This window comes from Zingiber officinale, chromosome 6A, assembly GCF_018446385.1.
Source record: "Zingiber officinale cultivar Zhangliang chromosome 6A, Zo_v1.1, whole genome shotgun sequence".
In the NCBI taxonomy this organism is placed as follows: domain Eukaryota; kingdom Viridiplantae; phylum Streptophyta; class Magnoliopsida; order Zingiberales; family Zingiberaceae; genus Zingiber; species Zingiber officinale.
The window spans coordinates 37,068,327-37,140,415 of NC_055997.1; the positions used below are offsets into that span (position 1 = coordinate 37,068,327).

Here is a 72,089-nt window from a genome sequence, read left to right on the forward strand (position 1 = left end):
GCGCGGTGCATCTGGGGGTATATCTGCATACATGCCTAGTAGATACTAGTTGCATGTGATTGTCGTTGTTGCACTTGTTTGAGATATGATTTGTGCATTTGGTTGCCATGTTGCATACATGTCATTTATTTTACATGTATATGCAGTCGTATTTATATTGCACAGGTGTCACGGGTATATCTGTTGCAGATCCGGTGAGTTTACTGATCATTGTACCATGTGTCGATTCCAGATTGGGTATGTATCTGTCATTATGTTAGTTGTGGTTTGTACAGTTTATGTGTCAGGTTATTATGTCAGATATGTTTAGGTGCATTGATTATGATAGTATGATTATGTTCTTTATTCCCTACTGAGACTGTATACTTGTGATCTCCATGTTTGTTTATTGACCATGCACTATCTTGTCTATTACCCGCTGAGTTACCTATACTCACCACCGCATGTATACATTTATGTTTTCAGGTAGATGGTTGGAGTGTCGCTCGGAGTATCTTGTCTGCCGGGTCCTACGTCACATCCGAAGACTATGTTCGTTTTCTATTGTATATTCTTTTATTATTTTTGGCATTGTATTTGTGTATAGCCATGTGGCTATCCTATGGTTTTGGTGTTGTATTTGTGTTTAAGCCGTGCCGGCATGCATTGTATCTATTTGTCTTGTGTGGGCTTTCCGTTTTCGTTTTTCCGCTGTGTTGGTTTTTGGTACAGCCGTGTGGGCTGTTTTATTATAATTGCGTGGTTGTGTATATAAATATTCCAGCCGCATGTGGCTGATGTATTTTGCTTGTAGTGATGCTTCATATTGTCACTGGTACAGGGGAGGCTCTGTCGGATTTTTGTCTGGCAGGGACTCCTTTGGGGCATGACAATTTAGTGGTATGGGAGGCTCTGTCGGATTTTTGTCTGGCAGGGACTCCTTTGGGGCGTGACAAATTTTTGGTATCAGAGCCAGGTTTACGATACTTGCTATGCGTTTTGGATTTTTCGAGATTTATCTGATATCAATTTCTGGTATCAAAGCAGGTACAATGCCTGTTATTCGTGTTTTGGATTTCATGATTCGATTTTCTTGATGTGACTTTTCGGGTTTTGGGACCAGGCAGCTGCAGGACATCTCCCGGGCTATAGGAGGTATGTTTGTATATTGTTAGCATACATTTCTGTTGGTGTATGTATTGTTGCCCGTGATAGTTAGTTATGACATGTGTTAGTACTCTTTGGTTAGTACATGCCTATTTGTTTGTACCATACATTTCATGTGTTGGGTCAATCACTGATCACGGTTGACCTACTGGAGATCAAGGATTTACAGTCTCAGGGGATTTTTTTCAAATCATACTACTAGTAGTCTTGGTGTTTGTTACTACTAGTTGGTTGAGAGTTAGAGTCCCATATTAGTCTTGGTTACTATTAGCTGGATAGTGGATAGTATTTGTATACTCATGTTGACTCTGTTGGTAGAGTATCAGTTTACTCCTGTTTAGGATTGATTTACTTAGTCGAGTTGTGTGGTTTCGATCTGACTCATCACCCTTGTTGACTTAGGTAGTTGGGTATCGATTAACCTTAGTTAGTTCTATCAGTGGATAATTGTTGTACTTTTCTTGGATTTGTTAGTAGATGACTATCTGTTTTGTTGGTCCGACCAGTAGGGGATTGATTTACTCTATTTTTAGATATTCGGATCTTTGGGTTTACATGTGCTTGGCTATATATTTTGGGAGACACATTTGAGTGTATGACTTGTACCATTGTAGAGAAGACTGAATTAGTCGTATACCATTTTCGGCTTGGTCAGTCTGTAGAGGATTGTCGTATCCGATTCCATGGGGACTTTGACCATGGACTGTCTGTACCTGGTAGGATGACTTAGAAGGTACATTCAGATAGAATACCGTACAGTGGGAAAAAGTGTAAAGCTACCTGCTTAACACTTATGAGATACATCCATTACTAGGGTGTATGAGTTGGAGAGTACATTTGGGTATATGATTTGTATTGGCGTAGGAGAGTTGAAGTTAACTGCTTAACCTTTACGTGACCTGGTACCACGTGAAGGAAGAGGTAGAGTGTTTTTGGAGATCAGGTCATCACTTAGTGATTTCCTTGAGGTGTTCGGAGAGAGAGTAGTTCTCTACTTCTTCGTTAGCATGATGGATTTTAAGGCGATGATAGTCGACTCGCCTAACGTTGTTTCATGGGAGATCCTGACTCATGGAACTATTGGATATGATTAGATATCCATGATATATTTAGGGATATATACCCTGCAATAGTGCGGATGAAGTGGTATTAGTTGAGTAATACCTAGAAATTTCGACCGTAACTAGGTATAGTTTCAGATGATGATCTTCGAGGGGTGAGCGTTGATTGACAGATGGTTTGATCAGCTATTTAGTTATAGCGTTCCTCTATATTTGTCTTCATTGCTCGATACTGGAGGTTGCTGAACCTCATGGTAGAGCAATCACAGTATGATGGGGTACAAGACAATGGTTAGACGACTCAACTAACATTGTCTCTATCAGGTGGCTTAAGACCTTGACCACATGATCATTTTATCAGGTCTTGTAGGCTATATCTTAGATTGGAGGGTTCGACCTTTTATTGATATTTGTCGAGGGGCATATATAGGATGATTATGAGGGTTGTAGAGATACTCTCTTGATAGGTAGACTCTTAGTTAGGAGATTGTGGGACCCGTTGACTTTGGATTGACATTCCTTTACCGTGGATATTTGATTATCAGAAAGGATGAGACGATGAGATTTGGTAGACTTTTTGGATACATTTAGTTTGTTGGTAGTGTGTGTTGATGGGTGGATGCTTTCCTTTGACTCTATCTTTGTTTGGGGGACTATCTGATATGATTGATTGATAACGTAGAATGTTGAACCTTGGTGGATGGATATTGGGTGATCATGTGCGGGGATATGTGGGATTTTGATGATCTATTAGTGGATATATGATTTGATGATCTATTATTTGATATTTGATGTTGATAGCGACATGAGGAGTAGCACTTGTGTGATATTTATGGATTTAGTGATTTATAGTTGGTGATCAGATCACAGATTTGTCGAGGATCTTACGGTTGGATCTGTCTGTTGTATGGATATTAAGAGTCTATGGTTTTATCGGTTAGGCTTACGGTATCCTAGACATCATGTTTTTATGGACTCGATGTACTTGGTATTATTAGGGCGTTTGGATTAGATTTCATTGTCTTCATTGACGATGTTGTAATCTACTTCCAATCCGAGGTGGATCACGTACACTATCTTCGCATAGTTCTAGAGATGTTTCGACGAGAACATCTATATGTGAGGTTAGTAGTGCGTATTGTGATTGTTTTCTGCGAGATTTATGGGACACGTTGTCTCTAACAGAGGGATATTAGTGGATCCATAGGGGATGGACGCTTTTATCAATAGGGAGTAGTCGTAGTCCATACAGGAGACTCGTAGCTTCCTTGGTCTGGTTATATATTACGGGAGATGGATTGAGGGTTTATTCAGCATTATGCCGTTGACTGGACTGTTCATGATGAGTATGGGATTTTTCTTAGATAGATGCTTGTGAGATCAGTTTAGATAGCTGCACCGTTCTTAGTAGTACTTTCTAGTGTAGACGGATTTGCACTCTACACATATGTATCGTACTTGGGGTTTGGTGTAGTTCTGATATAGCATGAGCAAAGTAGTCTCGTGCTAGTAGTTAGAATTCTCATGAAATGAGAATTTGATTTTTATTTTCATGAGAGATTATGTGTGTTTCCGAGTCACTTCTTATCCGAGAGGAGTTACTACAGGAAACACATTAATCTGGGTTTGCGATACATTCGGGTGACGTATGATGTATGGAGACTTGGAGCATTCGTATTGGTGGAACGATATGAAAAAAGACATTGCGGAATTTGTAGCTTGATGTCTAGTGTGTCAGTAAGTGGAGGTTGAACATCGGATATCAGTAGGATTGGTTTAGTAGACTCGTATTTTGGAGTGGAGTAGGTAGCATGTTTTGATGGATTTTGTTGAAGGATTATCTAGAACATGGAAAGGATATGATGACTTGGGTAATCATTGTTAGATGATGATTTTGATCCCTAGCTATCGACTTGTAGGACAGATTCTTTTGGATTGAGTAGCAGGATTATACTCTAGAGGGATTTCCAGACTAGATGATGTAATTCGGAGTATTGTTTTAGATGGAGATCAGCGATTTCACATCATGGTTTTGACTGTGGCTATAGCATACTTAGGGTTAGGAGCTTTACTTTAGTATAGATTTTCATCTCAGACTGATGGATAGTTTGAGCGATTTATATTGATGTTGGAGGATCTATTGATAATAGATTTTGGATTTTAGAGGTAGTTGATTTATTCCATAGTTGACTAGATTGCAGAGTGGGAGTAGCAGGAGTAGGGTAAGTTCATAGCTCACAGAGTTGTTGCTAGTCACTTGGAGGGGATTATCATGTTTAGAGATATGTTTAGGATACTAGGTTGGAGTAGTAGATGAGGATGCTGTTTGATTATTATGCTTGGAGTGAGTGGTATATATATATATGTGATTTGGATGTTGTCCTTGGATGGGGATCCTTGAGTTGACCAGTAAATTTGGGGACCAAATTTTTATTAGTGGGGGAGAATGTAAGATACCGTAAAATTAAATAATAAATATCATTGGACGAAAAATCTTATTGGTTTTTTCGAAATTTTTAGAAATTTTTCGGGATTTAAACGGAGTCCGTATGATTCGTTTTGAGGGGATAGATTTGGGGTACAGTGAAAGCCTGTTTGAAATACCCCTTAAATAGGAATTGATTGAGGAATAAACTTAAGGTTAATTAAATTAACCTAACTTTAAATCCCTAAATTCCCGATCTTTTCTCCCCAAAACCCCTTCGCCCGAAACCTTTCTTCCCTCTCCGGCGATTCCTCCTCGCCCGATTGCCGACCACCATGAGTTCATCGCCGGCCATTGGACTCGACGCAGACGACTCTCCTAGTACGCCACTGCCTTCCCTTCCTCCCGGTGCGAGGAGGCGACGTTTCACGCGCAATCAACCCGGATCGCCTCTGCCCTAGACGTGATCAACGCCGCCCCATCTGACCCCGACGCCTTCAATTGTGGGTTGCTCGATCGCCGATCGTCTTCCATTGAGTGGCGTCGCCTAGTCCATTTCTTGTTTGTGATGACGGTGGTCAGAGGATCTGCCGAGCCAGCTGCCAACGATCCTTGTCGCAACCACTCGTGCCCTAGCTTTGGGCAGCGCCACCATCGGCCTTCACCCGAGCCCTAGCTTCCCTCTTCTTGATCTGTTTCCACTGTGCGTGTGAGTTGGTTGCCACCAATCATCTCTGATTACTGGGACATATGATCCGAGCCATCCCATGGCTTGACGAGGAGTTTCTAGACTACAAGGTATGGTTGAAGTTGAGGTAACAGAGGTCAGTTATTCTATTCTTTGTATTAGGATGAGGAGATTTGTTGATTCTTGACTAGTCTGTGTAGCTTTAGCCATCCTTGTTCGCTGGATGACCAGGATTCCGGCCATTCCTGTTCCGACAGTGACCTCTCCGGCCGTGAGTCGATGGAGGAGTAGTCCAAATAGGGTAAGTTGGTTAGTTTCAGTTGATGGATTGAGGTTTAAATCTAATACTCATATGTTGAGATGTTGGTTATGTTTTAGGATAATTGTTTGGGAGTTCAGCAACCTCCCCTTGCCCTAGCTTCCAATTTTCAGCAGCTACAAACGAAGGTTGGTGAACCTTGTGGTGGTGGGGGCAGCTAGACAAAACGAAGCTTTGTGCCCTAGTGTGGAGGTAACAAACAGTAATCGTTTTTCTATTTCCGTATTAGTATTTGATTAAGGGAGATCTTATTTCTTGGATGTAATGGATGGATCATTTTCTGAATTAGAGTGGTGTCCGTCTTGGAGTGTGTATTATATTGTGGTTGATATCTTTATGTGTTGGATTGATTAAGGTTTGTATTGGGTGGAAATTTGTGGATATGATGATCGATTGATGTAGATTGTTATGTGATCATTCTTAGGATCATTGGATTGGTTGTTGGTTGGATTATCAGATGTGGTGGTTTGGTTAGTTGTAGATGATGATGTTAGGTTGTTGTGGATTTATGATGAGTTTGGATTAGTGAGTTTTGGATTGGTTAATAGATTGTAGATTATGTTTGGATCTAGAAGGAGTTGAATTAAGGAATTAGATAAGTTACTTCGATTAGGGTTTTCCCTAATTAGATTGGGGAGTTTATTTAGCTATTTGCTACCTATGTAATTAGCTAAATATATATTATGTGATCACAGGACTTGGATTCAGGATGAGTGCCCCGACACGGAATTATTTGGCACGATCGACAGATAAAGGCGGGTATTTCTTCCTTGGCCTCTATATAGATTTTCTTGTACTTAGTGCATGGATATTATTGGATGAATTAGGCTGCTTTATTTTATATCTTGATCGGTTGCTGTTTTTCCTGCATGATACTTATGCTTGACCCTTGTGATGATCTATTTTAATTCATATACACTCTTGATATCTACTCTGTTGTGATTACACGTGTAGAGTATGGCTTGTAGGGATTGTCGGGTTGTTGGTATTCCCATGCTGATTGGGTATATGATGTGGATTGTACATAGATGGGTATGTGTTATAGGAGTCATCTAGTTGACCGTGCATTTACATGTAGTGTGTACATACGTATTTGTCATGTACTTGTGGAGGAGTTGTGTTGATTGTATATTTGGGGTATATACACATGTCTGTCGTGTTTTTATTGGATGATACATGTTGATGGTACTTATCTTTTGTGTACATGTGTCTGGTGGGATTATTGGAGATTTTTGGTTGATTATACATGTATAGTGTGTACATATATTTGGTGGGATACGTGGAGGTATCATGACGATTATACTCTTGTTGGAGGTATTTATGAGGTTTGGGGTTGTTGCATGGATGATGATTATATATATATATCATGTTCATCATTCATTGCATCTGATGACCATTATCTCCCTTGTGGTGAGAGAGTCGTCAATTGGTTTGGTTTAGCGCTGCACACTCGGCCACTCATGGGTAGTGGTAGCTAGAACAGTTGCCGCTCGTCCTGTCGTGCCACCCGGTCACGAGGTTTAGTGAGATCCGGCGTTGTGAGCAGTCAGGGACCCTGATGCTATGTAGTTAGATAGCTACTAGCGGACTGTCCGCCTCGACCACTATATAGTGGGCTGGAGGGTAGTACAGTCATCACAGACCCAAGCCTCTCTCGGCCATACAGGGGTCGTGGTGTTCGGAGAGGTGGCGGGGGTGACCATGGAGCATGCATGCACTTTTGCATATGATGCGCGGTGCATCTGGGGGTATATCTGCATACATGCCTAGTAGATACTAGTTGCATGTGATTGTCGTTGTTGCACTTGTTTGAGATATGATTTGTGCATTTGGTTGCCATGTTGCATACATGTCATTTATTTTACATGTATATGCAGTCGTATTTATATTGCACAGGTGTCACGGGTATATCTGTTGCAGATCCGGTGAGTTTACTGATCATTGTACCATGTGTCGATTCCAGATTGGGTATGTATCTGTCATTATGTTAGTTGTCAGTTATGTTTATGTATGGTTATTATGTCGGATATGTTTAGGTGCATTGATTATGATAGTATGATTATGTTCTTTATTCCCTACCGAGACTGTATACTTGTGATCTCCATGTTTGTTTATTGACCATGCACTATCTTGTCTATTACCCACCGAGTTACCTATACTCACCACCGCATGTATACATTTATGTTTTCGGGTAGCTTGTAGATGGTTGGAGTGTCGCTTGGAGTATCCTGTCTGCCTGGTCCTATGTCACATCCGAAGACCGCTTCGTGTTTCTTTTATTATTTACTTGTATTTAGTATTCGTGTATTTGGTGTATTTCTTGTTGTGGTTGTTGTATTAAGACTAGCCGGCTATCAGTGTGTTGATTTGTGCTGTGTTGGTTTTTGGTACAGCCGTGTGGGCTGTTTTATTATAACTGCGTGGTTGTGTATATAAATATTCCAGCCGCATGTGGCTGATGTATTTTTCTTGTAGTGATACTTCATATTGTCACTGGTACAGGGGAGGCTCTGTCGGATTTTTGTCTGGCAGGGACTCCTTTTGTAACGACCACCCTTCTTACTACTACTACTACTCTCTAAGAGTGACCGTTACTTATCTACTACTCTACTTAACCGGTTTATTAAAAAATCTCTAGGAAAACCCTACCAAAAAATTTCGGCAGAATCTCCCCTGTACCGGTGACCATTTCCCATAATACAAGCATAATATACTCAGCCACAGGTGGCTGGAACATATAATCACTCAACCACGCAGTATAATAACTCAATAAGAAGAATGAAACTACTCTAGCAATAGTAAACAGATAACACTCCAACAATAAAACATAACAAAGTGCGGAATAGACTCAATTACAATCTCAACTTCATCATAGCATTAAAGAGAAAAGAAAAGGAAACTCTAATCAGGTAAGTTTTAACAACTCCATAGCAGACTCTTGATCTCTCCATAGTCCAGCCATCACACACCTTCATCACTACCACCTTGTCGCCTTCCTTTCATACCTTAGCTTTTCCTTTATCTGCAGTAGGAGGAAATGCAGTCTATAAGCATAAAGCTTAGTGAGCGTTATCTACTCACAAAAACTCGATATGCATGTATACAAATAAAAACATGCTAAAACTGAATGCTAACATGTAAAGCTACTCATGCTCATAAATAGTAAAGAAATCAACTAACAGAAAAGCTAACATGTATAGCTACTCATGCTCATAAATAGCAAATAAATAACATGTAAGAAACTAAACATGGAAAAGCTGCTAGCATAAAAGAAAGCTAAACTTGCTGATCTTTTAAAACAAAGTGAAACTTACTTCATTTACTCTAAATTTATTCTTTTATTTCACTTGTTTAAAATTTATACTTTAATACTTGAAAATAATAATCAACTTCTCTTGGGCCAAGGCATTGTACCATTCTTAATAAGAATCGAGGTAGCTAATCCCGAAACTACTAAGATACTTCTAGACCTTGTGCCTAGGGGCAACTTGGAGCCCATCCCTTGGACCTTGTGTCCGGTACATGCCCTTTAAAAGTAAAATACTTATTATCTTATTTACTACTTCTTTAAATGCCTTGGCATTTTAATAGACACCTTGTGTGCCAAAAATCCCTAAAGTCTTGACTTTGGGATCTACTTAAGGCCTCGGCCTTTTCTTTCTTTTCTTTATCTTTCTTATACTTTTCTTTATCTTTCTTATGCATCTATGAATGAAACTAACTATGTAACACATAATCATGCATAGAATACAAAAGAAATCTGCACATACAATACTTATCAAAAATCTGCACTAATGCTTAACAAAAATCTGCATACTAGCTTGATAAAAATCTGCATAATAGCTTAACAGAAATCTGCATACTAGCTTAACAAAATCTGCACTTGCTTAATAGAAATTCTGCAAAGCAACTTAACAAAAGAAACATATTCTGGCTAGTACAGATTTTCATCGTCTCTCAAACTTCCTCTCCATAATATGACTAATACACAGCTTATCTGGAATTCACTCAATAAAGATATTATAACTCGTATTCCACTTAAAATTCCAGAATCAGCCAAGCACAGATGTTATCCATATACTTGAATGGAAGTAGCATAACTAAACCTCAAACTCAGATTCAACATAAACAATTTATCTAAACCTCATGCTCAGATTTAATGTAAGCAAATTATCTAAACCTCATGCTCAGATTTAACATAAGCAGATTATCTAAACAGAAACTCCAAAGTGGGGTTGTTTGTGCCCATTTCATAGCTAGAGCTATTACTTATACTTTAACAAAGAGCTGTCCTTGCCCATTAAATAACACTAAAAAGGTCTAAACTTGTTAGAACTTGAAACTCTAGCACTTCCGAAATTCTTTATGGCTAAATCCGAAGGTAAAGTTTCCATCCTTAATTTACATCATCAACATTTGATCATCATCTTTTCAAAATCCAACAATCCCTTAAATCTATGCATTTTCTTCCCATAAATCAATCAATATGATATCTATCTCAATTCATGGTTTCAAGCTTATTATAGAAATCACTATATGCTTAAAAAACTTGTTATACTTACAACCTTTTTCTTTTTTAGTTCTAAATCTCTGTTATTTAAACAATGCAAGGAACACAAAGCAGCATATCCTTAAACTGCATCAAATCTGCATGCAAGCTCTAAAACTAGTATAGGATTAATGAGTTGTTCTTGTTCATCATATAGCACAAGAGGAATGGGTTGTTCTAACTAATTAAGGAAGCATAAGAAACTAAATCTAAAACTGAAATCTCATACTTTATAAAGCAATAGAATCCTCAAGAAGTCAACTTGTTGAATTGAAACTTAAAATGCATTACTGGTTGGAATGCCTTTGAAACAGCTGATGATAAACTAGAATTTTATGCTTTCTTAGGGTGTATACTGATCTAGATGCATAAAGCAATCCCAGGTATTAGTAAATTCTAGTTTCTTCATTAACCATCTTATAACTCACACATCAATTCCAATTATCCAGCAAACTGAAACCAACTCAGAAATCAAACACCCATCACCACTAAAACCTCAAATCCAAATCAAAACTGAAATCTTTTAACCATGCTTCAATAGAGTTGCAAAGGAAACAACAAATCTTGGGGCTATTCTAAAAATCCCTAACAATCAAAGCTTTACAAAACAAAACTGTTCTGAAATAGATTTCATGGCGACACACTTTAACAGAACTACAAAGGAGTAATCAGATCTTCCTTAAGCTTGCTACAATGGGACTACACAGAAACAATCGAATTCCTCCTTAAGTATGCTACAACAGGACACTAATTCTTGCTACTACAGAATTTAAAAGCAAGGAAAACAAAAACGCATGCTTCTAAAACTTCAACAAAATAGAACCCTAACCAAAAAGGGAACATGGCAAGGCTACACGGAAAACCCATAATCGTGGCAAGAAACCAAACCAATCGAAAACCAATCGAAGGGAACTTCAAAGCTCGCGGAACTACTCCTACTGCAGTGAGAAGCAACTCACTCCTTGTATCCTTGAACTCACAGAAGGAAAAGGTGGCTTCCAATACTTCTAGGGCTTGCAGAGGACTCAAGCTCTCGGCAACTCCTTCACCTCCACTTGTTCTCCTCGACAAGATGATCACGATGGTAGAGAACCCTCTCGGATTAGGTCCTTGGCCGGCCACCGGAGATGAGCCCTAGTTGCGGCTTCGTCGTCTTCGTGCGAGCGCGAGAGGAGGAATTTTGAGAGAAATTTTTAGGTTTTAGGAAAAAGATTTAAATCTTATACTTAAGGTTATTTTCGTTTCCAACTATAGCTTATATATAATTTATTCCATAATTTATTAACAAAACTCTTGCAGACCGGTTGGTTGGCTGAGTTCCGCTTAAAATGGGGTTCGTGGGTTCGAGTCTCGGCTGCAACCATTTTATTTCCTTTTTATTCTCTGTTTCCTAACTACTGCTTAAATAGAATTTTTCTTCTCCTTTAATAACAAACGATCACTAGCACACTTGGTCAGCCCGGCTTTACCAAGTCTGAGATCTCGGCTTCGATTCCTCAGCCGCGCACTTTTATTTCCAATTTATTTTACTGTTCCTAACTACTACTTAAATATATATCGCTCCATATATGATTAACAAATCGAGCGTAGCTCGGTTGGTTGGGCCGGTTTTGCTTGGGTCCGGGGTGCTGGGTTCGAAACCCAGCTTCTACAATCCTTTTTTTTTTATTTTAGTTTATTTTTAAAACTTATTCTCCTTGGTAAAAATACCAAACGAACTCCAAAAATTGCATAAAAATACTCTAAAAATTTCTAAAAATCTCTAGAATTTTTCTATAGCATTTCTAAATATTTTTGAATTATTTTTGGGGCTCAAAATGAGGAAATTTGGGTCGTTACACCTTTGGGGCGTGACAATTTAGTGGTATGGGAGGATCTGTCGGATTTTTGTCTGGCAGGGACTCCTTTGGGGCGTGACAATTTGACCTTACCTCAACTGATCCCTAATCCCCCAGCCGAGACTCAATCAGCCGCAAGAAACGGAATGCAATGATCGGCTTCAAGGAAAATTCATCCATATGCTGATTTGGTGCATCCCTCTAGATCAGATCAGGAAGAAACGTTGCAAAGAGAACAGATTAGGCAAGATCTTTGAATTTCTATGATTCTAGACCACACTCACCTAAATCGATCACTTCCCAATGATCTTGCGCGATCAACCTCAGCTGGTGACGATCCATATCATTCTCCAGTGGACAAATCAAAGAGAAGAACTGGAAAAGGGCTCGATCAGCCGGTGATGATGCGAATCAACTCCTTCCCGCCATGCCCTAGTCACCGATCGTCGGCGATTGGTCATAAAATCTGTCGAAGCAAAAACCCCTCAGCCGAAGATGACCTGGAGCCCTCTGGTATCCGTCGAGCTCCGGTGGCGAGCCTTGGCATTGAGTCGCCCGCGAGAGAGATAGCGAGAGGAGTCAAGGAGATTGAAAGAGGGAAGAAGGAAGTGTGTTCGGGTGAGGAGAGGAGGAAACGACGATTTGGGGGAAAAAGACTAAAAGAAAATGAATTTATAATTGAAAACATTTTCTCACTTAAACGGGTATCCCAAACAGGCTTTATCCGCGCCCGCCAATCGATCCCCTCAAAACCATTCGTACAAGCTCCGAAAAATTCCCAGAAAATTTCTAAAAATTCTGGAAAAATCCAATAAGATTTTTCGTCCAATAATATTTATTATTTAATTTGTCGATAACTTACATTCTCCCCCACTAATAAAAATTTGGTCCCCAAATTTACTGGTTAATTTAGGGATCTTCATCCAAGGGTAACATCCAAGCAACATACACACACACCACTCTATCCATGTATGATGAACAAAACTCCAACCGTAAAGAATGACTCTGTGGGTTATGAGCTCACCCTACTTCCACTACACACACTCTGCAATCTACCCAACTACGGAAAAATCAACTACCTCTGAAAACCAAAATCCACTACCAACAGATCATCCAACATCAGTATAGGGCACTCAAACTATCCCTCAGTCTGAGGGTGAAAATCTATACTAAAGCGAAGCTCCTAATCCAAAGTCTGCTGTATCCACAGACAAAACCATGATGTGAAATCACTGAACTCCATCCAATACTACAGTCAGAGATATACCATGAGGTTCAGTAATCTTTTTACAATTTAATCCTGCTACTCAATCCAAAAGAATCCGTCCTACAAATCGATAGCTAGGGAGCAAAGTCATCAACCAATCAATGATTACCCAACGCACCATATCCTCTCCATATCTTGGGTAATCCCATAATAAGGTCCATCATAACATGCTCCCAACTCCACTTCAGTATCCAAATCAACGGAGATAATCCTACTAATCTCTGATATTCAACCTCCACTCGCTGACATACTAGACATCAAGCTACAAAATCCACGATGTCTTTCTTCATATCGTTCCACCAATAAGAGTGCTCCAATGTCTCCATACATCAGATGTCACCCGAATGTATCGCAAATCCAGATCAATGTGTTTCCTGCAGTAACTCCTCCCGGATAAGAAATGATTCGGAAACACACATAATCTCCCACGAAGATAAAGAATTTCATTCTCATTACAAGATAATTCGATATATTGGCATGAGACTACTCCGTTCATGCTACATCGAAACTGCACGAAACCCCAGGTACGATACATCTGTGTAAAGTACAAATCTGTCTACACTAGAAAGCATAACTAAGATGGTGCAGTTAACAACTTTTCGTTTCAACTCCTGAAACTGATCTCGTACGCATCTATCTAGGAAAATTCCATACCCCTCCTAGACAGTCCAGTCAATGGCATAACAATACTGGAGAAACCCTCAACCAATCTCCGATAATATCTAGCCAGATCAAGGAAGCTGCTAGTCTCTTGTATAGACTACGACTACTCCCAACTGATAACAGCCTCTATCTCCTGTGGATCCATCGATATCCTTCTACCAGAGACAATGTGTCCCAGAAATCCTACCGAAGACAATCAAAATACGCACTACTGAACTTCGCATATAGATGCTCCCGTCGAAACATCTCTAGAACTATGCGAAGATGGTGTACGTGATCCACCTCAGATCAGGAATAGATCACAACATTGTCAATGAAGATAATAAAAGCTGATCCAAATACCCTATGAATACCAAATACATCGAGTCCATAAAAACATCTAGGGTACTGTAAGCCTAAATGGTAAAACCAAGGACTCATAATATCCGTATAACAGACTCACTTAACCGTAAGATCCCCAACAACAAGTCTGTAATCTAATCACCAACTTCAAATCACTAAATCCATACATATCACACATATGCTACTCCCATATCACTATCAACATCAAACACAAAATAATAGATCATCAAACTAAACATCCACCAATAGATCATCAAAAGACAACATATGTAAAATACCGTAAAATTAAATAATAAATATTATTAGACGAAAAATCTTATTGGATTTTTCAGAAATTTTTAGAGATTTTTCAGGATTTAAACGGAGTCTCTTTGACCCGTTTTGAGGGGATGAATTCGGGGTATATTAAAAGTCTGTTTGAAACACCATTTAAGTAGGAGTTGATTTAGGATTTAACTTAAGGTTTAATTAACTTAAACCTAGATTTCTTCCCAAATTCGCCGAGCCTTCTCCTCCTTCCCGATTCTGCCGAACCCACCTCCCTCTCCCGATCTCCTCCTTCTCCTCACATTACGCCCGAGACCCCCTTCCCTCTCCAGCGATTTTCTCCTCGCCCGATCGCCGGCCACCGCGAGCTCACCGCCGGCAACGACCTTCTCCTCCAGCGTGCCTCAGTCGGTTCTCCCTCCGATCCTCTCCCTCTCGAGGTGTGGATCCCTAATTTCCATTATTTGCTTCCTCTCTTCCCCGATTCCGACCCCGGTTCCGATCATTTCCTCGCGCACGGGAGATGCAGCGATCTCGCCGATCGCTGGCGAGCTCATCGCCGGCAGCAGTCTTCTCCTCCAGCGGGCTGCAGCCGATCCACTAGATCGATGGTGCGTGATTCCTTTCCTTCTCCGTGTTTTCTTTTCTCCCCCTTCATTGCGATCACCCCATTCCTCACCGGTTCTTGTCTTCTCCCTTTGGCATCACCGGTGTGTATCTAACCTAGGAGCCTCAAGAATGATCGATCCTCCTCTTTTCGGATTCCCGCAAGTTTCAGCGCCGAGCTGATCATCTCCTTTCCGGCATCTCACCGATCTCCTTCGTCGAGTTGAAGCCGTGATCATCGGAGCTAGGTCTGGGTCTATGCTGGATCTGTGGAGGCAGTGGATTCGTTAGGTTAAGGTCATCACCATAGTCGACAAGGGACAACAGTTCTTCGTCAGATTCTTGGTTATCATAGGTTATTGAGGAGGTGAGGATTGTTGAGGATTTGATCTTGTGCTCATTTATGGAAGTGTTGATTTTTGATTTAGGGTGTGTTGGCTGCAGATTGTTGGCTATGGCGATTCTGTGAGGTGGAGGATTGCTGCTAGGGTTCATAGAGGGAATCTTTTTCTTTCGGCAGCAACCTTCTCCAACAACATATCATTAGTTGGGGGTTATCTGGATTGGAGGTATGGTTGTTGAGCACAAGATTAAATTAGATGACAAGATTTATTATGGTTTGATATCATATTTCATGGGTTTTGGAATTTGTTGATTAGTGGATGTAGTTAGCTGGAGTAGGGATAAGAATTATGGTTTAATTGGTTTAGGTTGAATTAACCGTTGACTAATAATAATGGGATGTTGGAGTTTGTGATTGATTGTGGTTTGATGATTTAGTTGTTTGGTTGATGCGGATTTATGATGGAGATTTGAGCTTATGATAGGTTTTGTGGTTGATATCATTATGTGGTGGGTTGGTAATTAAGAGAATAGATTTATTATTGGATTAATGTGTTGTTTTGGGGGAGTTTTGGAGATGTATCATGTATAACCTAATTTAATTAGGTTGTATTATGATTAAGGTTAGTTGGAGGATTAATCCTTAATCATGATTGATTAGGGTCATTCTAATTAGATGGGGGAAGTTGCTTAGTTATTTACTTCGTATGTAATTAGCTAAGTATATTATGTGATCGCAGGACTTTGATTCGAGGCGAGCGTCTCGACGTGGATTGGTTTGTCTGATACGACCGACAGATAAAGGCGGGTATTTCTTCCTTGGCCTCTACTTAGTTTTTCTTGATCTTAGTGCATGGCTACTATGTGATGGTTTAGGCTGTTTTATCTTATATCATGATCGGTTGCTATGTTTTCTGCATGATACTTATGCTTGACCCTTGTGATGATCTATTTAATTCATATACAGTCTCCACTCTTGATATCTACTCTGTTGTGATTACACGTGTAGAGTATGTCTTGTAGGGTTTGTCGGGTTGTTGGTATTACCATGCTGATTGGGTATATGATGTGGACTGTACATAGGTGGTATGTGTTATAGGAGTTATCTTGTTGACCGTGCATTTGCATGTTGTATGTACACACGTATTTGTCATGTACTTTTGGAGGAGTTGTGTTGATTGTATGTTCGGAGTATATACACATGTCCGTTGTATTTTTATTGGAGGATACATGTTGATTGTACTTATATTTTTGTGTACATGTGTCTGGTGGGATTATTGGAGTTTTGGTTAATTATACATGTGTAGTGGGTACATATGTTCGGTGGGATACGTGGAGGTATCATGTCGATTATACTCATGTTGGAGGTATTTATGAGGTTTGGGGTTGTGCATGGATGATGATTATATATATATATCATGTTCATCATTCATTGCATCTGATGACCATTGTCTCCCTTGTGGTGAGAGAGTCATCGGTTGTTTATAGCGCCCTCGGCCACTCATGGGTAGTGGTAGCTAGAGTAGTTGCCGCTCGTCCTGTGCCACCCGGCCACGAGGTTTAGTGAGATCCAGCGTTGTGAGCCCGATGCTATTTAGCTAGATAGCTATTAGCGGATTGTCGCCCGACCACTATATAGTGGGAGGGTAGTCTGATCGTCTGCACCCAAGCCTCTCGGCCACAGGGTCGTGGTGTTCGGAGAGGTGGCGGGGTGACCATGGAGCATGCATGCACTTTTGCATATGATGCACGGTGCATCTGGGGGTTATATTTGCATACATGCCTACTAGATACTAGTTGCATGTGTTTGTGGTATGTTGCATTTGTTTGCGATATGATTGTTGCATATGGTTGTCATACTGCATACATGTCATTTATTTTACATGTATATGCAGTCGTATTTATATCGCACAGGTGTCACGGGTATATCTGTTGCAGATCCGGTGAGTTTACTGATCATTGTACCATGTGTCGATTCCAGATTGGGTATGTATATGTCATTATGTTAGTTGTGGTTTGTACAGTTTATATGTCAGGTTATTATGTCAGTTATGTTTAGGTGCATTGATTATGATAATATGATAATGTTCTTTATTCCCTACTGAGACTGTATATTTGTGATCTCCATGTTGTTTATGGACCATGCACTATCTTGTCTATTACCCGTTGAGTTACCTATACTCACCACCGCATGTATACATTTATGTTTTCAGGTAGCTTGTAGATGGTTGGTGTCGCTTGGAGTATCCTGTCTGCCGGGTCCTACGTCACATCCGAAGACCGTGGTTGTTTTCTTTTGTATGTTCTTTTCTTATTTTTGCCATTGTATTTGTGTATAGCCTTGTGGCTATCCTATGGTTTTGGTGTTGTATTTGTGTTTAAGCCGTGCCGGCATGCATTGTATCTATTTGTCTTGTGTGGGCTTTCCGTTTTCGTTTTTCCGCTGTGTTGATTTTTAGTACAGCCGTGTGGGCTGTTTTGTATATAACTGCGTGGTTGTGATTGTTTCATTCCAGCCGTGTGGGCTGTTATTATAACTGCGTGGTTGTGTATATAAATATTCCAGCCGCATGTGGCTGATGTATTGTGCTTGTAGTGATGCTTCATATTGTCACTGGTACAGGGGAGACTCTGTCGGATTTTTGTCTGGCAGGGGCTCCTTTGGGGGCGTGACAACATATTACCGCACCTGATCTCCCAATATCTACCAATCATAATCATCCTCAATATCAATCACTCATACTAGATAGTCTCCTAAACAATGATAGAGAAAAATGAAAGCATCCAACCCTCAACACCTACTGCCAATAAACTAAATGTATCCAAGAAGTCTGTCAAATCTCATCATCTCATCTTTTCTAATAATCAAATATCTACAGTAGAGGAATGTCAATCCAAAGTCCAAGGGATCACACAACCTGCTGACTAAGAGTCTACCTATCAAGGAGACACTAAAAAAAAACAATAATTTAGGGACGAAAGATTGGGACGAAAAATTTTCGTCCCAAAATCGCAACAATTTTGGCAACAAAAACAAAATTTGATCCGAATTAGAAACGAAATTTGCAACAAAATAATTTTGTCACAAATTCCCAACGAACATTATTTTCGTTGCAAAATTCGTCCCAGATTCTGGGACGAATCCAGGATTCGTCCCAAATTCTGGAACGAATCTAGGATTTGTCCCAGATTCTAGGACGAATCCAGGATTTGTTCCAGAATCAAAAATTTTTTAAGAAAAAAATTTAAAAAATGGGCCAAAATCTGGGACTAATCCAAGATTCGTCCCAGATTTTGGGACGAATCCAGGATTCGTCCCAGATTTAAGAAAAATAAAAAATAAAAAGATAAATCATTTGGAAGGCCCAAATATGGACCTAACGAACTCAGAATTTTATGAAATAAGTTTCTATGGATTTTTAATTTTCTCATGATCTTAAAAATATCCTCATCCATAATTTTAACCTCATATATTTAGTATGGTAATTTTTTAACCCGAATTTGACCTAATTCATAATAAAAAATTCACCGCATTTAATATATTATGTTAAAATTATGAATGAAGATATTTTTAAGATTACAAAAAAATTAGAAATCTATAGAAACTTGTTTCATAAAATTCCGAGAATGCTAGGTCCATATTTAGGCCTTCCAAATAAATTTTCTTTTATTTCTATTTTTCTTAAATTTGGGACGAATCCTGGATTCGTCCCAAAATCTGGGACGAATCTTGGATTTGTCCCAAAATTTGGGATGAATTTCTGGATTCGTCCCAGATTTTGGGACGAATTCAGAATTCGTCCCAAATTTAAGAAAAATAAAAATTAAAAAAAATCATTCGGAAGGATAAAATATGGACCTAACGATCTCGGAATTTCATGAAACAAGTTTCTATGGATTCATAATTTTCTCATGATCATAAAAATATCCTAAATATGAATTTTAACCTAATAAATTAATTGTGGTGATTTTTTAACACGAATATGACCTAATTCGTAATAAAAAATTTACCGCACTCAATGTAATATGTTAAAATTAAAGATGAAGATATTTTTAAGATTATAAGAAAATTAGAAACCCATAGAAACTTATTTCATGAAATTCCGAGATCGTTAGGTCCATATTTAGTGAAACATAGACAGTTTAGTATTAAAAAAATAAAAAAAAAAAAAAGGAAATTCATTCGGAACACTAAATATGTACTTAACGATCTCAGAAATTTATGAAATAAGTTTTTATGGGTTTCTAATTTTCTCAAGATCTTAAAAATATCTTCATTCATAATTTTAACCTCATATATTTAGTGTGATGATTTTTTAAACCAAATTTAACATAAATCGTAATAAAAAATTAACTGCGCTTAATAATATGTTAAAATTACGGATGAAGATATTTTTAAGATGATGAGAAAATTAGGAACCTGAAGAAACTTGTTTCATTAAATTCCGAGATCGTTAGGTCCATATTTAGGCCTTCCGAATGATTTTTCTTTTGAATTTTTATTTTTCTTAAATTTGGGACGAATCCTGGATTCGTCCCAAATTTTGGGACAAATTTCTGGATTCGTCCCAGATTTTGGGACGAATCCAGGATTCGTCCCAAATTTAAGAAAAATAAAAATTAAAAGAAAAATCATTCGGAAGGCCTAAATATGGACCTAACGATCTCAGAATTTCATGAAACAAGTTTCTATGGATTCTTAATTTTCTCATGATCAAAAAAATATCCTAAATCAGAATTTTAACCTAATTAATTAAGTGTGGTGATTTTTTAACATGAATATGACCTAATTCATAATTAAAAATTCACCGCACTAAAAACAATATGTTAAAATTATGGATGAAGATATTTTTAAGATCATTAGAAAATTAGGAATTCAAAGAAACTTATTTCATAAAATTCTGAGATCGTTAGGTTCATATTTAGGCCTTCCGAATGATTTTTCTTTTAATTTTTATTTTTCTTAAATTTGGGACGAATCCTGGATTCATCCCAAAATTTGAGACGAATTTCTGGATTCGTCCCAGATTTTGGGACGAATTTCTGGATTCGTCCCAGATTTAGGGACGAATCCAGGATTCGTCCCAAATTTAAGAAAAATAAAAATTAAAAGAAAAATCATTCGGAAGACCTAAATATGGACCTAACGATCTCGGAATTTCATGAAACAAGTTTTTATGGATTCCTAATTTTCTCATGATCATAAAAATATCCTAAATCAGAATTTTAACCTAATAAATTAAGTGTGGTGATTTTTTAACATAAATATAACCTAATTCGTAATAAAAAATTCACCGCACTCAATACAATATGTTAAAATTATGGATGAAGATATTTTTATGATCATGAGAAAATTAGGAATCCATAGAAACTTATTTCATGAAATTCCGAGATCGTTAGGTCTATATTTAGGCCTTCCGAATGATTTTTCTTTTAATTTTTATTTTTCTTAAGTTTGGGACGAATTTCTGGATTCGTCCCAGATTTTGGGACGAATCCAGGATTCGTCCCAAATTTAAGAAAAATAAAAATTAAAAGAAAAATCATTCGGAAAGCCTAAATATGGACCTAACAATCTCAGAATTTAATGAAACAAGTTTCTATGCATTCCTAATTTTCTCATGATCATAAAAATATCCTAAATCTGAATTTTAACCTAATAAATTAAGTGTGGTGATTTTTTTAACATGAATATGACCTAATTCATAATTAAAAATAAACCGCACTCAATACAATATGTTAAAATTATGGATGAAGATATTTTTAAAATCATGAGAAAATTAGGAACCCAAAGAAACTTGTTTCATAAAATTCCGAGATCGTTAGCTCTATATTTAGTGAAACATAGATAGTTTAGTATTAATTAAGTATGTTAGCGTTTAATGCATGTTTGAATATGTGTTTAAAACTTAAAATATTGATCCACAGATGTCAGAATTTCATGAAACAAAAGTCTATAAGTTTCTAATTTTCCCTTAATCATAAATATATCCTCATCCTTAATTTTAAAAAAATATATTGAGTTTCATGTGATTTTTACCTGAAATATGTCAAATTCGGGTTAAAAAATAACCACGCTAAATATATGAGATTAAAATTATGGATGACGATATTTTTAAGATCATGAGAAAATTAGGAACCCGAAGAAACTTGTTTCATGAAATTCCGAGATCGTTAGGTCCATATTTAGTGAAACATAGACAGTTTAGTATTAAAAAAATAAAAAATAAAAGGAAAATCATTCGGAAGACCTAAATATGTACTTAACGATCTCAGAATTTTATGAAATAAGTTTTTCTGGGTTTCTAATTTTCTCAGGATCTTAAAAATATCTTCACTCATAATTTTAACCTCATATATTTAGTGTGGTGATTTTTTAAACTGAATTTAACATAAATCATAATAAAAAATTAACTGCGCTTAATAATATGTTAAAATTACGGATGAAGATATTTTTAAGATGATGAGAAAATTAGGAACCCGAAGAAACTTGTTTCATGAAATTCTGAGATCGTTAGGTCCATATTTAGGCCTTCCGAATGATTTTTCTTTTAATTTTTATTTTTCTTAAATTTGGGACGAATCCTAGATTCGTCCCAAATTTTGGGACGAATTTATGGATTCGTCCCAGATTTTGGGACGAATCCAGGATTCGTCCCAAATTTAAGAAAAATAAAAATTAAAAGAAAAATCAATCGGAAGGCCTAAATATGGACCTAACGATCTCAGAATTTCATGAAACAAGTTTCTATGGATTCCTAATTTTCTCATGATCATAAAAATATTCTAAATCAGAATTTTAACCAAATTAATTAAGTGTGGTGATTTTTTAACATGAATATGACCTAATTCATAATCAAAAATTCACCGCACTAAAAACAATATGTTAAAATTATGGATGAAGATATTTTGAAGATTATGAGAAAATTAGGAATTCAAAGAAACTTGTTTCATAAAATTCCGAAATCGTTAGGTTCATATTTAGGCCTTTTGAATGGTTTTTTTTTAATTTTTATTTTTCTTAAATTTGGGACGAATCCTGGATTCATCCCAAAATTTGGGACGAATTTCTGGATTCGTCCCAGATTTAGGGACGAATCCAGGATTCGTCCCAAATTTAAGAAAAATAAAAATTAAAAGAAAAATCATTCGGAAGACCTAAATATGAATCTTACGATCTCGGAATTTCATGAAACAAGTTTCTATGGATTCCTAATTTTCTCATGATCATAAAAATATCCTAAATATGAATTTTAACCTAATAAATTAAGTGTGGTGATTTTTTAACATAAATATAACCTAATTCATAATAAAAAATTCATCGCACTCAATACAATATGTTAAAATTATGGATGAAGATATTTTTATGATCATGAGAAAATTAGGAATCCATAGAAACTTATTTCATGAAATTCCGAGATCGTTAGGTCCATATTTAGGCCTTCCGAATGATTTTTCTTTTAATTTTTATTTTTCTTAAGTTTGGGACGAATTTCTGGATTCGTCCCAGATTTTGGGACGAATCCAGGATTCGTCCCAAATTTAAGAAAAATAAAAATTAAAAGAAAAATCATTCGGAAAGCCTAAATATGGATCTAACGATCTCGGAATTTCATAAAACAAGTTTCTATGGATTCCTAATTTTCTCATGATCATAAAAATATCCTAAATCTGAATTTTAACCTAATAAATTAAGTGTGGTGATTTTTTTAACATGAATATGACCTAATTCGTAATTAAAAATAAACCGCACTCAATACAATATGTTAAAATTATGGATGAAGATATTTTTAAAATCATGAGAAAATTAGGAACCCAAAGAAACTTGTTTCATAAAATTCTGAGATCGTTAGCTCTATATTTAGTGAAACATAATAGTTTAGTATTAATTAAGTATGTTAGCGTTTAACGCATGTTTGAATATGTGTTTAAAACTTAAAATATTGATCCACAGATGTCAGAATTTCTTGAAACAAAAGTCTATAAGTTTCTAATTTTCCCTTAATCATAAATATATCCTCATCCTTAATTTTAAAAAAATATATTGAGTTTTGTGTGATTTTTACTTGAAATAGGTCAAATTCAGGTTAAAAAATCACCACGCTAAATATATGAGATTAAAATTATGGATGACGATATTTTTAAGATTATGAGAAAATTAAGAACCCGAAGAAACTTGTTTCATGAAATTCCGAGATCGTTAGTTCCATATTTAGTAAAACATAGACAGTTTAGTATTAAAAAAATAAAAAATAAAAGGAAAATCATTCGGAAGACCTAAATTTGTACTTAACGATCTCAGAATTTTATGAAATAAGTTTTTCTGGGTTTCTAATTTTCTCAAGATCTTAAAAATATCTTCATTCATAATTTTAACCTCATATATTTAGTGTGGTGATTTTTTAAACCGAATTTAACATAAATCGTAATAAAAAATTAACTGCGCTTAATAATATGTTAAAATTACAGATGAAGATATTTTTAAGATGATGAGAAAATTAGGAACCCGAAGAAACTTATTTTATGAAATTCCAAGATCGTTAGGTCCATATTTAGGCCTTCCGAATGATTTTTCTTTTAATTTTTATTTTTCTTAAATTTGGGACGAATCCTGGATTCGTCCCAAATTTTGGGACGAATCCTGGATTCGTCCCAGATTTTGGGATGAATTTCTGGATTCGTCCCAGATTTTGGGACGAATCCAGGATTCGTCCCAAATTTAAGAAAAATAAAATTTAAAAGAAAAATCATTCGGAAGTCCTAAATATGGACCTAACGATCTCAGAATTTCATGAAATAAGTTTCTATGGATTCCTAATTTTCTCATGATCATAAAAATATCCTAAATCAGAATTTTAACCTAATTAATTAAGTGTGGTGATTTTTTAACATGAATATGACCTAATTCATAATAAAAAATTCACCGCACTAAAAACAATATTTTCAAATTATGGATGAAGATATTTTTAAGATCATGAGAAAATTAGGAATTCAAAGAAACTTGTTTCATAAAATTCCGAGATCGTTAGGTTCATATTTAGGCCTTCCGAATGATTTTTCTTTTAATTTTTATTTTTCTTAAATTTGGGACGAATCCTGGATTCGTCCCAAAATTTGGGACGAATTTCTGGATTCGTCCCAGATTTTGGGACGAATTTCTGGATTCGTCCCAGATTTATGGACGAATCCGGGATTTGTCCCAAATTTAAGAAAAATAAAAATTAAAAGAAAAATCATTCGGAAGACCTAAATATGGACCTAACAATCTCGGAATTTCATGAAACAAGTTTTTATGGATTCCTAATTTTCTCATGATCATAAAAATATCCTAAATCTGAATTTTAACCTAATAAATTAAGTGTGGTGATTTTTTTAACATGAATATGACCTAATTCATAATTAAAAATAAACCGCACTCAATACAATATGTTAAAATTATGGATGAACATATTTTTAAAATCATTAGAAAATTAGGAACCCAAAGAAATTTGTTTCATAAAATTCCGAGATCGTTAGCTCTATATTTAGTGAAACATAGTTAGTTTAGTATTAAATAAGTATGTTAGCGTTTAACGCATGTTTGAATATGTGTTTAAAACTTAAAATATTGATCCACAGATGTCAGAATTTCATGAAACAAAAGTCTATAAGTTTCTAATTTTCCCTTAATCATAACTATATCCTCATCCTTAATTTTAAAAAAATATATTGAGTTTCGTGTGATTTTTACCTGAAATAGGTCAACTCCGGGTTAAAAAATCACCACGCTAAATATATGAGATTAAAATTATGGATGACGATATTTTTAAGATCATGAGTAAATTAGGAACCCGAAGAAACTTATTTCATGAAATTCCGAGATCGTTAGGTTCATATTTAGGCCTTCCGAATGATTTTTCTTTTAATTTTAATTTTTCTTAAATTTGGGACGAATTTTTAGATTCGTCACAGATTTTGGGACGAATTTCTGGATTCGTCCCAGATTTAAGAAATATAAAAATTAAAAGAAAAATCATTCGGAGGGCCTAAATATGGACCTAACGATCTCGGAATTTCATGAAACAAGTTTCTATGGATTCCTAATTTTCTCATAATCATAAAAATATCCTAAATCTGAATTTTAACCTAATAAATTAAGTGTGGTGATTTTTTAACATGAATATGACCTAATTCATAATAAAAAATTCACCGCACTCAATACAATATGTTAAAATTATGGATGAAGATATTTTTAAGATCATGAGAAAATTAGGAACCCAAAGAAACTTGTTTCATAAAATTCTGATATCGTTAGGTCCATATTTAGTGAAACATAGATAGTTTAGTATTAATTAAGTATGTTAGCGTTTAACGCATGTTTGAATATGTGTTTAAAACTTAAAATATTGATCTACAGATTTCAAAATTTCATGAAATAAGAGTCTATAAGTTTCTAATTTTCCCTTAATTATAAATATATCCTCATCCTTAATTTTAAAATAATATATTGAGTTTCGTGTGATTTTTACCTGAAATAGGTCAAATTCGGGTTAAAAAATTACCACACTAAATATATGAGATTAAAATTATGGATGACGATATTTTTAAGATCATGAGAAAATTAGGAACCCGAAGAAACTTGTTTCATGAAATTCCGAGATCGTTAGGTTCATATTTAGGCCTTCCGAATGATTTTTCTTTTAATTTTTATTTTTCTTAAATTTGGGACAAATTTTTGGATTCGTCCCAGATTTTGGGACGAATTTCTGGATTCGTCCCAGATTTATGGACGAATCCAGGATTCGTCCCAAATTTAAGAAAAATAAAAATTAAAAGAAAAATCATTCGGAAGACCTAAATATGGACCTAACGATCTCGGAATTTCATGGAACAAGTTTCTATGGATTCCTAATTTTCTCATAATCATAAAAATATCCTAAATCTGAATTTTAACCTAATAAATTAAGTGTGGTGATTTTTTTAACATGAATATGACCTAATTCGTAATTAAAAATAAACCGCACTCATTACAATATGTTAAAATTATGGATGAAGATATTTTTAAAATCATTAGAAAATTAGGAACCCAAAGAAACTTGTTTCATAAAATTCCGAGATCGTTAGCTCTATATTTAGTGAAACATAGATAGTTTAGTATTAATTAAGTATGTTAGCGTTTAACGCATGTTTGAATATGTATTTAAAACTTAAAATATTGATCCACATATGTCAGAATTTCATGAAACAAAAGTCTATAAGTTTCTAATTTTCCCTTAATCATAACTATATCCTCATCCTTAATTTTAAAAAAATATATTGAGTTTCGTGTGACTTTTACCTGAAATAGGTCAACTTCGGGTTAAAAAATCACCACGCTAAATATATGAGATTAAAATTATGGATGACGATATTTTTAAGATCATGAGAAAATTAGGAACCCGAAGAAACTTGTTTCATGAAATTCCGAGATCGTTAGGTTCATATTTAGGCCTTCCGAATGATTTTTCTTTTAATTATAATTTTTCTTAAATTTGGGACGAATTTTTGGATTCGTCCCAGATTTTGGGACGAATTTCTGGATTCGTCCCAGATTTTGGGACGAATCCAGGATTCGTCCCAGATTTTGGGACGAATCCAGGATTCGTCCCAAATTTAAGAAAAATAAAAATTAAAAGAAAAATCATTCGGAGGGTCTAAATATGGACCTAACGATCTCGGAATTTCATGAAACAAGTTTCTATGGATTCCTAATTTTCTCATAATCATAAAAATATCCTAAATCTGAATTTTAACCTAATAAATTAAGTGTGGTGATTTTTTAACATGAATATGACCTAATTCGTAATAAAAAATTCACCGCACTCAATACAATATGTTAAAATTATGGATGAAGATATTTTTAAGATCATGAGAAAATTAGGAACCCAAAGAAACTTGTTTCATAAAATTCTGAGATCGTTAGGTCCATATTTAGTGAAACATAGATAGTTTAGTATTAATTAAGTATGTTAGCGTTTAACGCATGTTTGAATATGTGTTTAAAACTTAAAATATTGATCTACAGATTTCAAAATTTCATGAAATAAGAGTCTATAAGTTTCTAATTTTCCCTTAATCATAAATATATCCTCATCCTTAATTTTAAAATAATATATTGAGTTTCATGTGATTTTTACCTGAAATAGGTCAAATTCGGGTTAAAAAATTACCACACTAAATATATGAGATTAAAATTATAGATGACGATATTTTTAAGATCATGAGAAAATTAGGAACCCGAAGAAACTTATTTCATGAAATTCCGAGATCGTTAGGTTCATATTTAGGCCTTCCGAATGATTTTTCTTTTAATTTTAATTTTTCTTAAATTTGGGATGAATTTTTGGATTCGTCCCAGATTTTGGGACGAATTTCTGGATTCGTCCCAGATTTTGGGACGAATCCAGGATTCGTCCCAAATTTAAAAAAAATAAAAATTAAAAGAAAAATCATTCGGAGGGCCTAAATATGGACCTAACGATCTCGGAATTTCATGAAACAAGTTTCTATGGATTCCTAATTTTCTCATAATCATAAAAATATCCTAAATCTGAATTTTAACCTAATAAATTAAGTGTGGTGATTTTTTAACATGAATATGACCTAATTCGTAATAAAAAATTCACCGCACTCAATACAATATGTTAAAATTATGGATGAAGATATTTTTAAGATCATGAGAAAATTAGGAACCCAAAGAAACTTGTTTCATAAAATTCTGAGATCGTTAGGTCCATATTTAGTGAAACATAGATAGTTTAGTATTAATATAATATGTTAGCGTTTAACGCATGTTTGAATATGTGTTTAAAACTTAAAATATTGATTTAAAGATTTCAGAATTTCATGAAATAAGAGTCTATAAGTTTCTAATTTTCCCTTAATCATAAATATATCCTCATCCTTAATTTTAAAATAATATATTGAGTTTCATGTGATTTTTACCTGAAATAGGTCAAATTCGGGTTAAAAAATTACCACGCTAAATATATGAGATTAAAATTATGGATGACGATATTTTTAAGATCATGAGAAAATTAGGAACCTGAAGAAACTTGTTTCATAAAATTCTCAGATCGTTAGGTCCATATTTAGGCCTTCCGAATGATTTTTCTTTTAATTTTTATTTTTCTTAAATTTGGGACGAATCCTGGATTTGTCCCAAATTTTGGGACGAATTTTTGGATTCATCCCAGATTTTGGGATGAATTTCTGGATTCGTCCCAGATTTTGGGACGAATCCAGGATTCGTCCCAAATTTAAGAAAAATAAAAATTAAAAGAAAAATCATTCGGAAGGCCTAAATATGGACCTAACGATCTCAGAATTTCATGAAACAAGTTGCTATGGATTCCTAATTTTCTCATGATCATAAAAATATCCTAAATCAGAATTTTAACCTAATTAATTAAGTGTGGTGATTTTTTAACATGAATATGACCTAATTCATAATAAAAAATTCACCGCACTCAATACAATATGTTAAAATTAAGGATGAAGATATTTTTAAGATCATGAGAAAATTAGGAACCCAAAAAAACTTGTTTCATAAAATTCCGAGATCGTTAGGTCCATATTTAGGTCTTCCGAATGATGTTTCTTTTAATTTTTATTTTTCTTAAGTTTGGGACGAATCCTGGATTCGTCCCAAATTTTGGGACGAATCCTGGATTCGTCCCAGATTTTGGGACGAATTTCTAGATTCTTCCCAGATTTAGGGACGAATCTAGGATTCGTCCCAAATTTAAGAAAAATTAAAATTAAAAGAAAAATCATTCTGAAGGCCTAAATATGGACCTAACGATCTTGGAATTTCATGAAACAAGTTTCTATGGGTTCCTAATTTTGTACCGATCATATAAATATCCTAATCCTGAATTTTAACTTTATATTTTGAGTGTGGTGATTTTTTTAACTCGAATATGACCTAATCCAAGGTAAAAAATCACCAATGTCATTATATTATATTAAAATTAAAAAAGAAAATATTTTTAAGATCACAAGAAAATTAGAAACCCATAGAAACTTGTTTCACGAAAATACGACATCTCTAAGTCCATATTTAATGTCTCCGAATCATTTTTCTATTTTTTTTAAAAAATTTTTATATTTTGGGATGAAATCTGGAATTCGTCCCAGATTTGGGGACGAATTCCTAGATTCGTCCCAAAAATTGCCCTAAATCTCCTCCCACCCATCTGCCCCTTCACTCATCCCTTCACTGCAACTCTTGCGACGGCTGATTCCTTCCCGATCGGCTGCGGCACAGGTAACCCTCTCCCTTCTCCCCTCTTCCCTCTTCCCTCTCCCTTCTCCCACATCTGCCCACTTCTTCTCGCGTGGTCGCGCCTGGCCGCGCGTGGCCGCGCCTGGCCGCGGCTGGCGGCAGTTGGCCGCGAGTCACCGCTGCTAGCACTGATGTCGCAAGATTTGGAATGGTGGAGTACTGATCTGTGAAATTTAGGGCTTCGTTCTTGTTTGTTAACAAAGAAAAGCACTGCAACCCTTGATCACTTAGATGTCAATGACCAATGATCTGTGAAATAGGATTTAGGGCTGTTTTTTGGATAAAGATTTGTAGTTCTTCTTGTATATAGATGTGCAGTTTAGGGGTGTGGAAGTAATAAAATCTCAACTACACTAGGGCAAAATTTTGATACTAGGGTTTCGAATCCTAAATGTATGGGGAGCTCCAATATACCATAGGTATAAATTTACCTTTGATTTTCTGTGTACTGATCCTCTTTATCATTACAAATACTTGTAGGATAGTTTTTAGATTGGAATTAATTAATGGAGGGACAAATTACAATAGAGTTGACATGTTTTTTTTTCTTTGATACAAAATTTAAAGGGTGCTCATCATTTTTATTACTGTTAAAAAAATTTTCTTTTAAAGAAAATAACAGAAGCGACCCTATTCTATTTTTTATCTCAAAAACATCCTTATCAAAATATTTTATTTTTCATCTAAAAAATGTCAATTCTGATCCACAATTGCTCTAATATAGAGAGTAATTTTGTTTTTTCCAAATTTTGTTCCATTAAAATATTATTATTTCAATTTAATCACAATTGCTTCAACTCTATTAAAATTGTTAGATTAATACTATAATAATTGATAATGTTGTTTGTGGAGGTCTCAATTTGGCGTAATCTCAGTGTAGTTGAAGACAACTGTATTTGTTCACCTCTTTTCGGTATTCCTAAGTTCATTAATATGCATTTAATGATCTGTATATAAAGTTAGCTTTAAATAGTTATTTTATAGTTGATTAATTGCGTTTCTTCTTTTTGATAAGCTGTTCTTTGTTGTTTGGTCTTCAATGATAAGATTTATCTCTTTTAATAATGTTTAACTAAATAGCTGAATTCAGTTAAAATGCAGAATGAGCGAAGTTGGATGTATAACAAGAATTCAGGTATAATGCAGAATGAGGAAGAGGAGGCGGAGGAGGAGGATGATGATAATCACAATGATGACTTTGATTTTTGATGATGGGTAAGTTTTGTTAGCTTATTTAAAAAAATTTCCCATAATTATGTATGATGATTATTTGTCTCATGTTTACTGTTTTACACATTAATCAATGGCTTGTTAACTTTTCTAATTTTTATTTTAATTAATATTGTCAATTTGTTTTTAATAGGGTTGGTAAGGCGAACTAAAGGTCCGAGAAAAAAGTAAGTATTAAGTAACATGTTAAACTTTTAATTTTATTTATTTATTTTTTTTAATTGCTTTTAATTTATTGAAATTTGTTACTATTGTATTATTAGTTCAAATTGCAAATTATGATTAGAGTTTACCTAGCAACCAAGTAACCATGATTACTAAAACACTTGTATCACGAAAAAATTAAGTTTAATTAGTTTGTGTTTTCTTCATTTGAGCTATTTTCATATGTTAGGAAATTTTAAGAATATCTTTCATGCTCTCCATGTGTCATGGACATAGAATATTTGTAGCTATTGATTGATATGGTGAAATAGGTATTATTATAACAATTTGATGTGCCATTTATTATAACAAATTATTATAACAATTTGTAAATATTATCATATTTACGATACTTTTACTTAGCTTCAAGATACTTCTTATAATTTTATGACATGGATGATTCATATCGTTGGTAAATAGGGCATTTATTTGAATGTTTAAGGAATTTCACAGTTATGTCTTGTTTCCAATCTTTCTTGTTGCATGGGCATATCGTATCATATTTATAATCTTTCTTGTGTCACGCCCCAGGTAGTCCCTGTCCGAAGAAATTTCGGCAGCATCTCCCCTGTACGGCGGACAATATGAATCTCAGTATACATATATCCATACCTCGGCCACACTCGGCTGGAACAATACACACAAATAGTAAACAATCCACGCAGTTATATTTAACGAAAAGATGATATAGAAATCAACGAAGATATACGTACACATCCTACTCCACTACAACGAAGAAATGAAATCCACGAAGTAATGAAATATTCGCAGCGGAAAACAAAGTAGCAAACCCGAGTGTTCGATATAAAGTCCACAATACAACCCATATCACAAGTATACGAATAAAAGCGAATACAGAAAACGATATCTAGAAATCTTCGCGACACAGGGGCCTAGCGACTGGAATCTCCCCTGACGGCCTCAACCTGAAAAAAAAGTAACAACGGGGTGAGTTCAAAGAACTCAGCAGGTAGACCAATAGACATGTACAACAATATATATCCACCAGTAATAGTTTAAGGTACAGTCTCCTAAACCATGAGATCAAGAGTACAGTTCTCTAACCATACCACCTACGGTATAGTCTCCTAACAGAATAACAGATATGCATAGCCGAAATAAACTGTAGTAACCAGCAATAGGCATAAGGTACAGTCTATAGCAAGAATAATAAGAAAATGCATAACTGAAATAAATCAACCTCACAGAGGAGGTGCGTCGGTAATCTACAGATACAAGATAGTAAAGAAGCAAAGCATCGTCGAGGTTTCATACCATCGAATCCCAAAAGATCCTTCCACGCCGACGATCGGTGGATCTGGATCGATCCAGATCCGGCCAGTGAAGAGGTGGATCGCACTATGAGTACTGCGAGGAGAGATGAACGGAGGTCGATGCGGAGTACACCTATCCTCCAACCTCACTATAGAGGGAGCGCCATGCTCTCATCTCCTGGTACACAATGACGGGGAGCCCTGTGCTACCACGCTGCCTATCACACTACCCATGAGTGGAGCCTCCAATGGAGCACCACCGAGCAACCCACACACTCTGTGTGCCACTACCCATGCAATGGTCACATGGTGCGCAGGTCAATGTAGCTACCGACGAGCTCAACAATAATGGAGTCGTCAATCGCCCAGCATGCAATCATGCGATATGGTGCATGCGGCTACAATATATCATACCTGAACATATCCTCCATATGTGTAGATGCCAAACAGACAAACACATATATAACGATGATAATAAACAGCATAAACCAAAGACATCACATATAACAATGATGTAAGTATCATGAATCCAAGAGCATGTATCACACATGTAAAGCAACTAATCCAGTAGAGTAGAGCACTATAGATATGCATCTCTATGATCATATATACACATGGCAAGAGATATAATACCCAATCCTGAAATAAAGCAACTAGCAGATGAAACATGTGATAGGTATCAACTAAGCTAACGCCGGGGAAATGCTAACTCTACCAATCACTAGTAATTATATATAAGCTACACATATCATAAGACAATATCAAAAAGATAAGTCAAAGGGTACCCGCCTCAAATAGAAGGTACAATCCAAATCCGAAGTCAACGTCGAGACGTCTGTCTCGAATCAGAATCCTGCGTCAAACAACATATATATTTTATTTAGCTAAATCCAAATGAATAGCTAAATAAAATCCCTAATACTAAATTAGGGCAAAACCCTAATCAACACAATAACACCTTACCTAGTTAAATCTAATGGTCAATTAGGGTTAGTTACCTAACCTCTAATCACCAATTAGATTAGAAATCTAAACTTAGATTAAATCCAATAGTTGACTAGGGTTAATTGTCTTAACCCTAATCATTCCATTAGTTTAATCTAAGTAAATAAATCTAATCACAATCAACAACTAGTAATCCAAAAAAATACCTAATTCAACATGATCATAACCCTAGTTCATCCACACTAAGATCCATCATCTAAAACAAAGAACAAAACCTACACATCATATATCAATTATCTGTTTCTTACCTCAATCTCAGCTACTGGATGCTGGAATCAAATAAGAACCTCACTGGAAATCAATCCCGTGACCTAAATCATTGATCCACAGCAACCCAATGCTTCCTTTAATCAAGAACCGTAAGGTCATCACAGCAGAAAAACAATCCAACAAGATCCTTGAATCTCCATAATTCCCAACATTACCTCAATTGATCGTCTCTAGAAAATGTCACCCGATCCAATCCGTGAAGCGGAGTATCGAAGATTCCTCTGATCCTCAAATCAACAATCAACAAGGAAGGGAATCCAAGACCTGACCTAGGATCGCCAACAATCAGGGAGGCAACGAGCAAGAATCGGGAAAGAAGACTCAATCTAGGGCACAAACCAGAGAACAGGCAAATTCTGTTAGGGCTAGCTTACCCACGCCGGCGAATCGAGTGGCACAAATCCGAACTAGGGCACCTCTCCAAGCTTCGGTGGACGATTGGATGGGGGTCGACGCGAGATCTGGTCCTTCACCGTGCCCTAGCCACAGCCCCTTCGGTGATCAGCCGCAAGATCCGCCGAACAGCAACTCCTCGGCCGATTACAGTCTGGAGAGGAGAACCACCGACCGGATCTGAGCTTGTGGTGTCGATGCCGGCAGAGGAAGGATCGCCAAAGGAGAAGCTCCACTCCCGTCGCCTCCGATTCGTCCGCGAGAGAGAGAGCATAGAAGGAAGAAGGGGAGATCGGGGAAGTGAGGAGGAAGCTCGGGTTTGGGATCGGCGTTGTAAGGGAGAAATAAAAGAAAAGGAATTTATATATTAACACATTTCCTTACTTAAACGGGTATCCTAAACAGGCTTTATCGGAACCCGAAATTGATCCCCTCAAAACCCTCCGTACGAGCTCCGAAAAATTCCCAGAAAATTTCTAAAAATTTCAGAAAATTTTATAAGGCTATTTCTGAAGTAACCCTATTTATTAAATTTTTCCGGGATCTCACATCTTGTTACACATGATCTGGTTTATTTGTTTGTTGTTATGTAGGCAAAGGAGATTTGAGGGGGTGCAAAGCTTTTGTGGCAGACGAAGATGACTTGATGTATTCTTAGTTTATTTACCTCCTTGGATGGATGATGGATTTATATAACATTTGATTGTTGAACTTTATAATATTTTCTAGAAGCTTGAACAAGATAGATCTTGTAAAATTTGTTGAGATCTTTATGTTTGTTGAATTATGAGTTGATCGAGTTCAATTATTACTCCTGTATGTGAAATTAGGATGTGTTGAATGTATATAATATGTTATTTGAATTTGGTGTTTATGTATCTATGGATTGAATTATAGAAAGAAATTTAATTTGGAAAAAAAATTTAATATTAGAGACGAATTTGGCGACGAAAACAATTTGTTCCCACTCTATCGTAATCCTCAATAATTTTGCGACAAATTTATTTTCGTCCCAGAATCTGGGACGAATATGTGGATTCGTCCCAGAATTTGGGACGAATTCTGGGATGAATCCACAAAATTCGTCCCAGATTTTGGGACGAATTTTGGGACGAATCCACAAAATTCCTCCCAAAATTCGTTCCAGATTCTGGGACGAATTTTGGGACGAAAATTTATTTATTAATTAAATTAGTATTTTTGTTCCCAAATTCGTCGCAAATGCTTATGAAAATTATCAACGAATTTGGCTACGAATATTGAAGTCATTGCCAAATTTTGTTGCAAAATACGTTGCCAATTTTGCAACAAATTTATTATTTGTTGCAAAATTAGGGACAAATTTGGCAACAAAAAAAAATTTGTCACCGAATTCGTCCCCAAATTCGTTGCATTATTAGGGACAAACTTAGCAACAAAAAATAATTTGACACCGAATTCGTCCCCAAATTTGTTGCAAAAATAGGAACAAATTTGGCAACAAAAAATTATTTCCTCCGAACTGAATTCATCCCCAAATTCGTTGCTAACTTTGCAACAAAAAATTATTCGTTCCTTTTTTGCGACGAATTTGGGGACGAAAATTTTATTCGTCGCCAATTTTGTCCCCAAATTCGTTGCCGAATTTGCAACAAACCATAATTCGTTCCAAAAGTTGGCATCAAAGATTTTGGGACGAAAATATTTTCGTCCCTGATTTCGTCCCAAAAAATTTTGCAACGAATTTTTTTTTAAAAATTCGTCCCAAAATGTCTTATTTTTTGTAGTGAGATATCCCCACCACCCTTATCATCATCCTATATATGTCCCTTGACAAATACCGATAAAAGGTCAAACCCTCTAATATGAGATATAGACTACAAGATCTAGTAAAATGATCACGTGGTCAAGGTCTTAAGCCACCTGATAGAGACAATGTTAGCTGAGTCGTCTAACCATTGTCTTGTATCCTATCATACTGTGATTGCTCCACCCTGAGGTTCAGCAACCTCCAGTATCGAGCAATAAACACAAAGATAGAGGAATGCTACAACTAAATAGCTGATCAAAATATCCGTCAATCGACGCTCTACCCCTCGAAGATCATCGTCTGAAATTATACCTAGTTATGGTTGGACCTCCTAAGTATTACTCAACTAATACCACTTCCTCCGCACCATTACGGGGTATATATATCACTAAGTACATCATGGATATCTAATCATATCCAATAGTTCCATGAGTCAGGATCTCCCATGGAACAACGTTAGGCAAGTCGACTGATCATCGCCTTATAATCCATCATGCTAACGAAGAAGTAGAGAACTACTCTCTCTCCAAACACCTCAAGGAAATCACTAAGTGATGACCTGATCTCCAAAAACATTCTCTGCTTCTTCCTTCACGTGGTATCGGGTCACGTAAAGGTTAAGCAGCTAACTCCAACTCTCCTACGTCAGTACAAATCATATATCCAAATGTACTCTCCAACTCCTACACACTAGTAACGATTGTATCTGTAACGCCCGAAAATTCTCAAACTTGCATTAGAATTTATCTACGATTTTTCTGGAATTTTTAGATATTTTTCCGGAATTTTCCGAGTAGCGGAAGTAGCAAAAATAAATATAAGCGTAAAACGGCCTAGGCGGGAATCGAACCCGAGACCTATGGTTTAGTGGACAAGGCCAATAACCAGTTGGCCCAGCAGGGCTGTGCTGAGAGAAAGGAGAATCAAATATATTTATATTTGAGTTGGGTTCATTAAACCACTTAATATAAATATAAACTTAAGTTGGGTTTGGTTTAAGAAAGGGGTTCGGCACTTATCCTCACGGCAACCTTTCTCTCCCTCTCCCGTTTCCTTCTCTCGGCGCAGCAAACCAAAGCAAGGGAACACCTAGGGTTTCCTTCCTAGGACCGTGTGTGCACTTTCCGGCGGCAACACCAGCACGAAGTCGGTTCTTCTCCGCGAGAGGAACGGGAGGACGTAAGCGGGTCATCGAGGGGAGCAGTTTTCTGGAACTCTAGCGAATAGAATCGTAAGAAATTACGATCAGGAGGTAAGAAACCCCTCACCTGCAGTATAATAGCTCCGTTTGGATTTTCTATGCATTAGATTAGTAATATGCAGATTTTGTTGACATGTAGGGTGTTTTAACCCTCCTCTCGGATTTAGGGATTTAGTTGAGCACCTTTAGATGGGCCGGACACGGTTACCCTCTTCAGTTGGGGTTGTAGACGTTGTCGGGTGCCTAAAGGTCTCCCTAATAAAGAGGAGAGTTGGGGCACACTAAGTGTTCGACAAAATAACTAGATCAGTAAAAATGTAACTTAGGCATTTTAATAGTACAGTTAAATGCATTAGAAGCGTTTAAACCAGTAAATCAGGTTATTTCAGCTATATGGGACTACGGTCCAATGGGTGGGCTCCCACAGTCGCCTCTAGGTTCAGACAACCTAGCTCTAGGTTCAGATAACCTAGAAACAGCATGTTATATCAGTTAGCTATAGATATCAGTATTTTATTTTCAGTGGCACTGTACTGGATCAGATATCCATTGGGTTGGACTCCCACAGTCGTCCCTAGGTTCAGATAACCTAGTCGCTAGGTTTAGATAACCTAGTAGACCCTACTAAATTCAGGACTTGCAAACTCGGGTCTAGTGAGGGATGTGCGCACAGCAAGTACAGTTGCCGGGCCCAAACAGCATGTTTAGTATTTTCACCTATTATGTATTAGATTTCAAAACTCAAAATCAGTTATGCTAGTTGAGTTTGTTTCCAGTTACAGATTTAGCTCCAGTTAGTTTAGCTTATATTCAGTTCAGTGTTTATTTGGTTGCTATGCCATGATTAGTTCAGTATGCCATGTTTATATGATTGTATGCCATGTCATGCTAGTATGTTCAGTATGTTTTCGAATAGCATGATTTCAAAATCATAATCGCATCGTATGCATGTTTTTGTGAGGTAGCTGGTTTCTTACTAAGCTTTAAGCTTACAGATACTATTTTCCTTATACTGCAGATACAGGTAAAAGGAAAGTGGACTAGTGGAGGCTGGAGGGCGATGCTACGATGATGTGTGTGTGCAAGGGGTCTGGAAGAAAGATCCTTGGGATCTAAACACTTTTGTTTCAGTTTTAGCACTTAATATGTCTAGTTTTATTTTTAGACTTGTTACTAATTGTTCTAGCTGAGTAACTATGTCTTGTTTAGCTTAACATGCTTAGAACATTAGTACTTTCATGCTAGAATGTTATTACATGTTGTTAGAATAGTTTATGATGCATTAGTTAGGTGTTATGTGGAATTTTGGCACGCCAAAGTGCTGAAATCAGAATTCTCGAGTGAAATCAGACACCGATCGGTCTCCAGACCGATCAGAGTCTGAGCTGTTCCACTGGATCGGTCAGCCGACCGATCCAGCGAGATACAGTAGCCTCGAAGAGATTTCCAGGTGCCTGGATCGGTCAGCCGACCGATCCAGCTCGATACAGTAGCCTCCAGGAGAACTGCGAGTGCCTGGATCGGTCAGCCGACCGATCCAGCCATGCCTGGATCGGTCTGCCGACCGATCCAGCACGGGACAGTAGCGAACCCAGGATTCTGCAGGTTCCTGGATCGGTCTGCCGACCGATCCAGTAGCGTACAGAGTCGCAGTATAGTTTGGGGATCAGTCGATGGAACGATCCAGCCCTGAACAGAAGTTGAGCTTTGTGGATCGGTCAGCCGACCGTTCCAGAACCTTTCTTCCGTGCCAGTAGTAAGCTGGAATGATCTTTGGATCGTTCCGATAGCCAATCGACCCACGGGTCGATTGAAATGTCTGATTACAGTTAGTAGAATATCCGAGAGGCATAGATTGTCTTTCCTAGCACGGGTACAGTAATTAGTTAGCAAAATTTTAATTAGCCCAGCTTTCCGCACAGTATAGTTTCAATAGTTAATGTAGCGATCCGGCTCACAGATTAGTACCCAGGAGTTGGGTCGTTACAGAGTGGTATCAGAGCAGTGTTCCTTACTTCCTACATACACATTAGCATCGTGCCTACAGCTTCCAAGTAAGAATACCTCTACTCTCTTTATTGTTCTGCTTTCTAGTTACAGTTCATATTTATATGCTTACTGCTTGTTAGTATGTGATAGTTTTAAACATGATATCAGTAGTTGTGAAACTATGAATGCCTTAGTTATGTATGTTCTCTATGTCATTAGAAATGGCACGAGGACGCCCAGCTAAGCGGGCACCAGCTACTGAGCCCCAGCATGAGGCAGGCAGTTCAGTGCCTCCTCCAGATCTTACAGCACTGGTGGCTCAGTTACAGCAGCAGCTAGCTGAACAGCAACAGGAAATAGCCACCTTAAAGGCTAACCAGCAACATACTCCTACCGTCACCCCGGAGCCAAACTTAGCAACCCCAGCATTTATAGAGGTTCCACCAGTTCAGCCAACAGCACCAGTACCAGCACCCATAATCCCAGCAGCTGAGCCAAGAAAGGAAGCCTACCTGATCCAGTGGCAGAGAGTTAAGCCCGAGAATTTCTCAGGCACTAGCGAACCATGGGATGCTCAAGCATGGTTCAAAACACTGGAGAGGATAATGGAGCTTCTGGACTGGCCGGAGCAGGAGAAGGTGAAATGTGCTTCCTTCTGCCTGACAGGGGATGCCAGTATGTGGTCGGAGAGAGTCAGAGCGAAGCGCCCAGTGAATCAGATGTCATGGGTGGATTTCGAGAAAGAATTCTTCGAGGAGTTCTTTCACATGCGGGTCACAGACCACCGTTACGACGAGTTCGTCGAATTTCGCCAGGGCAACCTTTCAGTGGAGGAAGCCGTGAAGAAATTCAACAGGTTGGCTCGTTTATGCCCAGAGCTAGTCAGCACAGAGAAGGAACGAATCCGGTTGATGCTCAAGATGCTGAGGCCAGAGATAGCAATGAACGTGGCTGGTGGCATACATAAGCCACAAACCACCGAGGAGTTAGTGAGCAGTGCCCTGACCACAGAGCATTACCAGAACAGCATAAAGCAGCAGAAGCAAGTCGCTTCAGAGTCCAAGGGCCAAGGAAACTCTCACACTCAGAAACAGCAAGGCCACAGCTCCAACTGGAAGGGGAACTCCAACAGCAAGCGCAAATCAGGGAGTGACCCAAAAGGAGGACCATCTAGCAAGCGACCCAGTCATCCAAAGTGTGCTACTTGTGGGAAATTCCACCCAGGGGTTTGTCGCAAGGGCACACGAGGATGCTTTGAATGTGGACAAGAAGGGCACATGGCCAAGCAGTGCCCGAACAAGGCCAGTCTTCCTCAGCCGCAGCAGATTCAGTACGCAGGCCAGCCGGCTCAGCTATACCAGATGCAGGCCGCTCTAGAAGGTCCACACATCAGCCAGGGCAGATTAGAAGCCCCTCTAGCTACGACAAACGCGAGGATCTACTCACTCACCAGAGAGGACGTAACCAATGCCTCGACCGTTGTCACAGGTCAGATTAGCATTTTACAGTATAGTGCTATTGTTTTATTTGATACTGGGGCAACCCATTCATACATAGCCAGGATGTTCTCCGAAAAATTACAAATACCCCCAGAGGTACTCAGTGGTCAGTTCTTAACGGCACTACCTTCGGGAGAGATCATGGCATCCACGCACTGGCTCAGAGTAGTGCCGGTCATTATAGCAGACAGAGAGCTCTTTTGCGATCTGATAGTGCTAGAGATGACCGACTATGACATTATCTTTGGGATGGATTTTCTGATCAAATACGGTGCTACCATAGAGTGCCGTAAACAGAAAGTCATCTTCCAACCTGAAGAAGCAGTGCAATTTGAATACAGCGGGGAACCAAAGAGAAAAGCCAAGAAGTTTCTCTCAGCCATGAAGGCACAGAGGTTGATGGATTCAGGATGTACAGGGTTCTTAGCACACGTGGTCAACACTGGTCAGGACAAGGACCGACAGCTAGCAGAGGTCCGAGTCGTGTGTGACTACCCAGCAGTCTTCCCTGAAGAATTACCAGGCTTAGCACCAGACAGGGAGATTGACTTTGAGATAGAGCTCATTCCCGGTACAAATCCTATCTCCAAAGCGCCTTATCGCATGGCTCCAGCAGAACTGAAGGAACTTCATGACAGGAGCTGCTCGACAAGGGTTTCATACGCCCGAGTCACTCACCATGGGGAGCGCCTGTATTGTTCGTGAAGAAGAAGGATGGAAGCATGCGACTGTGCATAGACTACAGATCCCTGAATCAAGTCACGATCAAGAATAGGTATCCTCTTCCCAGAATCGATGACCTGTTCGACCAGCTGAAGGGAGCAGCAGTGTTCTCCAAGATAGATCTCAGATCGGGTTATCATCAGTTGAAAGTCAAGGAAGGGGATATACCTAAGACGGCATTCAGGACCAGATACGGACACTACGAGTTCGTAGTCATGCCCTTTGGCGTGACCAATGCTCCGGCTACATTCATGGACCTCATGAACAGAGTATTCAGGGAGTATTTAGATAAGTTTGTTATTGTGTTTATCGATGACATTCTTATCTACTCAGGAACTCAGGAAGAACACGCAGAGCACCTGAGAATAGTATTGCAGATCCTTCAGCAGAACCAGCTTTACGCCAAATTCACGAAATGTGAATTTTGGCTAGATCAGGTGTCTTTCCTGGGTCACATCATCTCCAAGGATGGTATTATGGTAGATCCCAACAAGATAGAAGCAGTAAGTAACTGGAAGAGACCTAAGAACGCCAGCGAAATCAGGAGCTTTCTGGGATTAGCAGGATATTACAGAAAATTTGTAGAGGACTTCTCCAGGATAGCCTCCCCACTGACAGCTCTTACCAGGAAGAACAGGAAATTTCAGTGGACAGAGGACTGTGAGAACAGCTTCAGCGAGCTAAAAAGGAGATTGACCAGTGCTCCCATTTTGGCTCTACCAGATGACACCAGCAGCTTGGACATCTACAGTGATGCCTCTAAGTTGGGACTAGGGGCAGTACTGATGCAAAACGGCAAGGTGATAGCCTATGCCTCCAGACAACTCAAGGATTATGAGAAGAACTACCCTACTCATGACCTTGAGCTTGCAGCAGTAGTGTTCGCTCTCAAGATTTGGAGACATTACTTATACGGAGCTCAGTGCAGAGTGTATACAGATCATCAAAGTCTGAAGTATTTCTTCACTCAGAAGGATCTGAACATGCGACAGCGCAAGTGGCTTGAGCTGGTCAAAGACTACGACATAGACATCCTCTACCACCCAGGGAAAGCCAATAAGGTAGCAGACGCACTTAGCAGAAAATCCAGTGCTAGCTTATTATCTCTTACAGCCGTGTCACCACCCCTACAGAAGGAGATCGTAGATTTCGGTCTCGAACTCATCATTGGACAGCTCTCTACTATGACCTTAGGGTCTACTTTGCTTGGTGATATTCAGTCAGCTCAGGAGCAGGACCCTGAGATTCAGAAAATCAAGCAAGGGCTAGCAGAAGTAGAGAATTCAGGGTGTCCGATAGCGGGGTGGTGTATTTTGGAGACAGACTCTGTGTTCCAGATCAGGAGGAGCTGCGGAGACAGATTTTAGATGAAGCTCACAAGACTCCCTATGCGATGCATCCAGGTTCAACCAAAATGTATCAAGACGTGAAGAAATATTTTTGGTGGCCCGGGATGAAACGAGACATCGCCAGATATGTTAGCATCTGCCTCACCTGTCAGAGGGTCAAGGCAGAACATCAGCGACCAGGAGGAGTCTTACAGCCAATACAGATTCCAGAATGGAAGTGGGAGGATATCTCGATGGATTTCATAGTGGGACTACCCAGAACCACGAATGGTTTTGACGCCATCTGGGTAATAGTCGACAGGTTGACCAAATCAGCCCACTTTTTAGCTATCAAGATATCCTACTCCATGGAGAAGCTAGCTCAGTTGTATCTCCAGGAGATCGTTAGACTACATGGAGTCCCACGAACCATCATTTCAGACAGAGACAGCAGATTCACATCCCACTTCTGGGAGTGTGTACAGTCAGCATTGGGTACAAAGCTAAGATTCAGCACAGCTTTCCATCCTCAGACAGATGGTCAGACGGAGCGAGTGAATCAGATACTCGAAGATATGCTCCGAGCTTGTGCCCTAGACTTCAAGGGGAGTTGGTGCAAATATCTGAGTTTAGCAAAATTTGCATACAACAACAGCTATCAGGCCACTATCGGCATGGCACCTTACGAGGCTCTCTATGGGCGGAGGTGTAGATCTCCAATCTGCTGGTATGAGAGTGGTGAACAGAAGGAACTAGAGCTTCAGACAGATCTAGTAGCAGATACCACAGCAGCCATACAGCAGATCCGCCAGAGGATAGAGACAGCTCAGAGCCGCCAGAAGAGCTATGCTGATACGTGGCACAGACCCCTAGAGTTTTCAGTTGGGGTGACAGTTTTCCTCAGAGTAGCTCCCATGAAGGGAGTCATGCGTTTTGGGAAGAAGGGCAAGCTAGCTCCCAGATATGTGGGACCATACCGTATCACGAAAAGAGTGGGCAAGGTAGCATATGAGCTAGAGCTACCTCAGGAGATGTCAGCTGTCCACAACGTATTTCATGTCTCCATGCTGAAGAAGCATATCCCAGACGCCACCCAGGTGATTGAGCCCCAGTTGGTACAGGTGATGACAGTCGGCCTATTCAGATAATAGACCGAGCAGTAAAGAAATTACGGAACAAGGAAGTACCATTAGTCAAAGTCAGCTGGCAAAATCACACAGCAGCAGAGGCGACTTGGGAGACAGAAGTCAGCATGAGACAGAAGTACCCAGAATTGTTCTAAGTTCGAGGACGAACTTTTTATAAGGTATGGGGGATTGTAACGCCCGAAAATTCTCAAACTTGCATTAGAATTTATCTACGATTTTTCTGGAATTTTTAGATATTTTTCCGGAATTTTCCGAGTAGCGGAAGTAGCAAAAATAAATATAAGCGTAAAACGGCCTAGGCGGGAATCGAACCCGAGACCTATGGTTTAGTGGACAAGGCCAATAACCAGTTGGCCCAGCAGGGCTGTGCTGAGAGAAAGGAGAATCAAATATATTTATATTTGAATTGGGTTCATTAAACCACTTAATATAAATATAAACTTAAGTTGGGTTTGGTTTAAGAAAGGGGTTCGACACTTATCCTCACGGCAACCTTTCTCTCCCTCTCCCGTTTCCTTCTCTCGGCGCAGCAAACCAAAGCAAGGGAACACCTAGGGTTTCCTTCCTAGGACCGTGTGTGCACTTTCCGGCGGCAACACCAGCACGAAGTCGGTTCTTCTCCGCGAGAGGAACGCGACGACGTAAGCGGGTCGTCGAGGGGAGCAGTTTTCCGGAACTCTAGCGAATAGAATCGTAAGAAATTACGATCAGGAGGTAAGAAACCCCTCACCTGCAGTATAATAGCTCCGTTTGGATTTTCTATGCATTAGATTAGTAATATGCAGATTTTGTTGACATGTAGGGTGTTTTAACCCTCCTCTCAGATTTAGGGATTTAGTTGAGCACCTTTAGATGGGCCGGACACGGTTACCCTCTTCAGTTGGGGTTGTAGACGTTGTCGGGTGCCTAAAAGTCTCCCTAATAAAGAGGAGAGTTGGGGCACACTAAGTGTTCGACAAAATAACTAGATCAGTAAAAATGTAACTTAGGCATTTTAATAGTATAGTTAAATGCATTAGAAGCGTTTAAACCAGTAAATCAGGTTATTTCAGCTATATGGGACTACGGTCCAATGGGTGGGCTCCCACAGTCGCCTCTAGGTTCAGACAACCTAGCTCTAGGTTCAGATAACCTAGAAACAGCATGTTATATCAGTTAGCTATAGATATCAGTATTTTATTTTCAGTGGCACTGTACTGGATCAGATATCCATTGGGTTGGACTCCCACAGTCGTCCATAAGTTCAGATAACCTAGTAGGTTCAGATAACCTAGTCGCTAGGTTTAGATAACCTAGTAGACCCTACTAAATTCGGGACTTGCAAACCCGGGTCTAGTGAGGGATGCGCGCACAGCAAGTACAGTTGTCGGGCCCAAACAGCATGTTTAGTATTTTCACCTATTATGTATTAGATTTCAAAACTCAAAATCAGTTATGCTAGTTGAGTTTGTTTCCAGTTACAGATTTAGCTCCAGTTAGTTTAGCTTATATTCAGTTCAGTGTTTATTTGGTTGCTATGCCATGATTAGTTCAGTATGCCATGTTTATATGATTGTATGCCATGTCATGCTAGTATGTTCAGTATGTTTTTGAATAGCATGATTTCAAAATCATAATCGCATCGTATGCATGTTTTTGTGAGGTAGCTGGTTTCTTACTAAGCTTTAAGCTTACAGATACTATTTTCCTTATACTGCAGATACAGGTAAAAGGAAAGTGGACTAGTGGAGGCTGGAGGGCGATGCTACGATGATGTGTGTGTGCAAGGGGTCTGGAAGAAAGATCCTTGGGATCTAAACACTTTTGTTTCAGTTTTAGCACTTAATATGTCTAGTTTTACTTTTAGACTTGTTACTAATTGTTCTAGCTGAGTAACTATGTCTTGTTTAGCTTAACATGCTTAGAACATTAGTACTTTCATGCTAGAATGTTATTACATGTTGTTAGAATAGTTTATGATGCATTAGTTAGGTGTTATGTGGAATTTTGGCACGCCAAAGTGCTGAAATCAGAATTCTCGAGTGAAATCAGACACCGATCGGTCTCCAGACCGATCAGAGTCTGAGCTGTTCCACTGGATCGGTCAGACGACCGATCCAGCGAGATACAGTAGCCTCGAAGAGATTTCCAGGTGCCTGGATCGGTCAGCCGACCGATCCAGCTCGATACAGTAGCCTCCAGGAGAACTGCGAGTGCCTGGATCGGTCAGCCGATCGATCCAGCCATGATACCTGGATCGGTCTGCCGACCGATCCAGCCACTTCTGGATCGGTCTGCCGACCGATCCAGTAGCGTACAGAGTCGCAGTATAGTTTGGGGATCGGTCGATGGAACGATCCAGCCCTGAACAGAAGTTGAGCTTTGTGGATCGGTCAGCCGACCGTTCCAGAACCTTTCTTCCGTGCCAGTAGTAAGCTGGAATGATCTTTGGATCGTTCCGATAGCCAATCGACCCACGGGTCGATTGAAATGTCTGATTACAGTTAGTAGAATATCCGAGAGGCATAGATTGTCTTTCCTAGCACGGGTACAGTAATTAGTTAGCAAAATTTTAATTAGCCCAGCTTTCCGCACAGTATAGTTTCAGTAGTTAATGTAGCGATCCGGCTCACAGATTAGTACCCAGGAGTTGGGTCGTTACAGTATCTCATAAGTGTTAAGCATGTAGCCTTACACTTTTCCCACATCAGTGGAGGTATCCTATCCGAATGTACCTTCTAAGTCATCCTATCAGGTACAAACAGTCCATGGTCAAAGTCCCCATAGAATAGGATACGACAACCTCTATAGGCTGACCAAGCCGAGAATGGTATACGGCTAACTCAGTCCTCCCCATGACGGTACAAGTCATGTACTCAAGTATGTCTCCCAAAATATCTAACCAAGCACGAGTATCCCAAAGATAGGAATCTCTAAAAATTAAGTAAGTTGATCTCCTACTGATCGGATCAACATAAACAAATCGATCAACTACTATATGATCCAACAAGAGTATATCAATCCTCCACTAATCAAACTAAGGTAAATGATACACAACTACCCAAGTCAACAAGGGTAATAAGTCAAATCGAAACTACATAAGTCGACCAAGTAAATCAATCCTAAACTGACCGAACCAATAAGAGTAAATCGATACTCTACTAACTGAGTCAACATAAGTATACAAACACCACCAACTAATAATAACAGACACTAGAACTACTGGTAGCATGATATGACAAATCCCCTGAGACTGTAATCCTTGATCTCCAGTAGGTCAACCGTGATCAATGATCGACCCAACACATGAAATGCATGGTACAAACAAATAGGCAGGTACTAAGAAAGAGTACTAACACATGTCATAAGAAACTATCATGGACAACAAGACATATACCAACAGAAATGTATGATAACCATATGCATACATACCTCCTATAGCCTGGAGATGTCCTGCTACTGCCTGGTCCCAAAACGCGAAAGTCACATCAAGAAAACCGAAACACAAAATCCAAAAACACGAATAACGGGCATCGTACCTGCTCTGATACCAAAAATTGTCACGCCCCCAAAGGAGTTTCTGCCAGACAAAAATCCGGCAGTATTGCCCCTGTATTGGTGACAATATGAAGCATCAATACAAACAAAATACATCAGCCACATGCGGCTGGAATATTTATATACACAACCACGCAGTTATAATCACAGCCCACTCGGCTGGAATGAAACAATCACAACCACGCAGTTATAAATAAAACAGCCCACACGACTGTACTAAAAACACAGGGGAAAGATGAAAGAAAGCCCACACAACAAAATAAATACAATGCATGCCGGCACGACTTAAACACAAATACAACACCAAAAGAATAAGATAGCCACATGACTAAACACAAATACAATGCCAAAAATAATAAAAAGATATACAAAAAGAAAACAAACACTAGATGAAACCGTCTTCGGATGTGACGTAGGACCCGACAGACAGGATACTCTGAGCGAAACCAACCATCTACAAGCTACCTGAAAACATAAATGTATACATGCGGTGGTGAGTATAGGTAACTCAGCGAGTAATAGACAAGATAGTGCATGGTCCATAAACAAACATGGAGATCACAAGTATACAGCCTCAGTAGGGAAATAAAAACATGCTCATACTATCATAATCAATGCATCTGAACATACCTGACGTAATAACCAGATATAATCATAACTGACATACAAACTGCATAAACCAGTACTGACATAATGATAAATATATACCCAATCTGAAATCGACGCAAGGTACAAAGATCAGTAAACTCACTAGATATGCAACGGATATACTCGTGACACCTGTGCAATATAAATACGACTGCATATACATGTAAAATAAATGACATGTATGCAGCATGACAACCATATGCAACAAGCATATCTCAAACAAGTGCAACAACTACAATCACATGCAACTAGTATCTACTAGGCATGTATGCAAATATATATCCACCGATGCACCGCGCATCATATGCAAATGTGTATGCATGCTCCATGGTCACCCCCGCTACCTCTCCAGACACCGAGACCCTTGTATGGCCGAGAGGCTTGGGTCCGTGACAAACCGTACAAGTCTCACGCACGTAACCGCTATAAAGCGACTGAGGCGACAGTATACTATGTAGTTATCTAACTACATAGCTAAGGGTCCCTGACCACTCACAACTCAAGCCCCCTGACTACTGTACCCTCAAGATCTACTACTCCAGAGTGGTCGAGGCTGACAGAGTAAAAACAATGAGCAGCTAAGTAAGCATGACAGGACATAGCTCCACTCCCAGCTACCACTCTCCATCAGTAGTAGAGTGGACAGCTATAAAAGATTGACGACCCTCTCAACCACAAGGGAGACTTGTCGTCAGATGCAATGAATGATGAACATGATATATATATAATCATGATAGAAACACCGTCATCATCCATGCAACCTCTAAACCATATAAGCACTGCACAATAAGAATATAATCGTCATGATACCTCCACATATCCCACAAAACATATGTACACAACTACACATGTATAATCAACTAAAAATCTCCAATAATCCCACAAGACACATGTACATAAATACAATCAACATGTATCCTTCAGTAGTAAACACATCAGACATGTGTATAAACCACAAACATACAATCAACACAACTCCTCCAAAAGTACATAATAAATACGTGTGTACATACAACATGCAAATGTACGGTCAACATGATGTCTCCTAAAACACATACCAAGCTACGTACAGTCCACATTATATGTAAAATCAGCATGATAAATCCAACCACTCGACAATCCCTACAATATATACTCTACACGCGTAATCAGAGCAGAGTAGAAATTAAGAGTAGAGATTGTATATGATATAACTAGGACATCTCAAAGATCAAACATAAGTATCAAGCAGGAAGGCAACCAACAAATACGATATAAGGAAAAGCATCCTAAACCATCACATAAAACCATGCACTAAGCTCAACAAAAATCTACATAGAGCCAAGGAAGAAATACCCGCCTTGTTACGTAGATCATGTCCAGAAATCCCACATCAAGATGCTCGCCCCGAATCCAAGTCCTGCGATCACATAGTATATTTAGCTAATTACATAAAAAGTAATTAACTAAACAACTCCCCCACTTAATTAGAGTAGCTCTAATCAAATAAGGTTATAGATTAATCCCCAATTAACCTTAACCATACTACAACCTAATTAAATTAGGTTTACCATGAATCATCTCTATAGCTTCCCAAACTAACTCATCATTTAATCCAATTTTATCCAACATCATAATAATACCTCCCAATTCGATAATCATCCAATCAACCTATCAACCAAATCATCAAACCACAATCAATCACAAACTCCAACATGATTCATCTTTAAATTTTCACCTCTATCCATAGTTTCCAATCCAAAACCCCTAATCTAATATCAACATGGATTCAACAATACATACAAATATATCTAAGCAAGAACAAAGTCCTACAACCCATAAAAAGACCTAATTGAGTAACATACTACTAAGAATCAGAAGTACATTACTGAAATACACTCACCTTGAGATAAGGCAACCAAAACCAGTAGCTCACAGCACCAAGATCCCTGTCCATAAGCTACAAGAGCACCCACACATCTATTCTTCCAAGAATCAATCCATAGCTCAGTTTGTACAGTAGTGTATATGCTGAAAACCCTAATAAATCGGACCTTACTCACCTCAATAGAACCCTCACCTCCTCACCTGAGGCCTGCACAGCTTCAAGAAGTGGAATTGGAAATGGCCGGCAACAGGGAAGGTCCACCACATACTGATCCAATGCTTCCTCTATTCCAGAATAGAAAGAAGAACAAAAATTGGAAACAATTAGGGTAAGACCTCGAATCCATATGAATTTGGATGAAGCTTACCAAGGTTGATCACCCGATTCAATCCATCTGGTGGGGAGATACATAGCATACAACAGAACACCACCACCAATTCTTCCAAAAACTCGATCCAGAACCTAATTGTACAGAAATTAATTATTGAAACCTTAACACAATAGGACCTTACCTCAACTGATCCCTAATCCCCCAGCCGAGACTCAATCAACCGCAAGAAACGGAATGCAATGATCGGCTTCAAGGAAAATTCATCCATATGCTGATTTGGTGCATCCCTCTAGATCAGATCAGGAAGAAACGTTGCAAAGAGAACAGATTAGGCAAGATCTTTGAATTTCTATGATTCTAGACCACACTCACCTAAATCGATCACTTCCCAATGATCTTGCTCGATCAACCTCAGCTGGTGGCGATCCATATCATTCTCCAGTGGACAAATCAAAGAGAAGAACTGGAAAAGGGCTCGATCAGCCGGTGATGATGCGAATCAACTCCTTCCCGCCGTGCCCTAGTCATCGATCGTCGGCGATTGGTCATAAAATCTGTCAAAGCAGAAACCCCTCAGCCGAAGATGACCTAGAGCCCGCTGGTATCCGTTGAGCTCCAGTGGCGAGCCTTGGCGTTGAGTCGCCCGTGAGATAGATAGCGAGAGGAGTCGGGGAGATCGAGAGAGGGAAGAAGGAAGTGTGTTCGGGTGAGGAGAGGAGGAAACGACGATTTGGGGGAAAAAGAATAAAAGAAAATGAATTTATATTTGAAAACATTTTCTCACTTAAACGGGTATCCCAAACAAGCTTTATCCGCGCCCGCCGATCGATCCCCTCAAAACCATCCGTACAAGCTCCGAAAAATTCCCAGAAAATTTCTAAAAATTCTGGAAAAATCCAATAAGATTTTTCGTCCAATAATATTTATTATTTAATTTGGCGATATCTTACATCATCAATGGCTCAGATCTGCTCCTCATTAGGTCGGATGGACCAGATTCTCAATGGATGGTGTAGATATGCTCCAATCTTGAATGAATGACAACGAAGGTTCTGGAACTTGATCGTCTTATTAAAACTCCGATCCGAGCACGAATTCAATTCAAATTCATCCAAGTCCAAAAACCCTTGATGCCTACAAAATAACAATAAAATATTAGCATCAAATACCATGATATTTTGCTAATTTGTAATTAAGTCCAAGATCACATGCAATTATGAAATATGATGTAAAATGTGAGATTAGGCTATAAATAGACCATTAAAAACATGCATTATGAGTCAAAATAATATAGCAAAATCATGGTTATCAGAGACCAAAACCAATTTCTCCTCTCGGTCCCTGTTGTAGCCTCTATAAATCCTTGTATCCATAAAGTCCACTTCTTACCCAAGTAATGGGTCGGCCACATCCTTGCTTGGTGCAAGGGGGATGGCTAAGCATGGGCTTGGAAGCCCAAGAGGTGGTCGTCCAAGCCATGCTTGGTGTCCAAGCATGGGACCGACCACACCATTAGAACTAAAGGGAGATTTTATTTTCTTTCCTTTTATAGCCATTCATGAAGGGATTTAAAAGAGAAATTTTAATTTTAAAATTTCCTTTTATAGCTATCCTCATGGTTTTAAAAGAGAGTTTTAAAATTTTAAAATCTTTCCTTTTATAGCTATATACAAAGGATTAAAGAAAGATTTTAATTTTGTTAAAATCTTTCCGTATTTGTAGTTATTTATAATGCTTAAAAGAGAGATTTTAATTTTTGATAAAATTTTTATTTTTTGTAACCATGATTTAAAAAGAGAAATTTTAATTAATATTTCCTTTTTGTAGTTGTCTACATGTTTTAAAAGAGAGAGATTAATTTTAAAACTTTCCTTTATTGCCATTTACAATAGGTAATTTAAAAGAGAGAGATTTTAATTGTTGTTAAAATTTCCTCTTTTGATCAAGCTATAGCCGGCATATAGAAATTAAAAGGAAGTTTTTAATTTTGTTTAAAATACTTTCCTTTTTTGCATTCCCAAGGATTATAAAAGAGAGGTAGAGGGTGCCTCATGGGAGAACACACAACCTTAGCTCCTCCTCTCTTTTCCTTGATGGCCGGCCCTTGCTTCTCTTCTTTCTCCTTGTTTTCTTTCACTCAAGGCTGGCGGCACATCAAAGAAGTTCCATCTCCTTGGTGGCTGGCTACTTGGAGGAGAAGAAGAAGAGAAGGTAGTTTCCTATTTTGGCATCCTTTGGTGGCTCGAGAGTTTTGAAGAAGAAGAAGTGGTTCGGGTGGATTCCATCTTGGTAGATCATTGCCCACACAACATCCAAGAGGAGGAGAGTAATACAACAGAAGATCAAGAGGTCTTTAGGTACAAAGAAATGTATAATTAATTAATGGTTTCTGCTTTGAATTAATTAGTTAGTTTTCTTTGTATGAATTCTGAAACACCAACACAAGAGGCTAGCGATTTTATGTTTCGATTTCATGCTATCGAATATGTATTTCGATTTTGTGTTTCGATCTTGTGTTCTATTGTGGACTCTGTAGTTAAACCTAGGGTTACTGTAAGAAGTTAAATATCCAATTTATTTGAAAGACTTTGTCTAGGAAGTGGTGGATGATCCCATAACCAAGAAGGCCGAGTGTCTCGCCATGTTTAACCTGGAAGCCAATCTTTGAAATAGATATTTAATCAACTTCTGTAATATGGTTTAACTTAGGAAGATCACATCGGTTAAACTTGGAATAAAAATGTTAAGTATCATTTCCAGTCCAAGTTTAACTTCTGAAGAGCAACTTGGATTAATAATATTAAGCATCATTTGCAATCCAAGTTTAACTTCAGTAGAGCACATGGGTAGCTAGGTTAAGTTCTGTGCTTGTACAATTTTTTGTACAGGGGAAACAAAATGGAATCCAGGTGTAGCAATCAACAATTGGTATCAGAGCTAGATTTTTGCCTCTGTGTGTTTGGTTTTCAGTTAATTATTCACTTTTCATACATAAGTTTAGGCAGGATAATAGTAGGATATGCAAATAGATTAACTCTGTGATTTCTGGCTCCAACTATTATGGCCTACTGTGATTGTGTGTGATTGTACCCTCGAACATGTCGAGGGCATTTTATATATGTGCATGATTGTAATTATTAAACACAGCAGGAGCTGTATTAGTTTTAGGATTTTACATTCTGTTCGATCTAGATTACATGTGCATTCCTTCGTGGAATATAGGATTGATAAATGTAAAAGTTTATTTTTTTGTCGCGGATCGTATCCTTGTGAGGTGTGGTGCTATTTAAGGACCAGAGGCGCAGCGGAAAAAGGAAGAAAGATAAACGCGATGACATGACCCATTGTGGCGGCTAGGGTTGGCGGCACACAGAGGACAGCTATGGATGAGGCCATAATAGTTGGAAAATTAGTTTTCATATTTATTTCTTTTTATGCTGTGATGTGTTGTGTTTGTGTGCTATTGTGCATGTTAAAATTCCTCATCTCTAAATAACTAAGTGGGAGAGGAATTTTATTTAAATTCCATGGTCTCTATTACTGGTTTGTAAGTGATGCATTCAAACTTGCGTGTTGGCTCTGAGTGCCTTCCTCCACAACGAATGAGTTTGTTTATGGATCACTAGATCAAACTTCCTTACTGGATGGTTATAGGAAATTATTTAGGAGCATGTGATCTTCTCCAACTGAAGGGGCACAATCCTATTTAATGCACTAAGTATCAAGTAATGGTATACACTTAGGCACATTTAATAGTATCCTCCCCATCAGAGTCACTGCTATTATTTGTGTGACCGAAGAAAAACCAATTATTAATTTGTCATAAAGTTAGGTTGACAAGATAATAAAATTAATGAGTAAACCCCTCCTCTTATGAATGTTTGAATTTGTATACGTCCACACTAACATGGCATACAAAATTCATGGTGTCTGAGGTAATTTTATTTGTCATAAAGTTAGGTTGACAAGATAATTAATGGGTAAAACCCTCCTCTTATGAATGCTTGATTTTGTATACGTCCACACTAATGTGGCATATAAAATTCATGGTGTTTGAGGTATTGGTGAATTTAAATGATATTATTTGAGGAATCAATATTATTTTAAATTCTAAAGTCTTGACCAAATATTTTGTGATTCTTAGGATGACCTTTGTTAGAGTGTATACTAAAAGCTTAGCTTTTGCAAACATTTATTTGTTGAAATAAAAGAATCACATTGGTCAATATCTACATTTATTTGTTAAATGTAATTGTTTAATTAATTTATATAGTAGACAATATGGTGTGTGGTGTCACACAGAGAAGATCATGTTATCAGTTCTTTATAAATTATAAACAGTTGCTCACGACTAAGATGGAAAGGAACAAACCATCGGAATAGTCGTAGTGTAATTAGGTATTAGTTTATCTTGATTAATAAATTACACTGGTACACTCTAAGTGTATTGAGTATGATCATTTTAGGTAAGTTCTTTTTGTACTGACTTTATAAAACAACTAGACCTTAGTTATTATGGAAGTGTGCGTTCTTAATCCTAATATAATAACAAGCACATATATTTAATATTTATTTCTTTGATTTATCAAAGGGTGAGGTGTAGCTCGATAAATCAATATGCCCGATAAGTTGGGAAATGATATTACTTATATTGTGTGTTGTTGATTATAGAAGGAATCTGTGTCCTAGTTATCTAGGTTAAGAATGTCCCCAAGAGGAGCTCATAAGGATTGTCATGTTAAACCCTGTAGGTGGACTTAGTCCGACATGACAATGAAGTTGAGTGGTACTACTCTTGGAGCTAGATATTAATTAAGTGAGTTGTCAGTAACTTACTTAATTAGTGGACATTCATTATCTTAAACACAGGGAGACTAACACACTCATGATAAGAAGGAGCTCATAATGTAATTTGAGATTGGTGCGGTAATGCGATAATAATTCTCTAGTGGAATGAGCTGTTATCGATGAACTTGAGTTGTGTGTTCGGGGCGAATACGGGATACTCAAGCTCATCGGAAGGCCAAAACCAATTTCTCCTCTACGTACCTGTCGTAGCCTCATTGTAGCCTCAAGTCCATCCAAATATAAACCCATCTTGGTGTCCAAGAAGGGGGCCGGTCTAATTCTTGGTGACCAAGCAAGGGTCGGCCACATCCTCTTCTATAGGGGCTGGCCCTATTGCTTGGTGACCAAGCTAGTAGGGGTCGACCACAATAATTCAAACTAGGAGGGTTGTTTTGAATTTTTAAAATCTTCTCTTAAACTATAAGTTTTAAAAGAGATATTTTAATTTTTAAAACTTTCCTTATTTGAATTAGGTCACATGTTTTAATAGAGAGTTTTAAAAGTTTTGAAACTTTACTTTTTTAACCATCCTCATGGTTTGAGAAAAAGGAAGATAAGTTTTAAAATTTATATTCTCTATCACCATGTTAAAAAAGGAAATTTTATAAGAGAAGTTTTAAATTTTAAAATAGAGTTTTAATTTTTAGAACTTTCCTTTTTTAACTCTTACTTTAGGAAAGAGAGCTTGTAAAATTTTATAAGAGTTTTTCTTCTTGTAAAATTTTATAAAAAAAATAATATTCCTTTCCTCTTATGGGGGTCGACCACCCTTGCTTGGTGCCCAAGCAAGGTGGCTGGCCATATTGAAATTAAAATAAAAATCATCAATTAATATTTGGTGATTGTTTCAATCAAGAGGAAAGAAAAGGAAAAATTAAAAGGGAAAAGGAAAACTAGAGGAAGATTTTAATTTTTGTAAAAATTCTTCCCTTATTTGCCTTGGGCAACTAATATAAAAGAAGGGGTGAGGAGGCTTCATGAAACACAACTCTTATTCTCTTGCGTGGAGGATCTCTTGGTGGCCAGCCCTCTCTCTTCTCCCTTTCCCTTTGCTCTCTTCTCCTTGGTGGTGGTGGTGGCCGGATTTTAGAGGAAGAGGAAGAAAGTCTTTTGGTGGTGTTAATCTTGGAGGATCATCGCCCACACGACGTCCAAGGCGAGGCGAGGAATACGGCAAAAGATCTCGAGGTCATTAGCATACAATGAGAAGGTATAATTAGCAATTGTTTTCCGCATCATGCTAGTTATTTCTTTTTGTAAGAATTCTAAACACAAGAGGCATTAGATCTAGTTTTTTGAATTAGTTTTTTTTCGAGTTGTGTTTTCTTCTTTTTTGAATTTGTGATTCGATTGTTCTTTTTGGTTAACCTCGAGTTATTTAAGGAAAGTAAATATTAGCTTTCCTTAAAAGGCTTTGTCTAGGCGGTGGTGATTGCTCCCATATCCAAGAAGGTCATGTGTCTCGCCATGCAATCTTGGAAGCCAATTTTGGAAATTAATATTTAATGGAATTAATAACATAGGTGGATTTGAATCAATAGTGTTAAGTTTCGCTTGCGATTCAAATCTAAACTATTAAGAACAGAAAAGTTAAATTTGGAATCAATGATGTTAAGTTCCGTCTGCGATTCCTAATTTAACTTCTAAAGAACACAATAGGTTTGTAACACCTCACCCTTCTCACTACTAGTCTGTGAGGGTGGAGCGCTACTGGACTACTAACTTATCTTAACTAATGTTGCTCACATGAAAATAACTATACTTAAAACTCTAAAAAATGTGAAACATACAATATGTAACAGCAGAAGACATAAATAACTCATCTATACATACTACTAGAGCATATGTTCACAACTAATATCAATACATGAAACTCTTTAAACATACAATTAGTGGCAGCGGAAACATGTATAACTTATCTCTGCATTCTACTCCAGCATATGAACACAACTAAAACTATACATCAATCTAATCATGCTGAAATAAATGTATTAATCTGAACATGCATGCAACCATTATACAACTCAGATAATAGGTCTAATATGCATAACAATTTCAATAGTCTGAATACAAAGCAATCTTAATAAATTCTTATGTTAAATCCCAAGGCTTCTATAGTCCAGGCATCACACATCCATCCGCACCTCCTTGTCACCTTCCTTTGCTATAGCTTTTCCTTTCCTTTATCTGCAGTAAGATGAAAATGTAACTATAAGCAAAATTGCTTAGTAAGCGCTATCTAACTCACAAAACTCGAATATGCATGTGAATATACTGAGATGCTAAACATGTAAAGCTGCTCATCTTATAGCAAACAACAACAAGGAAATTCTAGATAACATGCTAGCATAAAAGGAGACTTAAACTTGCTGAATTTTAAACTTATGTGAAACTTATTTCACTTGTTTAAAATTTATACTTTAATACTTCAAAATAATAATCAATTCTTTCTTAGGCCTAGGCGTAGTACCAAAGCGCGCTCCCTAATAGAGACTGAGGTAGCGAGCCACCAGTCCTATGAGGGTAAAGACCTCGGTCTTACCAGGGCCAAGACATCGGAATTGGTCACTTGGATTTGTTTAACAACAACCTCGGAAGTCGGGTACTAATCTTTTAAAGTAAAATACTTAATTACTTCTTCTTTAAATGCCAAACAAATACCTTGAGTGCCAAAATCCCTAAAGTCTTGACTTTGGGATCTACTTAAGGTCTTGGCCTTTTTCTTTCTTTTCTTTATCTTTCTTATAATTGTTAATGTTGGTGCAATCGACCTCCAAGGTTTTAATGTCAGACAAATATGTTTAAGTATACTTAAGTATGTTTAAGTATGGAGTTTGATCTAGAGAAGTCCTAGTTGGAGGCTAGGCAAGGAGAGAAATCTCAATATATCGTGGAAGCCAGGTGGTTAGGTCTGGAGGACTTGATCCCTGGGTAGCCAAATACTGAGTCCTAGTTGTAGGCTAGGTAAGGGAAATCTCGATATGTCGTGGAAGCCAGGTGGATAGGTCTGGAGGACTTGATCCCTGGGTAGTCGAATACTGAGTCTTGGTGAGTGAAGCCAAGTGGAGAAAATCCTAGGGTATGGTAATCTTAGGTAACGAGAAGTCTTGGAGCAAAAGTCTAGGTTTAGGTTTAGGACGACCGGACCAGCAGATCTCGGTAAATCTAGGTTTAGGTTTATCATTATTTTCTATATTACTATTATTGCTATTGGCTAATATGGTATTACAGGAAAAGTCTTAGTGGATCAGGCGATCAGACACTGAGCAAACAAAAGACTAAACATGTCTGGAGGATCATGTTTGGCAGGTAAGTTGAGGTATGCAACTGGAAGAGCGACAGTGAGGTCGGGTTCCTAAAGGGAACAACCTAAGGTCGCTGATCCAACTAAAGAAACCAGGAAGGTTTCCAAGTTGAGATCAAGACAGTCCTAACTGTCATACTCATGCATTATATATTACTGTGCTAACCTTTGTGTTGCAGGGATACTTTACTTAATACTGTGTTGCAGGTTTGGCCGGATCGGTTGACCGAACCAGAGGATCGGTCGACCGAACCAAGATGACTCAGCACAGATCAGTTTAATCAGCAACAATCAGATGCAGAAGGAAAATACACTGATTGGTCGACCGAACCCGAGGATCGGTCGACCGAACCATCAATATTAAAGGCACAGTAAATGCAAATCACGGTAAATCTCGACGAACAGGGAAGGAGCCTGTTCGGTCGACCGAACATTGGGATCGGTCGACCGAACCATTGAAGTCCAGTTAATGCAGAATATCGAGCCAGCGTCAGATTCCAGCTGGAAGGGATTGAAGCTGGTTCGGTCGACCGACCAGAGGGATCGGTCGACCGAACATCCATCATACCTATAAATTGAGGCTCGAAGTCAGAGGCCAGGGATAACCTTCTGATCAATTCTTGTGCTAATCTACAAGCTGCTCATGCTACTCATCTTCGTCAGCTCAGCAAGCAACATCGTCCGGAGTACCGACCTAAGCTTCATCTACAATACATTGTCGGTATAATTTAATTAAAGCTTGCTTTGTACTTTTATTTAAGCAAGATAGTTGGGTGTTACTATCTTGCTCCATTGTACGATTCACTTCTTTCCAAAGATTTTGGAAAGAAGGATTATAGTGCTTTACCCATCGGTGCGGTCAAGGACCGCGGGCCTTCGAGTAGGAGTCGAGCTAGGCTCCGAACGAAGTAACCGAATTGTGTCTCTTTCTTATTTCTGCTGCACGACTTTGATTTCAAAAGGTTAAAAGAAAAAGTTTTAAATGCGTGATATTCACCCCCCCCCTCTATCACTCCAAACGATCTATCAATTGGTATCAGAGCCTCGTTAGCTCTGAAATAACTTAACCATTTTTCAAAGCATTTTAAAACTTTTTTTCTTTTCTTTTAGTATATTCTTTTTTCTTCTTATCTTTATCTTTCAAGCACTACTAATCCCAAGGCGAAAGTCTTGGAAATATTTTTCTTTTAAATCTTTTCTTGCAAGAATGTCGATATCATATCAAGAAGGACGAAGTATCTGCGACCCTCCACCGTACGACCAAGTCTACTTCAATTCCTGGAGGCAAATGATGGAATGCTTCATTGGAAGCAACAATTTCGACAACTGGATCACACTAAGACAACCTTCTGGAACTCAGAATCGAACACAAAGGTAATGAATATGTTGATAGATATTTTGCCTAATGAAGACTTGTGTCAACTAGAAGGTTACAAGAACGCATTCGAGATGTGGATCAAATTGATCAAGCTTCACGAGACTCCGTCGAGGCTAGAAGATCAAGACGAAAGTGAGTTCGAATCCGAGTCTGAATCCACAGAGCTATCCTCAGAGCCAGATCTAGAAGAAAAAGACCAAATCAACTTCATCGCACTAGTGGCTGAGGAGGAGGCTAATGGATCCAAACTTGAGTCAGAACAAGTGTCCAAACCTGAACCTAAGCCCAACAAAATGTTCGAGCCTGAATCCGAAGTGGCAATGATCAAGGGGGAGAATCCTAATGAGGATTCAAATGGTAATATTTTAAATTCAAAATTTAAAGAACACATAACATGTTTTAGTTGCAAAGGAAAAAGACATTATAAAAATAAATGCCCGATGAACCAATCCGCACAACCGGAGGCAAAGGAGGAGCCTAAGCCTAGAGTCTGGAAAAGGAAGGACCACATCGAATGTTTCAAGTGCAAAAAGATGGGACACTACAAATCTCAATGCCCGGAGAGAAGACCCAAGGATTCAAGGGAGCTAGTATGGTAAATAAATTTAAATTATATGAAAATTTGCATGCTTTAGATCCTTCTTGTTTGAATTGTAATATGAAATTAAAAATGCATGAAAATCCAACATTAAAATTACTTAACAAAAATAATCTAGCTAATAAAAACTTAATTAATTCAAATATGACTAAAATTGACCAAATTAACCAAAAACTTAATCAAGACCCCGATTCAGTTAATCAAAGTTTATTTATTCAAGATAATTCGAATTTAAATCAAAATAATAATTATCTAGAATTAAATAACAATAAACATAATTTAACAAAAAAATTAAATAAAAATAAGAAACTAAACTATAAATCAAAGTTTAGAAAATTAGAAAAAAAATAATGTTTTGAAAAACAAAATTAATATATTAGAAAACATTATTAATAATCTAAATTTAAGTTATAAATCAAAACCAAATCTAAAATAAAATCTCCACAAACCTAATTATAATCATGTACCTTTTAATTATGGAACATAATAATAATAATAATAATAATAATAATAATAATAATAATAATAATAATAATAATAACAACAATAATAATAATAACAATAATAATAATAATAATAAAACAATAACAACAACATCAACATCAACATCACAAACAATTTGTATTATGCATGACTTGTTTGAATTGTTTGAATTGTCATGATCATGCATACTTAACTATTATATAACATGTTATTCATCTTTTCTTAATTTAGAATGGTTAGATGAAAAAGGTTTACCAAACCCTAACAACATAGCACCGGAATGGATTGGGATGATAGTACGTCAAAGAAACTTTGTCGAAGGCATGTCTAGGCTGAATATGAAATTCTACCTGGTGCACTAGACTTAGTGGATCTGACCGAAGCTACCTTAGTCAAACATGGGCTAGTTAGTGTAAGGACCACCCTTCTTACTACTACTACTACTCTCTAAAGGTGACCGTTACTTAACTACTAACTCTACTTAATCGGTATGATCGAAACCACGAGGAGTCCTTACCGAAAAATTTCGACAAAATCTCCCCTGTACCTGTGACCAAATTCATCAATACATGCAAATAATACATAGCCACAGGCGGCTGGAACATATATCAAACATCCACGCAGTTTAATAGGTGACAAAAACTATAATATCTACCTATTACATAGAAACTCATCACAGCATGCAAACTAAAACACAAATAAACTCAATAGGAACATAGAATATAAAATACAGTCTCAATGACATCAACTATAAAGTACAACTCATTTACTTCTTATCCACTAGAAATGAAAACTCAAAACTTCCCAGTTCTCTCCCACAGTTCACGCATCACACACCATCTGCACCACCTTGTCGCCTTCTTTGCTAAATCTTTTCCTTTCCTTTATCTGCAGTAAGAGGAAATGCAATCTATAAGCAAAATTTGCTTAGTAAGCGCTATCTAACTCACAAAAATACGAATATGCATGTATACAGTAAGAACTAGAAACTATATGCTCTAAAAGAAAGTAAAGCATAAACATAACTACTCATGTCAAACTAATAGCAAAGAAAAGCTAAGGAATCTACTCATGTAATTCTAATAGCTAATCATGCTACACAAGGATAAAATTGCATGCTGGTAGATAAAGCTAATCATACTCAATAAACTAATCAGGAAACAAATAAAACTAATACTGCATGCTAGAATTCAAAAGAACTAAACTTACTAATTCTAAGCATATGTGAAACTTGTTTTATTTGTTCCAAATCTTATACTTTATTACTTCAAAACAATAATAAAGTTCTTCTTGGTTAAAAACTTATACTTTAATACTTAAAAATAATAATCAACTTCTTTCTTGGGCCCAGGCTTAGTACCAATGCGCGCTCCCTAATAGGGACTATGGTAGCTAGTCATCAGTCCTACGAGGGTAAAGACCTTGGTCTTACCAGGGCCAAGACCTTGTAATTGGTCACCTGGATTTATTTAACGATAACCTTGGAAGTTAGGTACTAGCATTTCTTTAAAATAAAATACTTATTATCTTTTTATGTTCTTATAATAAAATGCCTTGGCATTTCTTTGAGTACTTGGTGTGCTGCTGATCCCAATACTTAAAATTTAGGGATCCTATCAAGACCTTGGTCTTTTCTCACTTATAGCTACTCATTATAGCAAGAACAGTCTATACTAAATGCTATGTATATATATGTATATGCTATAATCTGTTCATGCACATCTTAAAGCAAAAGGGAAAACAAAATCAGCATACTACACTTATAAAAATCTACATTTAAGCTCTAAGAAATCTGCATACAAACTCAAACTAAATCTAAATTCTGCATACATATATCTGTGCACTAAATTCCAACATTCACTAATCTATCACAAGATTCCAGCAAGCATAACATGTTCATATAGAAGATTCTAGTACTACTAGACTGTGCTGCAATTTATGCCTCATACAAACTGAAATTGAATGCTTAATAAAAAAATATCTATAACTACAATACTTAACCAAAATTTAAAACTGCAGTGCTTTTACAAATTTAAAACTGCAATACTTGAACAGGATCTAAAACTGCAGTGCTCGAACCTAAACTGCAGTGCACGGGGATAGTTATAAAGGTTCCTAGCTCAGCTCAGTCGATTAAGGAAACTAAATACCAAAAACAACCAAGGAAGCCATACTATAAGAACCAGCTGGCTATTGTCAATAACTAGGAAACTTAGATTTCTTTATTTATATGTATATTGATGTTTACCCATTTGCAATATTGTTGATTAAACTCATTTGAGTAATCTGCATGGAAACTTAATTAAACTGCATTTGCAGCTAAATCGTAATTCAACTCACTTGATTTGAGTCCCCTTTTTTTTTTATAACTGATTTTCGGCAGCTGCAGCTAAAGCATGATTCAACTCATTTTATGCTCACTAAATACAGAAATGAGGAAAAGGAAAATAAAGACACAGAGATGATAAATAGAAGACAAATCTCAGAACTATTCTTAACTCCCCTAACAACCTTAATTCTGTACAGCCTAATCTGAAAACCAAAAAGAAGACCAAATCCTTTGCAAATCACAAATTCTGTTCAACTCATTCTGAAAACTCAAAGAAAATACTGAATCAGACTCAAAACTACTCTTACCACAGGTGAGTAGCAACTTACCTCAGTTCCTTGGACTCACAGCCGAAGAGGGAGAGATCTAGGGTTCGGGTGAAGCTTCAAATCTCAGCTCTTCTTCGAGCTCACAGCTTCTCCTTGACGAGAAGGTCACGGTTGAGGGAAAATCGGCCGGAAAAACCTTCGTCGGCCGCCTGAGGGAGGAAACCCTAGCTCCTTCGTGTTTCCGCCCGAGAGAAGAACGACGTCGCATGTGAGGAGAAGAAAAACCCGATCGGGAGAAAATAAAACCTATTCCTCACTTAACTTTCCTTTTGTACCAAAGTGTATTTTCGGTTTCTAAAATATCGCTTAACTACAATTGGTTTCGGTTCTCTTCAAGAAAACAATCGCTTGCTCACTTGGTCAGCCTGGACAGGTAAAGGCCTGGCTGAGTCGGAGGTTGCCGGGTCGAGCTTCGGCTCGGCCATTTTTCTGCAACTTTTTTTAAAACCTAAGGTATTTCTGTCCTTTACTATAACTTAAATATATTTCACTTCTTAATTTACCACCAACGACCGCCAGCATATTTGGTCAGCCGGGTTTTGACCGAGTCAAAGGTCACTGGTTCAAACCTCGGCTTGAATATTTTTTTGTAAACGACCTCCAAAAATTGCATAAAAATACTCTAAAAATTTCTAAAAATCTCTTGAATATTTTAAAAGAATTTCCAAATATTTTTAAGGACATTTAGAACTCGAAATAGGGAAAATTGGGTCGTTACAGTTAGACCAAAATTTAGTATTAAGTTTTTTGGGTGGGAACAGTTTGCAAAGCCTTCAGCAAGTGGTCTAATGATATCCAAGTAGGCCGTATGCCTCGCCACTGAACTGAAAACTTATCCTTAGGAAGTCTGCTTGATTAACCCAAAGCTAAGTTTGAATCTAACATGGGTTCAATAATCTTTCTCGAATAATTAAATCAAAACTTTAATTCAAACTTTAATTCAAAATTAATTATCAAACCTAATGCAAACCTAATTCAAACTTTAATTCAAAATTAATTATCAAACCTAATACAAACCTAATTCAAACTTTAATTCAAAATTAATTATATCAAACCTAATTCAAATTTTAATTCAAACTTTAATTCAAAATTAATTATCAAACCTAATTCAAACTTTAATTCAAAATTAATTATATCAAACCTAATTCAAACTTTAATTCAAAATTAATTATCAAACCTAATTAAATTAAATTATTAAAAACTTATTAAAAATTATTTTTAAAACTTAATCAAAATTATTTTTAAATTTAATTAAAACTTAAAATTAATCAAAATTAATTTTAAACTTAAAATTAATCAAAATTATTTTAAATTAAAAAAAAACTTAATTATTTTAAAATTAATTAAAAATATTTTTAAACTTAATTAAAACTTTTTAAAACTTAATTAAAAATTATTTTAAAATTTCTAAAAAACTTAATTAAAACTTAATTAAAACTTAATTAAAACTTATTTTAAAACTTTTAAAAACTTACTTATTAAAAAAAAACTTAATTAAAATTATTTAAAGCTTAAATTATTAAATAATATAAATTGATTAATTAACCCTAATCATTAACCCGTTTAACTTAATTAACTTAATACACTTGATTAATTCTTAATAAGTCTCAACTTGAAATCTTAACTTTAATCAACAAATAAAGTACTTTAAACTTAAACAAAATTAAATAACTAATCCTAAACTCTTTACCTAATTAATTCCTAAGAAATTAATAATAATACTAAATTAAATTTAAACTAACTTTTAAATTATGTTTAAATCAATCAATAATCTAGCAATTAACCTATAACCATAGCTATTAAAAACAACTCTTAACCAAATCCACTTAATAACTTTAAAATTTCTATACTAAATATTAATTCAATTAATTCACAAAATAAATGTTACCATCTATTTAACTTATAATAATCAATTTTAACTTAATTACAATTATACTCAAAATTAATAAAGTCATCTCACGTAACTATAGGATTACCATACTTGAAAATTTAGAATAGGTGAGATGCTAAGAAAATTAAAATTTAAAATATTTTTAAACATGTTTTGAAAACTTATATATCTATTTTCTTAAGAAATATTTTTCAAATTTTGATTGCTGATTGATTAGGTGTATTATATAAAGTATTGTTATTCACTGTCTAAGTCTTTAAAACCTTAAGTCAATCATGACCCTTAGACATACATAGAAAAGTCTTCCTTATGGGTAACAAGGATATCTAAAAATAGTGTATGGTTAAGGGGGAGAGACTTGTTTGAAGGACATATTTTTTATTCAAAATCATGCTTTTGAAAATATGTTCTGAAAAATGTTTCAAAACACTCTTTGAAAATCATACTTGATAATACTTCTTTGCAAATCTTTTTGAAATTATTTTTAAAATCTCTTAATCAAATACTTTTTGAAAATTACTTTTACAAACTTATTTAAAGAATTCTAGTTTTGACATTAACTTAAAAATATTTTTGAAAAATTGCTTACAAAACTCAAAATCATATTCTTCAAACTCATAATTTTTTTAAAAACTTTTTGAAAATAATTTTTTTTTAAAATTTATTTGAAAATATTTTGAACTCAACTTTGAAATTATCTTTGAATGCTTAAAAAAAAACTATTTTCAAATATTTTTGAAAAATATTCTTGAAAGAAATTCTGAGAAATTTTTGCAAGCATTAAAACTTCTATATCATGGTTTTGCAAAAATACTTTAAGTCTTGAAATACTTTTTGAGAGATTTTACTTAGTGCATTCTTCAAAATTATTTTGAAAAAGATATTGCAAATTTACTCAATTTTTTAATGGAATGAGGCTTTTTCAAAATCTCTATGACTCGTTTTTGAAAACTCTATTATACATCAAATGGGTGAGGGAATACCTTAGGCATATCTTAAAAATATTTACAAGTATTCCATCATTGTTGGTGCAAAACTTAGAGATCCTTAGCAATTAAAGCCATTTATGGAGAGTTCTTTTTGTTGTATGACAAAAGGGGGAGAAGAAGGGTTTAAGTTAGAAATCTAAATCTTTTTGAATTGACCTAACTTAAACATATTTGTCAAACATCAAAAAGGGGGAGATTGTTGGTGTAATCGACCTCCAAGGTTTTAATGTCAGACAAATATGTTTAAGTATGCTTAAGTATGTTTAAGTATGGAGTTTGATCTAGAGAAATCCTAGTTGGAGGCTAGGCAAGGAGAGAAATCTCGGTATATCGTGGAAGCTAGGTGGTTAGGTCTGGAGGACTTGATCCCTGGGTAGCCGAATACTGAGTCCTAGTTGTAGGCTAGGTAAGGGAAATCTTAGTATGTCGTGGAAGCCAGGTGGATAGGTCTGGAGGACTTGATCCCTGGGTAGCCGAATACTGAGTCTTGGTGAGTGAAGCTAAGTGGAGAAAATCCTAGGGTATGGTAATCTTAGGTAACGAGAAGTCTTGGAGGATCTCGGTAAATCTAGGTTTAAGTTTATCATTATTTTCTGTATTACTATTATTACTATTGGCTAATATGGTATAGCAGGAAAAGTCGTAGTGGATCAGGCGATCAGACACTGAGCAAACAAAAGACTAAACATGTCTGGAGGATCATGTTTGGCAGGTAAGTTGAGGTATGCAATTGGAAGAGTGATAGTGAGGTCGGGTTCCTAAAGGGAACAACCTAAGGTCGCTGATCCAACTAAAGAAATCGGGAAGGTTTCCAAGTTGAGATCAAGACAGTCCTGACTATCATACTCATGCATTATATATTACTGTGCTAACCTTTGTGTTGCAGGGATACTTTGCTTAATATTGTGTTTCAGGTTTGGCCGGATCGGTCGACCGAACTAGAGGATCGGTCAACCGAACCAAGATGACTCAGCACAGATCAGTTTAATCAGAAACGATCAGATGCAGAAGGAAAATACACTGATCGGTCGACCGAACCCGAGGATCAATCGATCGAACCATCAATATTAAAGGCACCATAAATGCAGATCACGGCAAATCTCGATGAACAGGGAAGGAGCCAGTTCGGTCGACCGAACAGAGGGATCGGTCGACCGAACCATTGAAGTCCAGTTAATGCAGAATATCAAGCAAGCGCCAGACTCCAACTGGAAGGGATTGAAGCTGGTTCGGTCGACCGAATAGAGGGATTGGTCGACCGAACATCCATCATACCTATAAATTGAGGCTCGAAGTCAGAGGCCAAGGATAACCTTCTGATCAATTCTTGTGCTACTCTGCAAGCTGCTAACGCTACTCTTCTTCGTCAGCTCAGCAAGCAACATCATCCGGAGTACCGACCTAAGCTTCATCTGCAATACATTGTCGGTATAATTTAATTAAAGCTTGCTTTGTCCTTTTATTTAAGCAAGATAGTTGGGTGTTACTATCTTGCTCCATTGTATGATTCACTTCTTTCCGAGGATTTCGGAAAGAAAGATTATAGTGCTTTGCCCATCAGTGCGGTCAAGGACCGCGGGCCTTCGAGTAGGAGCCGAGCTAGGCTCCGAACGAAGTAACCGAATTGTGTCTCTTATTTCCGCTGCACGACTTTGATTTCAAAAGGTTAAAAGAAAAAGTTTTAAACGCGCGATATTCACCCCCCCTCTATCGCTCCAAACGATCTATCAGTTAATACCTCTAATAAAAGAATGCTTCTTTAAAAACTGAAATGTTTAAACAAATTCTAACATTGAAATGCATAAGCAAAAATCTGCATACTATGCTAATCAAAATTCTGCATACTATATTAACAAAATTCTGAACTTGTAAGCTTAATAAAATTCTGCACTTGTAAACTTAATAAAATCTACACTTGTAAGCTTAATAAAATCTGCAAATCTAATTAAGCTACTAGAGTTCTAATTGGATCTTCCAATGCTAAACCATCAAAACTGCAATGCTAAATAATTCAAAATCTGCAATGCTAAACAAATCAAAATCTGTAATGCTACACATAGCTATTCCACACTAAAAATCTGTTAAAGCTTGATACCTATGTAAAGCTTATACTTTTATAGAGCAATAGAGATCTTTAAGTGTAACGACCCAATTTTCCTTATTTTGAGTTCTGAATATCTTCAAAAATAATTGAAAATGCTTTTAAATATTCTAGAGATTTTTTTAGGAATTTTTAGAGTATTTTTATGCAATTTTTGGAGTCCGTTTGGTATTTTTACCGAGTGGAGAAAGTTTAAAAGGAAAAAGATAAAATAAAAAAAACCAAAGTGCAAGAGCTGGGATTCGAACCCAGCTTCTCGGGCCCAAGCAGTAAGCGGCCCAACCAACCGAGCTGAGCTCGTTTTGTTAACTAAGTATGTGAACGAATATATTTGAGTTATAGGTAGATTCGGATCACTCAAGTTATTAAAGGAGGTTAATTCCTCCCCGAACCCTAAAAACCCCAAATCACTTTCCCCTCCTCACCACGCGACGCCGCCTTCTCCTCTCGGGCGAAAAAGGGGCGACGGCGCTAGGGCTCGTTTCCGGCGGCCGGCGAGGACTTCTTTCCGAGAGTTGTTCGCGGATTCGTGGTCTCCTCGTCAAGGAGAACACGCGGATAGGAAGGGATCGCCGAAACCTTCACCTCGTCCGAACCCTAGGTCTCTTTCTCCGGTTGTAAGTCCAAGAACCCATTGTAAGTGCTTCTCACCTGCGGTAGGAGTAGCTTTTGGGGTTTTTGTTCGCATTTTCTTGTTGTTGTGTAATGAACAAGAGCAGCCCTTCATTCTAGCCTATTGTCCAGATTTTAAACCTCTGCTAGCATTTCGGTTTGGGCTTTGGTTCAAGTTCGTTTGCTGTTTTTTTGATCACGGACAGTTTTTTTTTTAAGTGTCTTCTGGATTGGTTACAGCATGCTTATCTAAATGTAGTTACCTCACAATTCAAGCATGTTTAAGTAGAATACAAATTACTTCCAGCTACAGCATGATGAAAGATTGATGGTTTATGAATAAGTTAGTTGATACAAGCAAGATTGATGGTTTATGAATAAGTTAGTTGATACAAGCTTGATGTGTAGAAACTTTTGCTGCTGTGAGCTTAGCTAAGATTACCGTCTATGACCATGTAGTTCTGTTATTGGCTGTTGAATCCGATTTGAACATATCATGTTATATTTCCGTGATATAGTTGTTCTTTCTTTAATTATTGTGGAGTTTATTTGAACATGTACTGGATAATATTTTATATCAGTGCCATGTAGTTTAAAATCTCTTGTTTGTTGAATAAATGAGAGAAGTACAAGTAAAGCAATATTAGGATACAATCTGATCCTAAGTTTCAGAAGTTAGAATCAAGGCACACTAAGTGCTTAAATAGATGCCAAGGCATTTATTTAAAAGAAGTGATTAAAGAAGTATATAAAGAAAAGTATTTTACTTTTAAAAGGGCATGTACCGGACACAATGTCCAAGGGATGGGCTCCAAGTTGCCCCTAGACATAAGGTCTAGAAGTGTCTTAATGGTTTTGGGATTAGCTACCTCAATTCTCATTAAGAAAGGCGCGCAAAGTGGTACAATGCCGGGCCCAAGTAAAGTTGAATATTATTTTTAAAGTATACAAGTATTTATTTGGAAACAAACAGAACAAGTTCTTTTATCAAAGTTGCCAATTTTAGCAAATTAAATTGTTGTTTCCTTTAGAGATGCATGATGTAGTTCCATTTGCTATTTTCATGTTGAGCATGTATTTCCCTGCTTTCTTTTATGCTTATGCATTTCCTTATCGGATTTTGTGAGTAGAAAGCACTTACTAAGCTTTTAGCTTATAGATACTACTTTTTCCTCCTACTGCAGATATGGATAAAAATAAAGGAAAGGCTAAAATGGTATAGGAGAAGGCGACAAGGAGACGTTGATGGTGTGTGTGTGGTGGCGGATATGGAAGCTTGGGATCTAGCTAATAAATTGCTGCAAGTTAATTTATTGAGTTTTCTTCTTAAATAACTAGGAGAATTTAGAGGAAATACAAATTCTGTTACTCTTTCTGTTTTGCTGTTATGAAGTGTTTAAATGTTTTGTTTTTGTTTCTGTTGGATTTCTGGAACCATTCGGATGGTTAAATGCATGGTTAAATGTTTTATGGAAGTAAATGCATATGAAAATTTGGTTTTCATTGTAAAGTAGCCTCAGGTGATTGCTTTGGTTGCATGTTAAAATTTAGTGCAGTATTATTATTCCTTGCACTAATGGAGTTAGTCATTGCTGAAAGTTCTGCATTTGAACTGCCATGTACGTGTCTTATTATCAATGTTATAGCATTAATTGTGTTGGGATGCACTGCTGTTTAAATTCAGAAAGATTTGCATGCTCAGTTGCTGTACCAAATAGAATTGCATGATATATTCGTGATCTGCAGTTGTTCCTAAATGTACTGTAATTGCTTTCAAGCCTTGAAATGGGTAAAGTGCATGTTAGACTTGTTTATGCCGTGTTGTTGGAAATACCCCTATCAGAATTGTTACTATGGTGTCTTAAATTGTATGCTAAGAAGGTTATTGGTGTACCTGGAATGGGAGAATAAATGGTTAGCTGTTACTCATTTTGTTCTTTCGTATTGGTTAGGTTGCTAGCACTGTTAGAAGCAGCAACCGAACCCTATAGTATATAATGCAGTTGACTACTTTTTTTTTCCAGTTGCTCTAAACTGAGAATTCTATGCGAAACCATAACATGCATGGACTTACCTTTAAGCTTGAATGTAGCATACTGAGGACTAGTTTCTCTATAACTCTGTCTATAACAATTTCTAGGTATGCTAGTTTATTGTTTGAGTTTAGTTTTCTTTTATAGAAAGAGTTCTTTCCGTTCTCAGCATGTAATCACATATAGAAATGTTTAAATTGCATGATATGAAAGGCGGTTACAATAAGAACAGTAAAAAAAAAAAAAAAAGGTTTGCATGGCAGTCTGAAATTTTCTTTTAGCTTTGCTTTTATTAGCATAGGCAACATTACTTAAGTAAAGTTATAGTTAAGTAGCATCCATCCTTAGAGATTAGTAAAGAAGGGTGGTTGTTACAGTTGGTATCAGAGCAGGTTCATTTTCCAGCAACACACACACATCAGCATCATCCTTGCCGCTTTCAAGTAAGAAAGTATTTAAGTTCTTTCTTTATTGCCTTCCTTTATTTACATTATTATTTGCAGTATGGATGGATAGTTATAAGTGAATGAGTAAGATAAGAATTTTATTTTTTTTAGCTATTTCCTTTCTTAATATATAAATGGGTATGTTTAGAAAGGGTAGAGAAATCATCAAATTTTCTTATTTGTTTAACTAGATGTCGAGAAGAGGACGTCCCCGTACCGCTCGTGTTGAGGACCATGTTCAGGAGAATGAGGTGCCAGGCTCAACTGAGCCCAATCTTTCTGAAGTTGTTGCCCAACTTCAGAAACAAGTAGCTGAACAGCAGCAAGTAATTGCCAATCTGATGGCAAATCAGCAACCAGTCCCTCCTACTCCTCAAACAGTAACTGTGGAGACTCCAGTGGTAACTGAGGTTCCACCAGTTGCCCAAGGAGTCGTCACAGCACCCCAGAGACAAGAAGCCTACCTCATACAGTGGCTGAAACTGAAGGCACGA

The 72,089-nt window shown here is 37.2% G+C and overlaps 2 long non-coding RNA genes across 2 annotated transcripts; one reads left to right on the forward strand and one right to left on the reverse strand.

Moving 5' to 3' along the window:
• The first annotated feature begins 30,649 nt into the window (after window positions 1–30,649).
• On the forward strand, window positions 30,650–31,208 carry LOC121993883. Its single transcript, XR_006115458.1, has 3 exons — window positions 30,650–30,731; window positions 30,909–31,033; window positions 31,182–31,208. It is a non-coding gene; the product is annotated as an uncharacterized LOC121993883 (long non-coding RNA).
• A 2,603-nt stretch (window positions 31,209–33,811) lies between these two features.
• LOC121993884 lies at window positions 33,812–34,485 on the reverse strand. The gene is made up of 3 exons (XR_006115459.1): window positions 34,176–34,485; window positions 33,957–34,065; window positions 33,812–33,875 (listed from the first exon to the last, which is right to left on the reverse strand). It is a non-coding gene; the product is annotated as an uncharacterized LOC121993884 (long non-coding RNA).
• Window positions 34,486–72,089: the final 37,604 nt, after the last annotated feature.